The sequence below is a fragment of the Mytilus edulis genome, chromosome 11 (assembly GCF_963676685.1).
Source record: "Mytilus edulis chromosome 11, xbMytEdul2.2, whole genome shotgun sequence".
Taxonomy (NCBI): domain Eukaryota; kingdom Metazoa; phylum Mollusca; class Bivalvia; order Mytilida; family Mytilidae; genus Mytilus; species Mytilus edulis.
In genome coordinates this window covers 73,921,752-73,993,840 of record NC_092354.1, presented here as the reverse complement: position 1 = coordinate 73,993,840, position 72,089 = coordinate 73,921,752, and the positions used below count along the sequence as shown (strand labels likewise).

General features: G+C 33.0%; 2 protein-coding genes across 2 annotated transcripts; both read right to left on the bottom strand.

Moving 5' to 3' along the window:
- Positions 1-3,697: 3,697 nt before the first annotated feature.
- On the bottom strand, positions 3,698-8,310 carry LOC139496261 (GATA zinc finger domain-containing protein 14-like). The gene is made up of 2 exons (XM_071284757.1): positions 8,197-8,310; positions 3,698-5,936 (listed from the first exon to the last, which is right to left on the bottom strand). Exons 1-2 carry the CDS (start codon positions 8,269-8,271, stop codon positions 4,095-4,097), a joined length of 1,917 nt encoding a protein of 638 aa, XP_071140858.1. The 5' UTR covers positions 8,272-8,310; the 3' UTR covers positions 3,698-4,094.
- Positions 8,311-18,584: 10,274 nt separating this feature from the next.
- LOC139494578 (uncharacterized) lies at positions 18,585-60,414 on the bottom strand. The gene is made up of 2 exons (XM_071282738.1): positions 58,837-60,414; positions 18,585-22,174 (listed from the first exon to the last, which is right to left on the bottom strand). The coding sequence occupies exons 1-2, from the start codon at positions 60,412-60,414 to the stop codon at positions 19,877-19,879; spliced, it is 3,876 nt and encodes a 1,291-aa protein (XP_071138839.1). The 3' UTR covers positions 18,585-19,876.
- Positions 60,415-72,089: the final 11,675 nt, after the last annotated feature.

Below are 72,089 nucleotides of genomic sequence, written 5' to 3'. Positions count from 1 at the left end.
ATAAGTCCACAAAAGTAGTTTTTCATGTTAATGTCGTTTGCTGAATGTATTTGAATTGTATGGAATTTATGGGTTAAAAGTTGAATTTTCAAATTGAGAGGTCCATTAAAATCCCCGAAACATCTAAATTTTGCACGCACATTAGTTTTTCTGTTTAAGGGACGACATCAAAAGATCGATGTAGGATAAAAAAAAAACTTAAATCAAATTGTTTGGGGGTGGGGGGGGGGGTTAAAATTCTGCAAGTTTTGTATATCTAAAATCGATTTTTACATATATCTCTATTGGTAAATCAATTTTTCCCAAATTAAGTTAAGAGGGGGGTGAGGGGGTCAGTGAAAAAACTATGTGAATTAAGTTTTTTATCCTACATTGAACTTTTGATGTCGTCCCTAACTGATATCATACAAAATCTGGAGAGGTTTTAGTTGGTGTTAGCTTTGAATTAGCTGTATGTAACTACTGCGAGTACTCTCAGATCGTACTATTTTGGTGTGGTTATGTGAAAGTATATCCTGCCATATACACTCTGTGTTTTTGTTGCTTGTTTATATTCTTTGTATCGATCTGATGAGTTAAGCCCTTATAAACTTATCTTTATAGTTTAAATTTGAGAATGGAAATGGGGAATGTATCAAAGCGACAACAACCCGACCATAGAGCAGACAACAGCCGAAGGCCAGCAATGGGTCTTCAATGTAGCGAGAAACTCCTGCACCTGGGGGCGTCCTTCAGCTGGCCCCTTAACAAATATATATACTAGTTCTGTGATAATGGACGTCATACTAAACTCCGAATTATACACAAGAAACTAAAATTAAAATTCATAGCAGACTAACAAAGGCCAAAGGCTCCTGACTTGGGATAGGCGCAAACTTGCGGCGGGGTTAAACTTGTTTTTGAGATCTCAACCATCCCCCTTTACCTCTAGCGTTCATAAGTTGTACTGTTACACCACTGGCCCAGGTTTTGCGCCGCTAATATGTTTAACCCCGCCACGAATGTTCATGTCCCAAGTCAGAAGCCTGTAATTAAGTGGTTGTCTTTTGTTGCGGTTTTACATATTTGTTTTTCGTTCATTGTTTTGTACATATATCAAGCCATTAGTTTTCTTGTTTGAATCGTACAACATTTGTCATTTCTGTGTCGTCTATGCGGGATTGGCTTTGCTCATTGTTGAAAGCCGTACGGCGATCTATTGATGTTAATGTCTGTGTCATTTGGTCTCTTGTGGATAGTTGTCTGGTTGAAAATCATACCACATCTTCTTATGTTTATGATTACCATTAAGGATTAGTACAGTGTATATTGATTCTGTGGGCAATACTGGTTTTAATTTCGTTCTGTACAAAGTAGTTTTTCCCAATTTGATTTCATTTGATAATTGTAAGTTTGTGTTGAAAAGCATGATTGTCAAATGTATACACTGACAGTTGACACGAAGTAATATTCTAACAGATGAAACTGGTGTAGATAACAAAACCACTTGTCTACTAATAAAACCTTTTTTTTTTATTTTACTTTGTACTCGAATTTTCTTTTTTCATGAAAGAGTTTGATCTGAAATGACATTTGTGTGTCCTAGCTAAACATGTGCATAGCATGTCAATGGTTACGTCATTCTCCTTTCAATTGCCATGCTAATACAGATATTTGCTATAAAGTCAGCTTGGAATATTCATTTAAATATTAAATGATTTATTTCTAACACGCTACATTTATATCAAATGGTTTCTATTAATATGTAACAATATACATGTAAATTTAATTATCTTTTTGTACGGTATAATTCCTATTGAAATGAAATATTCATTTGCATTGAAACATTACTTTTCAATACAAGTTGCTGTTAAGAAAAGTAGTGGCATGTCACGACAGCAAGTCAAATTTCTTGCACAAAGTTGATCTTATAATAAAACTTTGCAATTTGTATGGTAACCTGCAGTGACAAAAGGACTTTCAGAAAGAAAAAAAAATCAAAAAAGACGCTAAAAAAATATTTATAAAAGTAAAAAGAGATATACAAAGATCGACAACTCTAACATTTATGCAGGAAATCTAACTGAGTTTATTACGGTATAAATATGGGCTTGAAAATAAAGAATGGTGTCGCAAATGCGGAAAGGTACAACGTATATCGTCCCTTCTGGGACACTTTTTCTCAATCAATGTTTGATTTCCTTGTAGTCCAATATAGAGTTTTCTTATGTAAACGTTTAAGGAAAACGGCAGTATTTTTCTCGTTGTATATATGACTCACATTTATTTTTTACTTTGCTACTTTTAATAATAATAAAAATCATTAACCACGTAAAAGTACTATGTTCTCTCTTGGTTTGTTTCCAGTTTTCATATCCTTTTTGTCCAAGATATACATTTGTTGTTTACAACGTTTGATGAAAACGGCCGTTTTTTGCCATCGTTAAGGCTTACTAATTTTAAAAACTAATTTTTTAAAGAAAACATTTACATATTCAGGTTCTCAAATATGGAACAGTTTACCAAATGAAATAAAAATGAGTAATACACTTGTATCTTTTAAAACAAAATGTTACAAATTTTTCATCAATTGTGCAAATTAATATGCTTTTTCATTATTATTTAAATACAATTGTATATTGTGTATAATATAACTTTATAATACTCTATGTACTTATAAATATGTTATTATTATTTTGAGGACTCTCAGGAAGATTAGTTTTAACTAATGGGATCATCCTCTTGAAATAAAGATTATTTATTTATTTATTTATTTATTTACATTTTGTTGCTATATTTAATAGAAATACAAATCATTTATTATTCAGTGTCATTCTCTATTATTAAAGCTAAAACAACTTTTAAATCCTGAATCTGAGCTTTTGACAGAAGTTGGTGATCTTATAAAGCAATCCTTAGATTTACGAAGATGAGGTCTATGTTCATCAAAGGTTACATTTCCTATTATAACTATTTTTTTTCTGTTTATATTAATTTTGTAATTCTTCACAGAAATTACATATGTTTGTATATGTGTTTGTTTGATCCATATGGGTGTATTTTTTAAATATTTTTTTTACTATTTAACATCATGTACTTCCCATGATAACAATGCATGAGTTCTTATTGTCCATTGTGTGAAGTCATACTGTACATATAAAAATAGGTCTGTCTGTCTGTCAGTCTGTCAATAATTGTTGATTGACTGGACCGTCAATCAAAAATAGACAAAAGATACAAAATTATCGTGTCGAAAAAAACATTGATATAAGTGTCCAGTGTTGAATTATGTATTATATTAGGTCATTTTTAAAAATTGATGGACTATTATTTTATTCAATGTATTTGTATTTGTTGTCTACATTTTTCCTCTATAAGCCTTGTGAATTGATTTAGTCATACCCGGTATGGCAACTTGAACTTAGTGTAAGATGTTGTATAAACATTCCCAGAGTCCTTTTTGCCGATTCCTGTCTATATTAATACAAGGCCTTTAATGGTTCAAGTAGATCGATAGAAACCCTATATACATTGTACATGGTCTTCCAACTGGTGCTTTTTCACGGTAAAAAAGTCTCAAACAAATATCTTAACGTCACAATGTCCCTTGACACGTTCAACATGAAAGACCCTAAGCGGACAACCGGGGCATATCTTCATGAAATCGAATTGAGAAACTCATCTTTTGATCATGGGTTACACACAAGCACACTAGAACTACAAAAATAAAATGTTTTATTCAGTTTGAGAAGATTTGATTACAAATTATGAATAGACCTTTTCATGAAAATGGATTATTTATGTACATGTATGATCGCCGCACATGGATTGCAAAAAATGAACGCAAACTAGACTACATGATAAATAAGCTAGGCCGACCTACTGCATATCTAAAATAAATTACATACTTTTGGAAAGTAACATCTGCGACAATATTGAGTGTCAAAATGTGACGAAAATAAGCTTTTCTACAATCTAAAAAAAAATGCTACACATTCTTTAGACGTACAATTTGTACAAGTGAATAAACTGATATTTTATTTTATAAAATATTCTAACATTCCTATTAAATTTTGTAGCATGCACGAATAAATTACTTAGAGCAGTGCACGCTATCAAAGAATTAATCCGTTCAGAATCCGATTAGTCATTGCTCTTTGTAGAATTTCTTCATAGTCAATTTCGATTGGTTCAATACGAGGCCTAACAACAGCAGGTACTGGATGATGAACAACACTTCCGGCCACGTTGTGAGCATGCGCAGCTGCTATCTTGTTAGATACTACGGGAGATAAACCGGGAGATGCATGTGAGGCAATAATATTGTTAAGACTTTGTATTGTGTTATTCAAATCAATATTGTTAGCGCCCGGAAAACCTGCACTTCCGTTTCCTGCGTTGTTCCTTGTACTAGTTGAAGCAGTCACCAAAGATGTATTTATCTGTCCAACAGAGTTTGATAGATGAGTAGCTAGGTTATGATTCTGTTGGGAATTAGCTTGACCAAGAACGGCTTGCATAGCTGAGATCTGATTTTGTTGGTTCCCTAGGTCTAACATTTGATTGCTGGCCATGGCATTACTTAGGCCATTAACCATTTGGTTATGAGATTTTTGAACCTGTTGGTTAGACAATGAACTGCCAAGATTTGTACCTTGACTTAAAGTTCCTGTTGACAAACCATTGACATTATTTAGACCGTGATGACTAGCTTGTTTCCCTAAAACATCACCAACTAAAGAATTTGTATGTAACCCAACATTGTGTCCGCTTGTAGCTGCCGATAGGTCAGGCAATCCGGACGTGGATATTCCGTTACCATGGGTACCTAGATTAACCCCATTGGCAATGTGTAGATTATGGGTATTTATCCCTGAGTGTACTTCATTCAGTCCAGGAAGGCCACTATTTCCATGTGTACCTGTATTCATTGCGCTATGTCCAGCAAGACCAACATGTTGTCCAGTGAGTCCGTGTGCTCCTGGTTTAAGTGCATTATTTGATGACAATGAATTCGAAAACTGACCAGTCTGATGATGGACTGTTTGGTCAAGAGGGACTGCATTTACTAATCCAAGAATTTCAGAATTTATATTTACATTTCTAGGTCCAGATCCTAAATTATCAATTTGTGGGTGATTAGATGCACCTAATGCAATGTTATTCGCGGTCACGTGATGCCTATTTGAATTGCTGCTGAGATGATGGTTATCACTGGTTGGTTGATGAAGGTCATGTGCTATATTTGGGTGTGTTTGTTGGTGATTCTGTAAAGACATGCCAGCAGATAAGTCATGGACATTACCATGGTGAGAATCAACGAATGCGCTATTTTGATTAGTGTTTTGTCTGAAGTTTTGACTACCTATGTTGTTTTGACCAACTCTATCATTATTAATACGATCTCTAGACTGAAACTGACCATTGTTTTGAGAAAATCTGTTATTGTTAAATTGGTCTCTAGGCTGACCATTGCTTTGAGAAAATCTGTCATTGTTCAATCGGTCTCTAGACTGACCATTGCTTTGAGAAAATCTGTCATTGTTCAATCGGTCTCTAGACTGACCATTGCTCTGAGGAATTCTGTTATTGTTTAGTCGGTCTCTAGACTGACCATTGCTTTGAGGAACTCTGTTATTGTTCCATCTATCTTTGGACGGAGCGGCATCTCTTCTATTTCCGGGTCTTCTCTGGCTTCTGGAATCAAGATTTCCCTTATCAAATCGTGAATTCACATCAGTGTTTTGCCATTGTCCTCCTCCGTTATTTCGAAACTCAATTATAATTTCAGGCGTTTGTCTTGTAGAAGCTCTTGGAAGTTGGGGTGAAGTTCGTCGTCTGCTGTTGGCACGAGCTGGCTGTCGACTGTTTGTTCCAAATCGTGGACTATTTCCGAAAGAACTTCCTCTATTTGAATTTGATTTGGATGGAAATTGAGGTCCTCTGCCTCTACCAAACTAAAACAACAGATGCATAGTTTTAGATACAATTTGTACAAAAATACAGAAGCCCAAAAACCCACAAAAAAAAACATAAAAGCAAAAGCCAAAAATACACACTTATTACATTCAGATCCGGCTATTGTTCACAATTCAACATATCAGTTAATTAGGTAATTACCTTCATAAAGCAGGAATTCTAGAGATATGTCCTTCAATTGAAGGACATTTTTTTTAGTTCATGATTATGAAGCTTACGTTAGTCACGTGACGTTATTACGCAAACTATAATTTTACTTGAGACCTGAATTTGAATTCAAGTTTAGAAATATTTTTGGCAGTGCAAGGCACTATGAATATCCGATCAGAAACTACTATTTAAAAAAAAGAGAGGATGTGGAATGATTGCCAATGAGACAACTATCCACAAAAGACCAAATGACACAGAAATTAACAACTATAAATCACGGTACGGCTTTAGACAATGTGTTAAGCTCATACCGCATAGTCAGCTATAAAAGGCACCGAAATGACAACTGTAAAACAATTCAAACAAGAAAACAAACATATAACACAGCATCAAATGACATCCACTGAATTACAGGCTCCTCCCCTTTAGTACAAAAATGTTGACAATTTCCAGCAATTATTATGAAATACATTTATGATTTATATTTTTGCGATATCACTATTCAAAGACAAATATCTGTTTTTGCACACACAAAAAAATACATACAGGAAAACAATGATACCCTATTTCAATATTTGTATATACAAATAATCATTTCTAAGTGATGTCATTGACATGTCATAAAAATAACCATGTAAAAAACCTGTACATATTTATGCATTTAACAGTTAAAATTTCATCAGTTATACTTCAACTTAGTTTTAGACAATAACTTTATTTTCAAATGTGCTTTCAAATGAAATCTTATAGTGTGTTTTCTCTGTTGTGATGTTACACTAATGTTTCAGATAAGGGCGAAGGTTTTGTACCATTTAAACGTTTCAACCCGCTGCAATTGTTTGCACCTGTCCTATGTCAGAAATCTGATGCTCAGTAGTTGTCGTTTGTTGATGTGGTTCTTCATGTGTGTTTCTCGTTTCTAGTTTTTGTTTTGTATAGATTAGGCTGCTGGCACTCCCTTTTCAATGGTTTTACAATAGTAATTTGTATGCCCTTTATAGCTTGCTGTTCGGTGTGAGCCAATTTTTGAAGGGCGCTTCGTGTTGAAGACCGTACTTTGACCTATAATGGCTTTTTTTTTTATTTTGACTATGATAAATATTTGTCTCATTGACACTCATACCACATATTATTATATCTATTTATATTTAATAATAGAGGAATCTATGATAGGTGAAACACTTCTGACCTCGGACTGTAGAAGAAACAACATCTGGGAATTTAAATAAAGGTATGAACTAAGGGCACGCAATCGTACATAAACCATAAGACATCAAAATGAACAACTACAGGTGCCTGCACGGTCTTCAACCATGAGAACAATGTTTTCGAGCACTGTTAGAGACTTGGTACAGTAGAAAGCCATATTTTTTCAGTGGAAAGGTGTATTAAAATTGGCAATCATAAATTATTATGTCCCTAAAAAATATTAGTGATATTTATACACTAGCAAATTTAAACTGTATAGTATCAATGTTGAGTTTGTTATATAAACCATTTACACTAAATGACAAATACATGTACATGTAAGTGGCATGGGGTCCTTTGGATCTTGCAGCCTTTCCTAATTCCCCAAAAATGGCGTTACCCATTCCTTCTCATGGTAGGCCGTAACCAAAGAGTGGTCCCTTTCTCTCCTCGACAAGCCGTGAATAGGCAGGTTGATCCTTTCCGTCCCTCTTTCAGGCGTAAATCAGGGGTGGCCCCTTATTTCCCTCGGAAAGCCCTTTAGCATTGGACTGCTTTTCTTCATTCGACCCCTCGGCAAGCTGTTGATGTGGTACATAAAAATACAGGGAGATAACTCTGTAAAATGCAACTGTTTTTCATGTTCTGATCAAAATAAGTGTTTGTAAAACAATAATATAGTATATGAAATTTTTCGATAAAACGTGTGGTTCATTTTTTTTGAATTTTTCATATTTTGGTCAAAAGGTCAAATATTTTGTCAAATTCTACGAAAATTAGACGAGCAAAATGAATTTTAGTCGAGGTGTTTGAGCAGAAGATCATTAACTCTAAAACAATACCACTTATAATAGACCTACACATTAGAAAAGTTGCATAAATAACCTTAATTAGTCTTACCATATTTCCTCTTTGACATTCTGCAATTGATAAAAATATTCCAACAAAAAGAAATGTTAACAAATTTACTCGCATTTTTTCACGTTACATTTAATGCGACAAAAAGAAACAAAATAGCGAAACTTTTCTCACGGTAACGTTATATAGTACAATATAACAGTCTAACATATTAACATATTGTTATACATGTATGACATAAGTCATTGTGACACGTGATAGACTGCCCACTGCAGGACAATACAATTTGCCAAAGTTATGTATTAATACATGTATCTTAAATATGGGGTGCATTTTTAACATTTATATACATTTTTAACGGAGAGACAGCAATTTAATGTGTAAAAATGATTTATCAAAATACAAAATTTAAAAAAAAAAAAATCTCGTAAGTCATACACATGTTAGTATCAATTGTATTCCTAATATTTTTTGTGATAGAGTCGCCTGGGCTCTGTCTAAAAAAATCGTCCATCAAAAATGGATCGTAAGTTATTAGTATACGGAAATGATTAGGACCTAGGAGTAGCTGAATTTTTAGCAAAGTTATCCCGTCCTCTAAATTGTCTTTTGTATTCTTATTTTCCATTCAACCGACCATTTTTTTTTCTTTGAAATACCGCATGCTACATAACGGTGGTTCGAAATATGTTGAAATATTTTCCGTTGGACGTTAAAGGGGCACTATAGTTGTCAAATTCATGTTCACCGATTTTAATCAAATTCTCATATTTGATTTTTAATGATGTAAAACAATGCCTAGCTGCGTGTCGTGTGTATTTTAGTCTAGACGCCATCTAATTAATTATCGAGTTGACCTCTAAAGTCATCCGATGACCATATAAGCGATGAATTCCTTTGATTTACTTTACACATACTATTCACGTGTTATCCATCTCAAGCTAAGGGGTTAAATTGAAGTTCACATGAATACGGATTCAATGAGGATTCAATGAGGTCGAATTATTCACTTGCAAGTGAATAATACATAATCAAATTATTTTTTTTAGCTTATTTTGACAAAATTGAACTATACTGACTGCTAAAAGCGAATTATTATTTCACTATTTACATTTCATTAATGATTGAGCAAAAAAAATATATTAGATTTTTATATATCTCGTAGCTAGTGCCCCTTTAAAAGGGAAACAACTATCAAATAACTAATCGATTATTGAATGGTGAAAATGGTCCACACATCCTTTTTTATATACAAATGAACAGTTAATGATATTTTGCATTATAGTTTTTACAGTCAGTATAAGTAAGTTATATCTACTTGAGGACGTTAAGCAGATACACCGACAGAGCTTTCTCCTATCGGCATTTGGTTTATGTATAAATGTGATGTGAAAGTTCTATTTTGTTCATTGAATAAACATTGCATCCACTTATAAAGAGGAAATTGCTCAAATTGCTTTTAACCCAAAATCTTAAGTGTATCTTTATTTCTATCTTATAAAACTTAGATGATGAAGTGTTTTACACGTAGTGAATATTGCCCAAGGCATTTTACACGACAATTAATGTTAACATGACAATAACATATGTACCAACACTTGCAGACAATCATTGACAAAAGAACATTATAGCTATGTATGTATCAATGAACAATGATGCAATTTGGTGAGAAGGTGAGAATTTAAAAAAAAAACTTGAGCAAGACGGATTGAACAAGACAACATGTTTAATGAATATTCAACAACAAAAAAACAGATTCAGATTCAGATTCAATATTTTATTATAGTCTCACCAACATGCCAATCCGCTCAACCTGAAATTCAAGTTATTGTTTCTTAACCATTCTAAAGAATAAACATTAAAATAAAAATAAGATCATGTCAATAGGACAACATTTCCTGCGTTTAATATCACAGTTCCCGTTTGCATAATCACATTTCCTCTGTGTACTATCACATTTCCCGAGTGTACTATCCCATTTTAGGTGGTACCTAACACTACAGGGAGATAACTCTGTAAAATCAGCTAAACGTTTTGATTACGTTGTGTTGTTAAGGGAATATCAAGCTTCTCAATGATCAAAATAAGTGTTCATCAAACTGCTATATAACCAGTGTAATTTTTCTGATAAAACGGTTGGTTCAAATTTTTTTAAATTTTTATATTTTTGTCAAAGGGTCAAAGCAAATACTTTGTCAAAATTTTAAGAAAATTAAACGAGCCAAATTAATTTTAGTCAAAGTGTTGGGTACCACCTTAACATGCATTTTAAAAACTATTGCAACGTTTGGAGTGCAATTCAAATTGGTATATGCTGTATTAAAGTTAAAAAGAAAAAAAAAGAAAAACATTCTTGATAACAAATTTTGTATATGCAAGAAAATACATAGATTGTAATGACTTACGACTTTGATTTGTGGGATTATGAAGTGGAAATGTGTTTTAACATTCCAGTTTCCAAATACCTCCATATTTTCAATTATAGCTTCTTTTTTTGGCAGGACAAACTGTATTCCTGTCTATTCAAAGTTCAATGAACGAGCATGGTGAACTGTGCGCGTTTTCATTCCTTTGCATTAAACATTATAATATATTATAGTGAAAATTGCAAAATAACAAATAACAAAATAAGAACTTCTTATAATGTCTTACGAATTAATATCAAAATCTTCAAAAACATGCTCTTTCAATTAGGTTTATAAAATAGTACCTACATATAAACTGTTAAAATGTAAACGTTTGACTATTTATTGGAAGGTAGAATACTTCTGTTACATAAATATAGTCTGTTTTTGACAATACAATGCACATATATTGGGTACTAGCATCATTAAGTCAATCTAATTTAACGATATCTTCACAATTGTAGTATTTGAGTCTAATTTTAAACGGTTTTCGTCTTATATGATAGTGGCCGCATTTGTGTTCATTCTTAATATTTAAATGTAAATTGTATTTGACGATATAATACATAACATATATAAAGGTTGAGAGTGAACACGGATACGGCCACTTTCATTTTTGACAAAAACCATCTGAAAAGCGACATATTATGGAATATTTGATAGATTTTTCATACATGTAGTTAAGCTTGAACATAAACTAATTGGATCGACTGAAGTAGAGTGACACTTAAGTGTTTTTAAAAAAAGTGTCAAAAATCTTTCATCAGATTAACTTGATATTTGAAGTCAAAATCGGCCTTTACCGGACCTACTCATTTGTTATATATAATTGCATATTGAACCTGTCGACAGTTAGGCACAGTGTTAAAAGACAGATGGCATGTTACAATACAATCGAAAAGGATATTACAGTAACCTAGATTTAAAGGGAAATCACACTATTTATACTACTAATAATAATTCATTGAAATTTTGCATGTAGACAGATCATACGTACATGTATTACAAATTTTAGGCGAGAAAAAAAAAATTGGGGTCACCGAAGTTGATTTCGAGATATGACGTCATCAAAAAGTAAAGAATCGCGTTATACCGAAATATAGAAATAGCGCTCTAAGTTGCTAATTGAAAGCAAAACTATTGAAAAACGAAGTTTACTGGTAAAACTAAAAGAGTTAATTGTAACTTTAACCTTATACACATTTATTTTTATCAGTTTCTATTATCAATAATGTTCATATCGTGTACCACTCCTGGTAGTGATACACGAAGGCTGGTACAGATTTATGATTTGGATCAGTAGGGATAGAACCATTATTGGAGTTTCACTACAACACCAAGGGGCTCTGGATACTGAATAGACTCCTGTAATCATTTTGTTGTTTTTACTTTTTTGAATTTTCCAAAATTCCTCTGGTTTATTCTGAGCGACAACCAGTGTAGCAATGTTTACGAGCCAAGTCTGAAAAATGATGCAGATATAATTAAGACATTGATTAAAAACTAATTACTTGTACCAGTAAACGACATCTGCTTAAATGGTGTATTTAAGATTTCGGAAAGGTCATTAGCATTGTAACGTAAAGTTGATACATTTAAAACCCTTACTACAGTCTTCTTTCTTATTGACGTTACGCAAAAATGACATTGCATGACATAAGTCACAAATGGTTTCAATTATGATGCCTAATTTATTGACAAAAAAGATGACATTTCTGTCATTAAGTACAGCAAATTTCTGAACAAAAAAACCAATACATTACCGCCATAAACACCAAATTCAAACTAACAATAAAATTAACCTGACATTTACTGTGTTTAAAAAGAAGAAAAAAAAATTTGGTTATGAAGACAAAGTGCAATGTACAGTCAAACATTGATCTCGGTTTACGCTTTAAGAACCAATACAAAATAAGGAGATGTGGTATGATTGCCAATAAGACAACTTTCCGACATAGCCAAAAAAAACGGGGCCATAAAAAAGAATAGGTTTGTTTGCCCAAACGCTACCTACCCAGAAAAAAGCTGCCTACTCAAATTCTTTTATTGTCCTGATTTGAAGAAGTTTTATTTTAATCAGATAGACATGAAGACTGATAAACACCCGATACTTCAATTTCTCTTTTTGAAAAAAAAAAAAAAAGAAAATGCCTACCTACCTACCCACTGTCTCAACCTTTGGGTAGGGTTTGGGCAAACCAATTTTTTTTTTTAATTGTGGCCCGGATTAAAGCAATTGTAGATCACCGTACAACCATGGGCGTCGATTCTATAAACACACAGCAAAAATAATATGTAACAAGGTCTTGCAACAAGTCATAATATTTTTGTTATATTTTAAAAAAAAAGAAGGTGTAACTGTTGTCTCATGATAGCAAAATCGCCTCAAATAATACAGTTCGCAGATTCAACCACTGGGGGTAAAACCATAGACTTCAATGCTTCTTCGATAAACCCACGACTTTCATGCGGTGGTACAAAGACGGACTTGTAAGGAGTCAAAACAATATTTTCGATGGAGGGATTTTTCCTCTTGCGAACTGTTACCTCTCGGGTATATAAAATCGCTGGACAGTTGAATCCCGTCTCTTTTTGTGCTGTGATATATAAATTGAAAAAGTAGATTCTAGTATCTACCATTTTGATACAATTAAAATCCAGTTATTCAGACAACTGTTGAAATTATTGTCACATCACAAGTTGATGATTAAGGTTTAAACTTTAATTCTGAGTCTTGATGGGAATAGGGTAAAGGGGGGGGGGGGCTTTGTATTCTTGATTTTTCAGGATATTTTCACTATTCTTGATTTTTCCCCATTATTCTATATTCTTATTGTTCTCTATTATTGTTTTTAAATGTAGTCAAACATTCTCTATTCTTTATGTTTTACACATTATTATGTATTTTGTTTTTCATTCAATTCTCAATTCCTGTAAACCAACCTCACGAAGACACTCATGAATCGAATCACTGGCTTCCGAGCGAATGTTACTGTCATGGACTTATGGTTAATCACCAGCGGTACTCAAATAACTGTATAGAAAACAGCCAGCTTAACATTATAATGTGTGGGTATCTAAGAAATGATGCAGCAGTAACTTCAAAACGACGACAAACTTTTCTGTTTTGATGAAATTCATATATCTTCAGAAAGGTCATTCGCATAGTTTGAACTGATTCACGATATGTTGGATATAAACTTTGATATCAACCTGATTGACCCTCCGTTACGTAAAATGACATTGCAATAAGTCATAAATGGTCTTATTATTTATAGCTGTTTTAAGAATATAAAAAGGCCTGTAAGTCAATACTAGAATACCTGTCCCCATTGAAATCGTTATTTATTGTTTGTACAAACAAATAATTCAGTAGCGCCATAAACAACAAAAATGACTACACAATTCCAAAATTCTGACATTTACTGTGTTTCAGAACAAATAATATATTATATCGGTTAAACAATGGAAGTTTAATGTACACTCAAACTTTGCTCTCTGACGTAGTAACACAAAGATGTTCTTGATTGTTAATGAATAGCTATAGAAGACCACATTTTGTTCTCAAGCGAACCAACATACATTTATATTTATTAATATTAATATTAACGTTGATGTCAATATGCTGAAGCCTTCAAAATGTATTCTAAATGACGTACTTCAATCAAAAGAGTTTAAGAATTTGGTGTTTTGTGAATTTGTGTTCCGCTATGTTGAAGGGTTCATTTTACATAGTCTTTAGTCTTGATATATAAAACGTAGTTGCCCTTGCTCCGAAACATGCGGAAAATATAGGCGAGTCTCGCTTTCGTTCTGTTTATTAAGCTCTTACAAATAATTTCTAAATGTTCCTCCAATGCACGTTTATTGTATATGTTCTTGCAGAAGCAACACGATGGGTGCCACATGTTGAACATGAACTGCCTACTCCTCGGTAGCACATTAGTTTACCTGATTTATTGTGGTGTTCCTGTTGCTTAATCTTTAGTTTTCTATAATGTTTTGTAGGCATCACGGCCATAAAACTTTCGAGTACGATTTTTGTACTCAGACTCGAAAATCAACCAATCAAATTGCTGGATTTCATGTTTCAAGCATGATTTTTGTGCTCCGAGCACTGAGCAAAGATTTATGCCTTCAAGGCCTTACGTCGTTTTCCGTTTTTTTCTTCATTAGGTTGATGTCAAGCTCCGAGCACTGAGCAAAGATTTATGCCTTCAAGGCCTTACGTCGTTTTCCGTTTTTTTCTTCATTAGGTTGATGTCAAGCTCCGAGCACTGAGCAACGATTTATGCCTTCAAGGCCTTACGTCGTTTTCCGTTTTTTTCTTCATTAGGTTGATGTCAAGCTCCGAGCACTGAGCAAAGATTTATGCCTTCAAGGCCTTACGTCGTTTTCCGTTTTTTTCTTCATTAGGTTGATGTCAAGCTCCGAGCACTGAGCAAAGATTTATGCCTTCAAGGCCTTACGTCGTTTTCCGTTTTTTTCTTCATTAGGTTGATGTCAAGCTCCGAGCACTGAGCAAAGATTTATGCCTTCAAGGCCTTACGTCGTTTTCCGTTTTTTTCTTCATTAGGTTGATGTCAAGCTCCGAGCACTGAGCAAAGATTTATGCCTTCAAGGCCTTACGTCGTTTTCCGTTTTTTTCTTCATTAGGTTGATGTCAAGCTCCGAGCACTGAGCAAAGATTTATGCCTTCAAGGCCTTACGTCGTTTTCCGTTTTTTTCTTCATTAGGTTGATGTCAAGCTCCGAGCACTGAGCAAAGATTTATGCCTTCAAGGCCTTACGTCGTTTTCCGTTTTTTTCTTCATTAGGTTGATGTCAAGCTCCGAGCACTGAGCAAAGATTTATGCCTTCAAGGCCTTACGTCGTTTTCCGTTTTTTTCTTCATTAGGTTGATGTCAAGCTCCGAGCACTGAGCAAAGATTTATGCCTTCAAGGCCTTACGTCGTTTTCCGTTTTTTTCTTCATTAGGTTGATGTCAAGCTCCGAGCACTGAGCAAAGATTTATGCCTTCAAGGCCTTACGTCGTTTTCCGTTTTTTTCTTCATTAGGTTGATGTCAAGCTCCGAGCACTGAGCAAAGATTTATTCCTTCAAGGCCTTACGTCGTTTTCCGTTTTTTTCTTCATTAGGTTGATGTCAAGCTCCGAGCACTGAGCAAAGATTTATGCCTTCAAGGCCTTACGTCGTTTTCCGTTTTTTTCTTCATTAGGTTGATGTCAAGCTCCGAGCACTGAGCAAAGATTTATGCCTTCAAGGCTTTACGTCGTTTTCCGTTTTTTTCTTCATTAGGTTGATGTCAAGCTCCGAGCACTGAGCAAAGATTTATGCCTTCAAGGCCTTACGTCGTTTTCCGTTTTTTTCTTCATTAGGTTGATGTCAAGCTCCGAGCACTGAGCAAAGATTTATGCCTTTAAGGCTTTACGTCGTTTTCCGTTTTTTTCTTCATTAGGTTGATGTCAAGCTCCGAGCACTGAGCAAAGATTTATGCCTTCAAGGCTTTACGTCGTTTTCCGTTTTTTTCTTCATTAGGTTGATGTCAAGCTCCGAGCACTGAGCAAAGATTTATGCCTTCAAGGCTTTACGTCGTTTTCCGTTTTTTTCTTCATTAGGTTGATGTCAAGCTCCGAGCACTGAGCAAAGATTTATGCCTTCAAGGCCTTACGTCGTTTTCCGTTTGTTTCTTCATTAGGTTGATGTCAAGCTTTTCTTCGACTTATGAGTATGTAATATCTCCTTGGTATCTTTCCCTTTTTTCCAAAATTTTCGATACATATGAATGAAAGGAGAAGTGGGATATACATCAATAAAAAATTAACCCAACGACACAAAACAAAAATCTGGCCTTGAAGGCATAAATCTTTGCTCAGTGCTCGGAGCACAAAAATCATGCTTGAAACATGAAATCCAGCAATTTGATTGGTTGATTTTCGAGTCGGAGTGCAAAAATCATGCTCGAAAGTTTTATGACCGTGAGGCCTGGACTTGAATGTATAAAACTTTGCTCAGTGCTCGGAGCACAAAAATCATGCTTGAAACATGAAATCCAGCAATTTGATTGGTTGATTTTCGAGTCTGAGTACAAAAATCATGCTCGAAAGTTTTATGACCATGAGGCCTGAAGACAACTTTTTTCGACTCCTTAGAGCATACTATATTGTAAAGGTGCTATGTTGTCTATTATTTAGTACAGTGTGTTGACCCTCTAGATGTATTATTAAAATTGAGAATGGAAATGGGGAATATGCCAAAGAGACAACAACCCGACCATAGAAAAAAAAAACAAAAAAACAACAACAGCAGATTCGCTGTGTTTCTGTATTATTGACGAGCATGTATACGTCACATCTCTGATTCTCATTTTATTCCTATCAATAAATCAATATTTATTTTTGAACAATAAACTCCTGTCGATTACAAATGCCAAATTCTCCATCGTAACGAAGTTTAAACTTATGTCATCTTATGGTCATTGTGTAGACTTCGTTAATGATCAAGTAACTTCGACCTAAAACTGAATCGATTCAATCTAGACAATTTGTTAGACTGGTTCCTTGTCAATTTTCTGTTTGGCTCTAACTGAGATACTCGTATGTTGCAATGGACAGAACCAGCCTAAGACAAGTAATTTAACCATGTTCATTGTCTGTTTGGCTTTAACTTAGAAACCTTTATGTTGCAAGGAAGATGACCAACTGAGATGCGTTGGGAATACTTTGATTGTTGCATTTGAACAGACGACAAATAATCCGACAGTAATACTCCAATAAGCAACAGGGGTGGATTCACATCCACAGATTTTTTTTTTATAAGAGGGGACCCACTGACTGCCTAAGAGGGTTCGCTCCAGTCATGTTTCAGTGATACCCTATATAATCAACCAAATTTTTCCCCAAAAGAGGGGACGGGCACCCTGTCCACCCCTAAATCCGCCTCTGAACAAAAGCATGCAGAAACATCGTAAGATCATATACGTCTGTATATAGGATAATTTGTTTGTCATGCTTCAATGGGACAGCAACAATTATACATCTCCACAAATGACCAATTGACTAGTGCATCTTCGTTATATGAATACTAGTGGATAGTAGTCTCATTAGCTAGCATACCACATCTTCTATTTTTTATACAACAGGAAACATTTCGATTTTGTGAATCGATGTATGTTTAGTGATCTTGGCAGCCGCCATTCTTCAACACAGAGGACATATTACCAGGTTTGTGATATCATAAGCAACACGACGGTTGCCACTTGAGGAGCAGGATCCGCTTCCGGAGTGCCTAAGATCACCTCCAGTTTTTGGTAGGGTTCGTGTTGTCTAGTCTTTAGTTTTCTGTGTTGTTTGTTGTGTACTGTTATTTGTCTGTTTGTCTTCCTTGCTTTTAGCAATAGAGTTGTCAGTTTGTTTTCTATCTATGAGTTTGACGCCCCTCTTTGATTTTTGTATACATATAAACACCAGCCGCAAACTAAGTCACAGGAAAGTTAATCGTTTAGTTATGAATATAGGTTATCGACCAACGCATTAGGCTGAGCCTAATATCCATGTCATAGCAGCAAAGTTGAATATTTTTGCGATGGTTGCAAATTAATATTTTTTTATTTTGTTCGGCTAATGTTGATGTTTGGAATGTGAGTATGCTGCATACGATAAAGATACAAATCTCGACAAACAATGCTTATTTGAAAATACAGTACACATAATTGGATGTTAATATGATGTATTTTTGGCAAACCTCGGGTGAATGTGGGCTCTTCTTCAAATACATAGAGGTGAAGAATCCAGGAGACCAAACAAATGGTTTAACAAACGTTTTACTTTTAAGCGTTTAAGTTCAATCGATATGTTTTCTTGAATTTGTATACATTGTTTTCTTCGATTGTCATACTTGTATATTTCATTCTAGTTCACAGTTTAGTTATGTGCAACCAAGGCATTTTGTGATATACTCATACAGCAGTAACAATAATTTTATTTTCATTCCATTTTATTAGATTTTTCTTTTTCTCGTCATAAAAATATTTGACATAACAACAAAAAAAGCATTATGAAATAATGTTAACAGAACAATAAAATATGTAATTATATACAAGTGAGAGCAATACACAAAATACATTAAAAGCACTTGAAGTCACAAAGCTAAAGCAGTACGTTACTAATCTTCTCAAAATAATTGGAACATGCGCGTTCATAAATTGGTTGATATTTTGAATTGTCGCCCTAATGTGACGTGACAATTTGCTTCTTTGTTAATCATCAAAGTATAAAGAATTGTCTTTGACAACAAAAATTAAAACTAATGTTTTTAAAAGAAAAGTAATATACTCTAGTTCACAAATTTGAAAAGAAACTTAAATAATTTAAATGGATTTAGACTTTAAGTTAGGTAATTAAACTTTATGTTAGAAAATTAAATATAAAAAATATACCCTTCTCCGAAAAAAACGTGGGCGCCATTTTGTCCATATGCAACCGAGTTGTAATAATTTGGAATACAAAAACTTAATCACAGTGATTACAAATAATGATCGCATATACGAAAACTTTACCAGTCGAAAGTGAGGAAGGTTGTTAAAACATGAAAAATTCTACCAAGAAATAACAAAATAAGGATATATAGCTGATAGATGAAAAATGAGAGAAACTTTCCTTCCGAAAATATTTGAGAAGATTAAGATGAAATGCCAAAAAGTCTTTTTTCATGCCGAGCAGATATAAAATAAATTAATTTTATAATGTCTTTCTAAATAGATAGAATAATTACAGTAAAAACATGCTGAATAGCAATATGTTTTCTTGTTCTCCACTAATACTGAGACACGAAACATAAAGTGACAAGACAATCAAATGTACAATCAATAAGGGCCTATAGCTTGTGTATTTTGAAGAAGATGTAAAAGCTTTCTATTTCTTACGCCGCTGGTGTGAATAAGCCAGACCGATAAAAGTTATCTGATCAATGTTTAGTTTACACATTACGCATGCGTTACGAAAATTAACTGATCACTACTCTTGACTCGTGGTCTTCTTGGCTATAACAAATATGGTCGTAACTTCTCATCCATGTTGCACCTGGCCAGCTCAAGCAACAATCCCATGGTAACTGAACATGAGAGGGTTTGGCTTTTAGGGAGCCATTGTGTGATTCAGTGCTATAACAACACGCAAGAAATGTAAAGGTGTTAAAAGACGCATCGAATTTTCCACAATGAAAAGGGACTGTCAAATATTATGCAAACTTAGCTTCTGGATGAAATTAATGCTCGCATAATTAGTTGTAGTATGATTTTAATCAACAAAATGCACTTGAATCATACCCCTCCTAACACTGGTAAAATACGCATAATTTCTTCGGCATCTAATCCGGCTTGTTGTAATGCAAATATTTGAGCCACCGGATTTTGTGTTGGATTTTGTTGAGCATTTAATTTACTACCACCTGTAGCACTAGCTTTGTATCCATTTAAGTTGTTATTTAGATTGTTATTATTATTGTTATTGGTATTTGAATTTGATGGATTTATAACAAGCTTTGGTTGTCCTGATTGTCCCTTATGAATTCCAATCTCAACTGTCCCGCCAGATGAAACCACGATAGGTTTTTTACTAGCGCCACTTGATACAACGCTTGCACCGTTTTGTCCACCTGCAGAAAAAATACTTGGTCCTCCAGGACCACCTGCAGATACCATGTCAGGACCACCACCCATTCCTGCTGATTGTCCCATTAACATTTGAAGCAATCCTCCATTTCCTACTCCCGACGCACCTCCAAATGGTCCGTTTCCACCTCCCGGTGCTCCTCCAAATGGTCCATTTCCAGTATTTACACCGGCAAGTTTGGCCAATTGTTGATTGGAAAACGTACTAAGTAGTGATTCGAAGTTTTGACCACCAAATGCATTGCCTTTAGATCCAGCAACACCAACAACTGCTCCTAAACCTGCATGCCCTGTTCCTCTATTCCCTCCCATATGTCCCCCACCATTACCGCCATGACCACCAACATGTCCACCTCCATGACCTCCACCATGTTTGCCACCATTACCAACACCGTGACCACCTCCATTACCACCATGTCTACCTCCCATTCCATGACCGCCTCCATTGCCACCGCCCATTCCATGACCGCCTCCATTACCACCACCGCCCATTCCGTGACCGCCTCCATTACCACCACCGCCCATTCCGTGACCGCCTCCATTACCACCACCGCCCATTCCGTGACCACCTCCATTTCCACCGCCCATTCCATGACCACCTCCATTGCCACCACCCATTCCATGACCGCCTCCGTTGCCACCTCCCATTCCATGACCACCTCCATGAACGCCTCCATTGCCACCGCCCATTCCATGACCGCCTCCATTGCCACCGCCCATTCCATGACCGCCTCCATTACCACCTCCATTGCCACCGCCCATTCCATGACCACCTCCATTGCCACCACCCATTCCATGACCGCCTCCGTTGCCACCTCCAATTCCATGACCACCTCCATGACCGCCTCCATTGCCAACGCCCATTCCATGACCGCCTCCATTGCCACCACCCATTCCGTGACCACCTCCGTTGCCACCACCCATTCCATGACCGGCTCCATTTCCACCGCCCATCCCATGACCACCTCCATTGCCACCGCCCATTCCATGACCGGCTCCATTGCCACCGCCCATTCCATGACCGGCCCCATTGCCACTGATCATTCCATGACTGCCCATTCCATGACCGCCTCCATTGCCACCGCCCATTCCATGACCGCCTCCCATGGCACCGCCCATTCCATGACCGCCTCCGATGGCACCGCCCACTCCATGGCCACCTCCATTTCCAGCATGCCCAACGCCCATTCCATGGCTACCTCCATTTCCAGCATGCCCAACTCCCATTCCGGGACCTCCAGCATGCCCACCGCCCATTCCTGGACCTCCAACATGTCCACCGCCCATTCCGGGACCTCCAACTTGTCCACCGCCCATTCCGGGACCTCCAGCATGCCCACCGCCCATTCCGGGACCTCCAGCATGTCCACCGCCCATTCCAGGACCTCCAGCATGTCCACCAAGTGGACCTCCATGGCCACCTCTCATTCCATGTCTACCTTGACCAGCACCGGATCCAGTTCCATGTCCAGCTGGACCAGCACCAGGTCCAGCTCCAACTCTTCGACCACCTGGTCTACCGCCAGCTCCTACTGGAACACTGGCAGTTTGTACATTTCCACTACCTTTATTGTTAATTGCACTTGGTCCATTATTTTGTGTTCCCATGGGCGAGAAAATATTTGCTGTTTTAGCAATAATAATGGTCTGGTTGAGATGTCTGTTAGATATATTGTTTACATTCTTCCTGATACTCTGCCTGTTGCTCTTCCTCAAACTTTGAGCTGTGTTTGCAGATTTTCTAATTGGTATTATTCTAATGAGTCGTCTACCTGTTCCACTGGGTCGACTACCACCATTACGATTTGCAGTTCCAGAACCTCTGAAAGCTGCGATTTGTCTTCTTGGTGTAGGTACAACTAATCTTACATTTTGAATATTGTTTAATGTCAGTCCAGGTCTTCGTCCTTTTGGTGTTAGCCGCCTGAGATAACTTGGTCTTGAGCTCTAAAAATAAAATATGAAATGTTTTTTTAATTGTACTCAACTTTTTATTTGTTGTTGTAAGTAGATCTATCAATACGGTTTAACTAGTTAATAATTTGTTATTATATTTCGGTAGTTATATTGTGTTGGTACTTTCGATGTTTTGTAAACCGGCATGTGTAAGGCTATGTGGCATAATCAAGGGGGGCGGGTTCACGGTAGGAGGCTGGAAACTGCAAATAGTACTCCAAAATCAGCAGCATTTCTAAACGTCGATTGATAAAGATATGTCAATTGTCGACATGCTAGAATTAGTACCGTAAATGTTATAACAAATGGTTAAGACTAAAACTTGAGAAAATCAAAATGTCTCCTCTTCTTTCCATTGTCTTAAATAATAAATGTGTCAACGTAATCCAAAGTCAAAAGTGAAAATAAAAATATTCTGTGAACGACTTCAACTTTTTTTGTTTTAGGGCTAAGAAACGGAGGAAGAGCGTGGTTCTTTAAGTACTTCAACAGTTTTTTACCGAATACGAAAAAGGATAAATTTTCAGAAATTGGTCTAATATTGTTAAAGCTATAAAGCAAGCTTCCTTAAAGATTGGCTATTATCATTTTATAGCTTAAACAATATTAGACCAATTTCTGAATTTTTTTTCCTTTTTCGTATTCGGTAACAAACTGTTTAAGTGAAATAAAATAAATGCAATGAAATTGGATGAAATGTGAATAAGATAAATAAAAAATTAAATTAAATCACTTAATTTCATTTCATTTTTTTTTTTTTTTTTCATTATCTTTCATTGTCGTTTTCGTTTTCTTAAACTTTTAATGTAGGAGAGGTTAAACTTGAAGATGGATATAAAGTTTATTGTAAACTGATTAAAATTGTAATACTAAACGTCGTTGGTTTGACAATTATAATGCAGCATTTATTTTCGGTTGAACTCATTAATAAACATAGATTGAAACTTTTAGCTCCAACAATGCTTTATTGGGTAGCTATAATGTTCATGGCAATCGAAAATCAGCTGATGTCCAGAAATTACATTACAAATTAAAAGAAGGATTGAATTAAATAAAGTAATTCACAGTTTTATAAGTGACGTTTTGTTAGCATAACATTTAAGGTTATCAGTTAAAATTTCTTAGCTACTGAATAAAACATACATGTTGAAGACCGTACTTAGACCTATTTGTAGGCCTGTAATGGTTTATTTTCATAAATTTTGACTTAGGTCGAGAGCTGTCCCATTGGCACTTCTTCTTTTATTCATGTATTTATCAAACTTATTTAATCGATCTATGCACTTCCATTTTTATATTTTAGAGAAAATTATATGATAATATATTTAAAGCATATTCATATATGCTTTATGTTTGCAATTTTTTATTTAGAGTTTGAAAAATTATTTTCAAGTTTTCATATTGAACTACTTTGTGGACAACGAAAATGATGAAATTATCAAATAGCTCAATCAACTAATAACAGTGCAAATAAAAATGACCAATAAAAGTGTAGTCATATGTCAATAAATATCTCTAAATAAGTGGACCGCACGATCACTCACTTTTTATTGTGACAAATCGTAATAAAAACACCGAGTGTAATGTCATTAAAATGTCAAGTCCATTACAGCCACTTGACAGTGGTCATGTCCGGGTGTTATAATAAGCTGATCGAACATAATTCGCAAGTGTTGATTTTATGACGGATATTGTCATCGGACATGTATTAAAACTCCCACATTAGCATATTTGCAGACCAAGCGATTGTTTATGGGCATGCATAAACTGACCAGGAGGACTCCCCCGATGTGATGATTTTGTTCCCTACATTTTCAATAATACAACGCTTGCAAAATGTAACACAGACACTGACATGCGTTTCTTCAACATCTGACTCGACAGTGACGCTCAAAATCAAAACAGCTTGAAAGCCAAATAAATTACAAAGTGAATGCAATGATTTTTCACCACATTTTCAAAACCTTATCAAAAATACAATGCTTATGATAAAGTAACATGCGTTTCGTCATCATCCGACTCGCCAGTGACGCTCGAATCAAAGGTTGGAAGTCAAAATCAATTACAAATTTGAAGAGCACTGTAATGCAAAAGTACCAACCAGTCCCGCCAAAACTGGGTGGATTTAAATTGTAAGCCAATCACAACGCACAATGTATTGGTGTGCGCTTTCTGAAAACATTACCCACAATACACTTTATTCTGAAACGACTAATCGCGTTACAGCATTCTTCTTTCTTTTTTTGTGTGTGTGCCAACAATGAAATAATTTATAAAAGTTATGATTGTTAACAGACAAATTAAAAATTGTTTCTTCAAAAAGCCAAATATGAAGATTTTCATGCTGTCAATGTCAAATAGGTTCGTGTACCTAGCAAATTAATCTCAATCATATTTAATGTTGTCAATAACAACTGTTTTATAAATAATGTTTCACGAATGAGAAAATTTTATCATGTATGGGGAAAGTGAAACAATTGATAGCCATTCAATAAATAATGGAAGTTATCTGACTTTAATGGCCAATCTGGTAATTTGCCTGAGTGTTGTATATTATATTACCATACAAAGTACGTCCCAATCTGTTTTATAGGTAAAATATACAATTAACCCTTTAGTAGATGTCATTTGACCAAGGACAAAGGACATTAAATAATCATATTCGATTTATTAAACCCCAATATTATTATTTGCTAATTAACTATATGTATGAATTTTACTCGTACCGTTTTGTTAATAGAGAAAGATAAAGGTGTTCCCCCCAAAAAATTAAAAAAAAAAAATGGTAAAAATAAATGCATACATTACAAAAATGGAAACATTTGTGTAGTGAAAGAGGGACGAGAGATACCGAGAAGTCATTCAAAGTCATTAGTTGGACCACTGACAATATCATCACAAAACGACCAGGACAAACGGCTGTAAACAAAACACAACATTGAAAACTAGAGACTGAGCAACACAAACCTCACCAAAAACCAGGGGTTATCGCAGGTGCCCCAGAACGATAAACAGATCATGTCCCATATGTGATACCCGTCATCAAGGTTGGAAAAAGACTATTGTTTAACAGTGTGCTGCTTTTATAGTAAATTTGCATTTTGTATTGAATACTTTGCCTCCATTTCCTAAATTGCATAGAACTCATTCATTTTATGTTTCAGTTCGCCATATATTAATTATCACTTCACTTTTATATATATGCTTTTCTGAAGTTGCTTTATTTTTATATATATGCTTGCATTACTAACCTTAATGTATATGTATTTTCCAGACCATATGAGTATTTGAACCCTACGTATACGGTCGGACTGTACGCGTACGGTCTGCCTAATTTTAAGAAGTTGGTCAAGTGTATTAGATACAAATGTACATTACATATCAACATAACTGAAATCTTAGATAAATACAAAAAGTTCAATAGCAATTGCAATAAAAACTTAAAATTTTAACTATTCAAAAAAGTCACGTTCATTTAATATGATAATCTCCTGTATTTAGCATGTCATTAATAAACGAAATTGAATTATACTCGCTGAAATGGAAGTTATTGGAAGTAAACAAAAAAAAAAAAATCATTTCAATTGATTAAATGTTCGCTTATTCACTTTATTCATGTAGTTGGAAGATTATTAATTTAAGATTTTAACAAATGCCTGCATAAAAAGGTATAAAATCCACCCATACATTATGGTCGGCCAAATACAAGTTTATGGTCAAGCTCGTACTGAACCGTACGAGTATACAAACAGGGTCTGGAACATTTATATGATCATGCATTGCATTATCATAATATATATATGTATATTCGCTGTTACTGAAAGCTAATTAAAGACCAACTACAGCTAATAGATAAATCATGTTCTTGAAGAATATAGTATCAATGAGTACAAATTCAGCAGATTTAGAAAAAGACGTCATACTTGTCTGAGTGTCGCATAAAAGCTTTACAGATCGTATGTTTCTTGTAATTTGTGTTCATGACCGATTTCAAATAAAACTTGTGTGTCTTAGATTTATGATAATTGTCTTTTTTAATCATTAAACTTGTATAAAATAAGTTGATGTGGTATGATTTCCAATGACGCGAATCTAAATGAGCCGTAAAAGAACCAGATACCTCATATTTGACATTGTTCAAAAGGTGAGAAAAAAATCCCTCCCCCCCCAAAAAAAAATGAAAATCTAAAGCCTTTGATTAGATTGGTCAATATAAGATTATTTAGCTTCAAAGTGTGTTTAAATAATTATTGGGTTTTTTTTTCTATTTGAATTTAGAGGGAAAAAGCAAATATAAGGTGATGAGGTATGATTTACAATGACAACTACTAAGTATCCAACAGAGACAAAAATAAACAACTCTAGTTAAACGTACGGATATCAACAAAATTAAGTACACTATAACTGGCACAATGTCGAAATACTTCCCAATTATATTGTTTGGTTGCTGCAAATTTATCCCAGTGTCAGCGATAAATACATCCCGAATAATCATTAGAAACAGTCCAGTGTAAACATCAACTACAGTCAACAGTAAGCGTAAAGTGCAGTAAAGACTAAGCACTCAACGCAGTCAAGAGTAAGCGTAAAGTACAGTAAAGAGTGAGCACTCAACGCAGTCAAGAGTAAGCGTAAAGTACAGTAAAGAGTGAGCACTCAACGCAGTCAAGAGTAAGCGTAAAGTACAGTAAAGAGTGAGCACTCAACGCAGTCAAGAGTAAGCGTAAAGTACAGTAAAGAGTGAGCACTCAACGCAGTCAAGAGTAAGCGTAAAGTACAGTAAAGAGTGAGCACTCAACGCAGTCAAGAGTAAGCGTAAAGTACAGTAAAGAGTGAGCACTCAACGCAGTCAAGAGTAATCGCCACATGCAGTCAAGGGAAAGTGACAAATGTAGCCTATTTTACGAACCAAATACATGTCGGAGTACGCGTTAAAGGCATCTAAATCTAGACAGCTTTCTTTGATTTAAAACACAATATCATATTAATGATTAAACATCATGATATCTGTTTGTCTAAAACAATAGATTTAAAATATGTCTTATTAAATGCGAAAAAGTCCTTATTTTAATAATCGAAAATTTTACTTAAAGTAAGCCGTTGTATTTCTGTTTTAAATTGTTTCACATATATAATCATAATTATAACAAAAAAGATGTGGTATGATTGCCAATGAGACAACTCTTCACAAGAGACCAAATTACTCAGAAACTAACAAGTCACCGAACGACATTCAACAATGAGAAAAGCTCATACCGCATAGTCAGCAATAAAAGGCCCCGAAATGACAAATGTAAAGCAATTCAAAATAATGTTTAAAAAAATGAACAAAAACAAATACGTAAAATACGTAACAAAAGAAAAAGCTGAATTACAGGCTTCTGACGGGATTAAACATGTTAGCGAAAAATAACCTCTCACCTAACCTGGGACAGTGGTATAACAGTACAACATAAGAACAAACTATAAAAATAAGTTGAAGGCTTAACTCATCAGATGGATACAAGTAGAAATACTTAAACAAAAGCACAGTGTGGACGTTAGCGGGTACTTATACATCCAAACAACTAAAAGACACTAAGAACAGAAGTGTGAAGCTTATTATAACCAAACAACGATATGGGTTGTGTTTATTGGTGAAGTATTTATTCGGTGACATAATGTTTTCATCCATTTCATATGTTTTTTTTAATTGTGAATATCTGTAGTATGTCGCCAAGGATATCCACTAACACACTGTTTGTTTATGTTCCATTCTGTGTAATATTTAATTGTAATTTTCTTAGTTCGTCCAATGATGATAACCTCAGGATTCCATTCACAGAAAACCACTTTTTTATATACGGTAACCACCTTCTGATTATTTGATGAGCCAACAAGCTTGACAATTTCTTAAGAATTCGGTTGAATCACAAAAACATGAAATTGTATTGTGTGAATATGGGAGCCTTGTATAGCTTCCGTTGTTGTATGGGGTTTCAGCACGGTTGTAGCTGAACTTTGACCTGTAGTTGTTAACGTCTGTGTCATTTGATCTGAGAAGAAGACTTGTCTTACTGGCAATACTGGTAATACTGGCAATACTGGCAATCATACCTCATCTCAATTGTTTTTATTGTTTCATGTATGCATACAGTATCAGCAGCGTGTGGATTTCTTTTCTTTTCAACTAGCATGATTGATTCAACATATTTGGAATATCATATAGCAAATAAACTCAAAACCCTCAGACAATGTTCTAATAATAAAGGGTTTCTTTTTAGTCAAATATCTGCTGATAATTTTACGTTTTTCTATACATCACTAGCTTTTTAAGAGATCCGATTTAAGAGTTCTTGTGAAAGACAAATCAAGAAACGTGTTTCGGACGCACTTAATTTCCCAAGTTTTATCTTAAATTAAAAATGTTGTAATATTCGAAAGCTATTTTCTAACAAACTATTGATATTCCAACATATGAGCATAGTCGTATAGAAATTTACTTTTATTCAGTACTTTTAAAATGCTCAAAAATCAATCGAAGTCTTTAACATTGTACATATACGTACACTTACATGAGGTCGATTTCAATCCGACACAGCTCATATATTGAATATCCAAGAAAATAATATTCTTATTGTTATAAAATTCAAAAGAAAAATTCAAAAACTAACCTGGGTCCTAACTTCTACAGAGAATTGAACGACACAAATTATAATCCCAACTACGAATAGTAGAAAAGTACGACTCTGCATTTTCACAGAAAATGGCAAGTGTAAACTATACTACAAGCAGCTGACCCAAGAAGTGGACAAAATGGTATATGTTAATGTTTTTATATGAGGATCCTTATTAATATGCGTCTGTTTATCCTATGAGTTAGCCATAGTGACAGATTCATTGGTCTTTTGTTAGAGAACTGTATATAATTGACACTTTTCACGGACTGATACACAGAAGATAGGTAAAAAAGCATTAAATTCTACTGTATTTCCGGCCGGCAAAAATGATCGATTGTCCATTAAATATTATTTATTCAATATTTTTTATGTCCTAATTTTTATATTTTAGTAGATATTATAGTTTTTCCAATGTTTTTTTAACATGTGAGTTACACTTGGTTGTATATGAATATGATTATCTTACATTATATGAATGACGTCCTCAATATGGAATTAGAATTCAAGAGTTCATTTCTGTACACGGTAAGTATTAGTCATCAGACAAGAATCTTTGTGCCACATTTACACTATAGATAAAGCAGTGCTTATGCAATTCGAAGAAGAAACACTCATTCTACCATTCTATTTGGACAATACCTGTACCAAGTCAGGAATATTGCAAAAGTTTAATATAGTCGAGCGTTCGAAGTTTTATGGACTTCCCAGGGGCCTTTGGAATTTATCTTGGAGTTCGGTATTTTTGTTTAATATACTTTTTTCTTAATTGCAAAAATGCTTAGTGTTTGCTTTACGCCGACTCAGCACAAAAAGGATATGTCGTAGCGGATTAATTTGAAAAACCGTTTACCATGTGGACATAATTAAACCGTACATGCAATATTAAAATTGTCTTTGTCTTGTCTTTTTATCTGCATTATTTGACGTATCTCCCGATACTTGATTAATGCTGATAATTCCAGGTTGCTTGTATAATGAAATATATAAATTGTATTTTTTTAATTTTTCTTTTTTTGCCTACTTTAGTATCTACAAATACAAGACATCAATTAGATATGTCAATTTCTGTAAATGTCGTTTTCTTCAATTGATATTCTACATATTTGGATTGACCTTAAACAGTATGCCAGCTCAATAAAAGAGGGGGATAGAAATCATTTGTTTTTATTTAGGGTACATTTGAATTAGTTCGTCGTCGTAGCACTCTTATCTCTTTTTTTTTCAAGACTTCACTTATGATGTAGAAATTGTGAACTATAATAGTCTGTGAATTCATCCGTAGGGTTTGATAGAATTCGTGTTGCTGAATTTTAAGTCTGTATTTTGTGAATTGGTCCATTGTGTTTTATGTTTTTCTACGACTTAATAATTTCTTATATCGTCACTGGTATCTTTACTCTATTTCTTTTACATCAAATATGCTATCTTCATTGGGAAATAACTCATATGGACTGATAAGGTATTTCTAGCTGTAAATAGGCACAGTCACATTTGTTGGTTTTTTTTTTGAGAATTTAGAAATAGCTCTGATCAACTAATGCAATAATGGATAGGTTCCTAGCTTATGACAGGCCCAAACACACGTAGCTGCGCAGAGCACTTGTTTAAGAATCAATATTCTACTTTTAATTTGCATCTGTAAAACACAAAAGATAAATTACAGCCGATTCCATTGAGTGTGTAGGCAAAGGTAATATCTATGGTTAGCTTGCTTGCGAGCTGAACCGTGAAGTCATTGTTAGGTTAGGTAAATCATCCTCTAAGAATAGACAAGTCCGATAGATAACCAATTTATCAGTCTGTATTATCAGGACTATGCTACTTCGAAAGGAGGGTGGTATACCTTACCTTATAATGACTTCACGGTTAAGCTAGCAAGCAAGTTAACCAAAGATATTACATTTGTCTACACACTCAATGGAATCGGCTGTAGAGGTTACCAATTCCTTATATTTGGTCTTCATCAGTGCTAACATTGATTTTATTTTAAACTTAGAATTCCTTTACAGATATTACTGATCTAATTGCATCCTGTCGATAGTTTTAACTCACAAAAAGCAATGCTTTTCTCGGGTTGCTTATGATGTTTTCACACTAAATCATTGTTGGTGTCATGATTGAAATTTTATTCAAGTACAACATGGTATTTTTGTTAGTTCACCCATGGGTTTGGATTCATGTTTAATGTATGAACTTTAGATTTTGCCATTTGATAAGGGGTTTTCCGTTTTTTAATTTTCCTTGGAGATAAGTATTTTTGTTATCTTATTTTTTTAGTAACTGTGAAGAGTATTTAATATGTGTTTCTTGTCATTTCGTTTGTGCTTTGTTCTTATCTAATGAATCATCCTCTTTTCAAACTTATTTTTAACCGTGTTTAACCTGTTTAACCTGTTTAACCCTGACATATTCGTTATGTGTCTGTCCCAAGCAGGTTTTTGACTCGTTGTCAACAATATAAAAATAAGGAGATGTGGTATGTTTGCCAATGAGAATAAAATCTATAAAAGTTCAAATGAAGTGGATGTAAGCAAATATAAGCAACCAGAAAGCCATCAACAATGAGAAATGCCCATAATTAGTTTTCGTTTAATATTCTTCATTTAAAATGGACCGTTAGTTTGCTCCTTCCTTTTATTTCACCTTTTCATTCCCCCGGAACCTTTTATTGAAAGGGAGCAGCCATTTCACTTCAAGAAGGGGGTAGGGGTGGTTACGTTTTTTTTTTAGTTAAAAACTTTTTTTAAACGCAATCAATCAAATTATATTTTTTCAAAATTCAACACTATTAGGTATGGCAGGAATTTACAAACACAATATGTTTTTGTCATTAGCTGACCAGACACAGTTGGTTCCATTTTCCTTTTTCGATATTTAAATTTAGAAAAATATTACAAGTCCAAACTGACTTTTTTTTTTTCCTCAAATTTTTTTTTCTCAAAATTTTTTTTCTCAAATTTTTTTTTTTGTAAAATCAAATTTTCTTTCCTCGAATTTTTTTTCCATCAAAATTTGAATATCGAAAAAGGAAAAAGGAAACAACTTGTGTCTAGTCATCAGCTGTTGCATTCTTTCGTTTTTGTAATTTATTGTATGTTAATTTGTTTTTCTTTAAATTAAAAATGTTTTGGTTCTTTTCCAGTATGTTCGTGAAATAATTGCGGTAACAAAATCTATGTTAAGGTGGTACCTAACACTACAGGGAGATAACTCTGTAAAATCAGCTAAACGTTTTAATTACGTTATTTTGTAAGGGAATATTAAGCTTCTCAATGATCAAAATCAGTGTTTGTCAAATTGCTATATAACCAGTGTAATTTTTCTGACAAAATGGTTTGTTCAATTTTTTTTAATTTTTGATATTTTTGTCAAAGGGTCAAAGTAAATACTTTGTCAAAATTTTATTAAAATTAAACGAGCCATATTAATTTTAGTGAAAGTGTTGGGTACCACCTTAATTAAAGTTTCCCTCGAGATAAAATAAAACGAAGCCATGCAAGGACTATTGCGAATTTTCTAGAAAACTGTGTAAATGATTCGTGTTCATTAACTATGTAGAACAAGGTGTTAGAGTGTATCTCATAAGGAAGACGGCCGTGAAATGGAATAGATAAAATGTTGATATATATTTATCATAGACAGGTTTATTCTTTTTAATTATGTACATCCGTTAAGTGTGACGAAATAAATCAATTTGGCTCTATTCACATGCACCATTCATATCATAAAGGTGTAAGGGGATAGGTGAATGTTCAAAGGAAAAGTATGGTCTGGTAAGAAATGAAAATGAATCATTTTGACAAAGACGGAGTGGCGGATTTAGAATTTTTCATAAGAGGGGGCCCATTAACTGCCTAAGAGGGCCTGCTCCAGTCAGGCGTCAGTTATTCCCTATATTAACAACTAAATGTTTCACCTAAAAAAAGGGTACGGGCCTCCCATCTCCCCATGGATCCGCCTCTAGGACGGGATGAAAATGAAAATCCTGCAACATTAAATGTGTCAAAAAATAGAAAATCTTGCAAAAGGTGAACTGCACCTGTCTCCTACCATATAAAATGGTCGTTCTCTTACATAACCCCCGTTTTTTTAAACAATGTAGACCTATATTGTGCATGCTTGAATTTTTCATTGTTCACAGTTGATAAAAATTTGAAAAGCAGGTTAAGAAATAAATAAGACAAATAGACAAACCGTTGTGCACACATGGACAAAACACGAGAGAAAAACGAGCAAAAGACGAACAACTATTACGGTATACAAAACGCCATGGGTGCGGAAGTGTCTCGCTACATTGAAGACCCATTGGTGGCCTTCGGTTGTTGTCTGCTCTATGGTCGGGTTGTTGTCGTTTTGAAACATTCCCTATTTCCTTTCTCAATTTTATAGAAATAAACTGATTGAGCAATATGAATTCCAACAAAAATCCGGGGCATTTGTCAGGTAGTCCTAAACCGGGGCTGGTCTCAGGTAGTCCTAAACCGGGTTTGGCATATTGACATATAATGCTGCACAAATGTTTTGAGAGTTACACCAAATGAAACATGCAATAGAGAGAGAAAATGCAGGGGGGGTGAAGAAATGAGAATGATAGGATGCTAAGCATAAGGACAGGAGTCTAATTGTCCTTTTTTGGTAAGAAAATGGTCAAACCATTTAAAGAATATAAAAATGAAGACTCACATCTACATACCCTTGTACATTTGTATCTTATTTAAACGTGGACATAGACTCGTCCCACTAGTATTTTTTCCTAAACCATACTAACAAAGATCAAAGGAAAAGATTGATGAAGTCAAGCAAGATCAAAATAATTAATGACTGAGGAGGTTACGTAACAAAATATGATTGAAATCTTTACAAATTGGTACATTTTCTGTTCTATAACTCTCGTAGATATATCAGTTCACACATAGTAGTTCAACTTACAAAAAAAGAAATGCGAATAGTAACATACATTATAATTAATTTTTTGATTGAATTTACTTTCTTTCTTAAAATATATCTTGACAGAAAATCAGCTTCACATCAACAGACAACTATTAAATATAAATAAATATTTGTTGAATTTACCACGTGATCTTAAACAATTGAAAAAAATGCGAAGAAAACAACCATTTAAATTCAGAGGATGGGTGGGGTTTGTTGTAATGGAATTTGATGCGACTGTCATACAAGTGAGAGGTTTAGCGCTATAAAACCAGTTTCAATCCACCATTTTCTACATTTTTAAATGCCTGTACCAAGTCAGGAATAATTATGATGGTTGCTGTCCATTCGTTTGGTATGTTTTATCATTTATTTTTGCCTTTTGATTCGGCACTTTCTGTTTTGAATTTCCCTCGGAGTTCTGTATTTTTGTGATTTTACTTTTTTTTTGCAAGGAGTCAAGGCTCCGTGTTGAAGGCCATATTTTGACCTAAAAGGGGTTACGTTTTATTAATCGTGACTTAAACTGAAATTTATCGCATTGGCACTCATACCACATCTTTTTATTACTATATAGATTAATTTTTGATTTTGCATATATCCTTTTGTCACATATATTTGTAGCTCCTCAAGTATAGATATGTGGATAAGGGATTTTCTCGCTCTATTGAAGACCTATTGGTGGCCTTCGACTGTTTTTCTGCTCTTTAGTCTAGTTACAGTTGTTGTATCTTTGACAAATTCTCCATTTCCATTCTCATTTGCTTTCGTAGTATTTTGTATTGAGCCTCCAGTTGAATTTTAATCCATAAAAGCGATTCGGACGCACCCAATGTGTAAGTGTTATTTTTTCCTCATCCATTTTCGTGAGTACAAATGTATCTACCGCATTCAGTATTATGTTACATACAATGTACATGTACGTGTACGTTTGTGTAATGAAAATTTCTATTATTATTTCTTTGTTTTCAGAAATCGTATTGGTTATGCACGAGGGTTTGGATGGGGTTAAATGATTAAAGAGAAAAAAGGGGTTAATTTTTTGAAGATTAGAGAAAAAAGGGGTTATTTTTTTAATGATTAGAGAAAAAAGGGGCGAAAATTAAATGTTTACAGAATAACAGAACCCCCCCCCCCCCCCCCCCCCCATATCCAGACCCTCATGCACTGAATATTACAACAGAACAAGAACCTTACAAAACGAAAATGACACAGACAAAAGAGAAACACAACGGCCTGATTTATCTTAAAACATTACATGAAAAACAATTATATCAAATAGCAATCAACTACAATGACTGAATTACAGGCTCCCTAAATAGGAATATTCGTCTAATGAACTTTCTTTTTAATTAAAAAATACAGAGAGAACAAGTTTTATTATGTAAAAAAGTCACCCCTACTATTAATTATTGAAAAATGAAATAATAATGAATCTGTTATGATAGATGAATAAACATAGTTTCAAATTGTTATGATAAATAAATATATGTAGTATGATTGCTAATATAACAATGGTCTTTTCATAGTTTTTAACGGTTCTAGCAAATTTCAAACATGATTTCCATAGATACTTTTGATGTGATTATCTCCCTTTATCGGTCGTCCAACTGTCTATATCAATCTGCTCAGCTCTTAATAAAACTCCATATCACGGCTTTGTGACGTCAAATACGTTGACCTGGCCTTAATAACTTTGACCCGGACATATCAGCGACGTCATAATGTTTGAACCGACGTTGATAAGTTTGACCCGAACTTATCAAGTCAACTTCCGGTTGCTGGTGAAACTAAGACAATACTTCCAAAAGACGCAAATACAGCCCGATAAATCGATTATCAGGTTATCGGCAACATGCAGACAACCTGATAATCGGTACTTATCACCACAACACACGTTTTTTCGCTAGAGAACTTTGAATTAATTTCTGTAGTATTTTTTATTATTATACCTTACATATATTTTAAACAATTCTATTGGGTGAAACGTTATCACGTGACATGGAATAATTCAGTTGTTTTTCATTCAATTGCAAGGAAGGACGAATAACCCTAAAATTTTGCACCAGCGGTGAATAACCCTATTATTCACCGGTAAATAACCTTTTCAGTTTGTTGATTTGTACTTGAGTTACCTCCCATGAAAATGACGTCACAGACGTAAATAAACAAAATGGCAGCGTTCACGTTACACTAGAAGCCCAACGAGAGAAATGGAAATAAGGCAGTGGTCATGAAAAGAGTGCCAGCAGCCGTGTCTCTTATAAACGTTCCTTTTCAGGGCCATCAATATTTTACAAAAAGATTCTACCTTTGTTGTACATTCGAGAAATTCTAGAACACAAAGCCGTTAAAGATATTTTCAGCTTGTGTGTTTCACTATTTGTGTTGACTGTTGACAGTGTTGTGTAAAGTCCAAAGAAGTGTTCGAAAGGCCTTTCCAATGCTAGTTCGGTATAATAAAACAATTGTGGCCCCTTAGAGTCGATGAATATCCAAAATTGTCAACCCTTAAAAGTTATTTCACTTCGGGCTGCGCCCTCAATGAAATAACCTTCTCGTGTTGACAATTTTGGATATTCACCTCTTCAACGGGCCATAATTGTATATTGTCAACCAAACTGTATTAAGTTATGTTATTTTTTGTAATATTATGTATGTGCTGATATGTACTGTTAGTTTCATAAGGATTAATCTGTGATGATTATCATTTGAAAACCCTTTGCAACCACGTCTTGATTACTTATGATTACAGCGTTTCAATATTTGGTAGTTTTATAGCCAGTTAAATACGCCTCACAGTAGTTCAATTCCTTTTTGTTTGACGTATTCGCTCTGAATAACCTAAACAAATAATATATTTTCAAATTGCTTTGTTTAAAAGTTTCCATTTTTTTTTTTTTTTTTTTCTATGGAACGCCATTTTTGTCATAAGTATTTTGACATGACATTGTACTGCAATTTGAATATCAAGTCCATTTCTTGGGGTTTCCGATCATCATAGTTTTGATAGAGAACTGCCCCTGCTGACAATGACGTTATTGAATCAATAGTTCTGAAAAGTAAATGGATATAAGAAGATGTGGTATGAGTGCCAATGAGACTACTCTTCATCCAGTCACAATTTGTAAAGGTAAACATATAAAGGTCAAAGTACGGTTTTCAAAATGGAGCCTTGGCTCATGCCGAACAGCAAGCTATAAAGTTGAAGTAATCCAATCAAGAATTGTACGGATGTCATCATAATTTGGCCTTTTGAAAATTTATAAAAATAAAATCATTTTAAAATTATAAGATTTTTAAGCCTAGCGTAACTTACCTTTTTGAAGACGCTATTAAAAAAAGTTCATAACGAGTATATTTGGAGAAGATGGAAGATTCCTATATGACACCCAAAACTCATTTATCGAAAAGAAACGGACAACATAATGGCGGAGGAATACAAAATCATGACGAAAAGTACAAAAAACACAACATTTCATAAATTGACATTTTTTTCTTGGTAAACTAACGAACTATGTTCAACGGATATCCGATCCAGGAGTGTTTGTTATAAAAACATTGCATGATGTCGTGTAGGAGATCTGTTTAGAAACCATTTAATCATAATAATTGTAAAGTTACATGATAATAGTTCAATTATATGATGATTGACCACAATCTATTAAGTAGATGTTTTATATGTTATTTTATTGATATGTATAAAATAACAGTTTTTCCGTTGCTCTGCATTATGTTTTTCTAAATCATATAGGTCAATACGTTATTGTTTTATTGACCTTTAAAGTTCTAAGAACTCAAAAGTAAAATCACAAAAATACTGAACTCAGAGGAAAATACATAAATGAAATATCCTAATCAAATGGCAAAATCAAAAGCTCAAACACATCAAACGAATGGATTACAACTGTCATTTTCCTGACTTGTTACACGCATTTAAAATAATGAAACTGTATAAGTTACTGTGACAGTCTAACCTTTCACACAACAGCTTACTCTTTGAGGACGATTGCATTTAATATTCATATAGTCGAAGAAATACTGACAAAAACAAGGTTTAAAAAAAAAACAGCTGAAGGACGCCTCCGGGTTCGGAAATTTCTCGCTGCATTGAAGACCTATTGGTGACCTTCTGCTGTTGGCTGTTCTATGGTCGGTGTGTTGCCTCTTTGACACATTCCCCATTTCCATTCTCAATTTTATTTAAGGAAGCTGGCTTGTCATGTTTTGGATTTTTGTCAGATTTTCGGAAATCTCTGGTTTTATCCATTTGAATGCCTTGAAAAAATTTGCCCGGTGACCCCCATTTTTCTTTTTGCAAATCTTTTACATGTATAATGATAAGCCATCTGTAAAAGTCTTATAAAATTTTAACAGTTTTTGAGAACTTCACCTTGTCAATAATAAAGCTATGAAAAGTCAAGAGAGAATATTTCCCCGCCAAAATTTCAATGGCTAATATCTCGAAAAGAAGCACGGTGACCTATATATTTTTTTTGCTCTTTGGGTTCCTTTATTAATCACCTATCAATATAAGCTAGTGTTTTAAAAAGTTAATAACTTTGAAACTGAGAAGCGAACTCCCTTAATTCATAACACTTAATAAAAAATAAAGACTGAGCAGTACCCACCAAAACCGGAAGTGATCTCATATACTCAGGAAGGATGAGCACATCCTGCTCCAAATGTGTTCCAAACAACATCTTAATTTCTTCTCAGTGCATATTCCATTAAACGTGGAAATTCACTTTTAACTTAAATCTATTAAACGCGTTTCTTCTGCTTATCTCTTACTCTACACATGTGTAACATTCATTTTTCAAAAACGTTTAATTTGGAAAATCTAGCATCCTTTCATTTTCAATTTCTTGATTCTTAAAAGCAACCTTTTTATCATTATTTATCATCAATTTATTATTTTGATTTTGAAGCAGCCGAAGGAGTCATTGAAAAATACACATCCATACCTCTTTTGGCAAGTCCTTTTTAGATTTCTTATATCTCAAAAACAAGTTATCAAAGTTTATTTTTTTAACATTACTTATAATAAAACGTCATTTTATTATTTTGAATTTGAAGCAGTCGAAAGAGTCATCGAAAAATCTACCGATCTGTTTTCTTTACCGAGGAGGAATTGTTCAGAATAAAATCCGGATCGCACCTGTTAACTTTGTAGAAATTCCGGGATTCCCCTTCTTGTAAGTAATACAAAACATGCTTCTTTCTCGGTAATAAGTATCTGGTTGTCCATCTATACACAATTTATAGTGTGGTCAATTATAAACTATTCTGATTTACCACATTAGGATAAAAATACTAAAGCATGTTTGATAAGACATTAACATGTATCAAAATCCTGTCAAATGTTTTACACAGAAATGAAGTGTTTCGAATTATTTATTTACTGTTTTTATTTTTGTTTTATTTGTTTATTATTGTAATTTTATATTGTAAAGTCTACAGCTTTCCTATGACCTTTTTCTGTTAACAATGACAGTGATCTACATTATATATATGTCTTCGTCTTGTTTGACATGCAAGTGCATTAAGGTCAGTGATATAAAATTCAAACAAATAAAAATGTATTCGTGAATTTATTACAAAGCTAACACAGCAGTAATTTTGTTTGAATCTACAAAAGGACAAAAATGCTAGTGCATGTTTTATAAAACATTAACATAGACCAAATAAGTTATATGTATCAAAATCCTGTCAAAGTTTACTCAGAAATAAAGTGTTTCGAAATATTTATTTACTGTTTTTATTTTTGTTTTATTTGATTATTATTGTAGTCTACAGCTTTCCTTTGACCTTTTTCTGTTAACAATGACAATGATCTACATTGTATACATGTCTTCGTCTTGTTTGACATGCAAGTGCATTAAGGTCAGTGATATAGAAATCAAACAAAAAAATGTATTCGTGGATTTATTAAAAAGCTAACACAGCAGTAATACTAGAGCATGCTTGATAAGACATTAACGTGGACGAAATAAAATACATGTATCAAAATCCTGTCAAATGTTTTACACAAAAATGAAATGTTTCGAAATATTTATTTGCTGTTTTTATTTTTGTTTTATTTGTTTATTATTGTAATTTTCTATTGCAATGTCTACAGCTTTCCTATGACCGTTTTCTGTTAACAATGACAGTGATCTACATTGTATACATGTCTTCGTCTTGTTTGACATGCAAGTGCATTAAGGTCAGTGATATAAAATTCAAACAAATAAAAATGTATTCGTGAATTTATTACAAAGCTAACACAGCAGTAATTTTGTTTGAATCTACAAAAGGACAAAAATGCTAGTGCATGTTTTATAAAACATTAACATGGACCAAATAAATTACATGTATCAAAATCCTGTCAAATGTTTTACACAGAAATGAGGCGTTTCGAATTATTTATTGACTTATTTTTGTTTAAGTTGTTTATTATTGTACTTTTATATTGCAAAGTCTACAGCTTTCCTATGACCTTTTTCTGTTAACAATGACAGTGATCTACATTGTATACATGTCTTCGTCTTGTTTGATATTTAAGTGCATAGATGTCAGAGATACACAAATTCAAACTAAACAATTTTAAATCGTGAATTTAGTGTATTATGTAGCTTGCTTTTGATCAGCAATGCAAATAAGGCACATATAACGTAAAAAGTGTATTATGTAACACTGATCATTAACAAACTAAACACACCAGTAATTTGATAAAAAATATGCAAATCAATCATTTGTCCCTTATTTTTTCTATCCCTCTACTTTTAGATGTCTTTTTATAATGAAAAACCTAACTGATTATTAACCTTTTTACGTTATATGTGCCTTATTTGCATTGCTGATCAAAAGCAAGCTACATTATACACTAATTACGTCTGGTTCTCTTCGACAAAAAAAAGTTTAGACATTACCGCCAGCAGACAATATGAACCAGTAAAAAGAATATGAGTTCTGTCTGTAAGTAATAAGTAAAAACAACGAAATTCATTTGTATTCTTTTGATTTTAATTACGACAAACAAAGTATATATTAATTTAGTAAACGATTTTAAAATGTATCATATTATTTAACCAAACAGCCTATATTAGGCCGTGTTCACACCAAAATCCATGTACAGTAAACTTGTTTACAATTAGTTTAATGAACTGGACATTGGTTTCACATTAAATTTGTTCACATCTATACACCTTGTTTAATTACCTGTACATAAGATTTGTTCACATTTGTAAACTGTATGTCATTTAAAAATGTTTATTACGTAGAATCGAATGAAACGTTTCCGGACAACTTTTCTAGCAGCAAGGGAACGACCATTTGACTCTAAATAGGGGGGATGGAAATATTCCGAACCCCAATTGGATAAAGGAAACAATTCTGGTTCTACAGATGATAAAAAATATTCTGAATCAAGAGTTTCCCCACACATTATGGTGTTAAATGTTGAAGAAAAAAAAATTGACCCTCCTTTTTTGAAGTTAAGTGGTTGCTTCTTTATGAAAGCCATTTTGATGATTTGCAGTAGTTTAAAGATACTAAAGATGCCTCGATTTAGCATTAGAAAACGTAGGCTGCAACAGCGTGCTTACAGACGAAGAAGGATATATTAGGGATCACTATATTTCTATCTTTTCTGTTTGTTCAAATGGTATTTCTTCTCCAAGAAGTATTTGGCAAAGGAAGGGGGTAATGTTTTTTTTTTTACTTTTTAAGTGTAATTTCACGGATCCGAGATACTAGACAAACAATACATTTACCTCACACTTTTTAAGTAATGCATTTATGAGTGAATTGTTGTTTGAGTGAAGACCAGTGGCAAATATTTCTGTGTAAGTCAAGTCGATTCGGAAAGACCTTAATTTTCAAATGAATTATGTGTTTGGCAATGATGCTGATTTGAGTCTTGATAAGGGCTTAATAAAGCTACGTTAAGTTTTATTTCTAAACAAAACAAATAAATATATCAAGTTGAGACAAATATTTCTGTAAAGAACTTCATAAATAATTGCTATAAATATCAATTTTATTAAAAAAAAATCGTTTCTTCCTTAAATATGCATGGTGAAACTAATGTTTGAAATGCCTAGTGTTGTGTACACTTAATCTACACAAGGCCTACATCGAGTATCGACTGCATGTAGACAAAACATGATTTACACTACATGTAAACATTGAGTTTTATCAATGGGAACGTAATTTTGTTTTGTTTACGTGTGAGTTACACTTACACAACACCGAGTTTAGGTCAATGTAAACACGGCCTTACACTATTGTGTATTAATAGGGGCAAGCCGAAGCGCGTCTCCGAATACAGGATTTTTTCGGTGCGTCTAAGACCCATTGGAGGCCTTGAGCTGTTGTCTGCTCTTTAGTCAGGTTGAAGTTCCTTGACACATTCCCCGTTGTCTGTCTCTATTGTGTGTAATGTTTTCTTATTCTTTCTTAAACTGACACACAAATCAATGAATGTGTTTGTAGATAGATGTTTTTGTTTTCTGTTAAATTGTTCCTTTTAAAATTGTTATACGATAAATTCTATATATAACTTTTGGACTATTTTCAATCTCGGTCTATTTCTGAAATCTATTCCTGCATACTTTTGATTTTTTAACCCTATATGCTAACATTGCCTAGGAAAATTTAAAAATTGTTTGTATGCACATTGAACGACAGATATATGTGACGTATACAATTTTTTTACGTCAGACACACAAATCAATGAATGTGTTTGTAGATAGATGTTTTTGTGTTCTGTTAAATTGTTCCCTTTTAAAATTGTCATACGATTATGACTGATGTACCCATATTTTGACTATTTTATTTATTGTGTTTGTTTAGTTAACGCATCAATGTAAATATAACGGAATTTGATGAGACTGTCATCAAAGTGAGAGGGTTAGCGCTATAAAACCAGGTTTAATCCACCATTTTCTACATTTGAAAATGCCTGTACAAAGACAGGAATATGACAGTTCTTGACCATTCGTTTTTGATGCGTTTTGTTATTTGATTTTGCCATGTGATTATGGACTTTCCGAATTGATTTTCCTCTAAGTTCAGTATTTTTTGTGATTTTACTTTTTAATGTATATGAATGACCAGTTCGGTAAAAAATTGTACAGCTAAGGTGCTTATTTAGCAAACTTGAATATTTCGTCATAACCGTCTCAGATATTACCAAACGATTCACTTGAATGATCAGTTCTCTAAGGAGTTTATGACCACACACTTTGATTTTAATTTAGATAAAGATTCTAAATAACTTCTTGTAACACATGACAGTTACAGCCATTTTAATATTTTCTATCATTCCAGTGATAAATTACAAATGTGACAGTTATTAGGTCTTGACCGAAAGGAAGCGTTTGATTTTCCTTAAAGGGTGTCAGGACGAGTATTAATGTCACAGAGATCGAGGCATGATATACGTCACATTAAACGTACTTCGCTCATAGACAACAGTAAAAGTTCAATCAAGTGAAAAGTGACATACTTCTATAATAAGAATATAATGTACACCTTAATATCTTTTTTTCTAGTTTAAACTTTTTGTACTCGTCTGCTGATTGTTTTCCTTACAATTCATATTTAATTAAAATAAATTTTACCACCGAAGATCTAGATCTTTTGCTTTGTGAAGTCAATTGTTAGAATGATTGTTTAATTATATGCAGTAATATATCTATTTATTTCTATAATTAAAAACACATTCGTTATTCCTGAATTATAGTTTCAATAACTATTCGCTATATTAAAGTCACAAAAACGGCTTTACACGTGCAATGATTGTATAAATCAGTTGTGCACACGGCCAATGATCTAGTCAAAAACTAGGGGTGATCTCAGGTGCTCCGGAAGGGTAATCAGATCCTGCTCCTCATGTGGCACCCGTCGTGTTGTTTATGAGATAACAAATCCGGTAAATAGTCTAATTCGGTAGGTCACATTCATGAAAGGGAAGTGGATTGTAGTTACGGCGTAGGGAACATATCCAATATCATTTGGAAACGGTAATTCCATAACGATCAACCAACTCGTGATGGCGTCCGTAAAATTTACGAAGAGATGATTTCAACTTTGGAACTCTTGATTAAATAGCTCCCTTGTGAGCAAAAACCCTCTATCAAGAAAATCATCTCTTTTGTCGTAAAGTTTTGTTTTCCATCTACCCTCATTGTCAATACATTCTTAACATAGTTTTTTTTCTCAATATCCAGGCAAATACTGTTGTGATAAGCTTTCCATGGGTCAAAAACAACATGTTTCACAGGGCATACAGCATGCTACTAGAAATACATTTTACAAATCCCCAAATTAAGATAATAACGGAACGTTGACGGCTATATCCTTTTTTTGAAATTTTAACCTATTGTGTCTATTTGTTTTGTTCACACAACGTTGTCAATATAATTGCATTTTATTCGACTGTCATACACGTGAGAGGTTTAGCTACCTATAAAACCAGGTTTAATCCACAATTTGCTATTTGATTATATACTTTCCGTTTTGAATTTTCCTCGGAGTTCAGTATTTTGTGATTTAACTTTTTTACTATTGTATTTAATGCTAATAATTGTGTTTGTTTTTGGTTTGTTTTCTCAATCGATTAACGAACTTGAAGATCGATACACTAGTGCTGCCGTAATGTATTCATAAATATATATTTTTTTAAATAACATTAAAAATCTGGAAAAGTTTTCATTCCTAAATATGCATCATACAAGCCACAATTCGATGTTATAATATGTTTAAACTTGATCACTATATAACTATTATTTCGAATAATTTAACTGATCAGAACCTTGTAGAATTGCAGCATCATAATACCTTACATAGCTGTATAGTTTTGGTTTTTGTTTTTATCAGGCATTCAACTGTATTAAAAATTTGTCTTCCTTCTATAGGAAAGGTCATTTATTCTGTTTTGTGTAGATTGGTTCTCTTCGGAATTTTGGGTGAGCTTCAAAGCCTTTTATGGAATTTATGTTCTTCCATGTTTTATATATTTGCTTCTCAAAACCTTTTGGTTGTTAACGTTTTGTTTGCTAATCTTCCAGCATTTATATTTCATGCATGTTCTAGAAAAAATGAATTAAAAAATATTTCAATACCACGTATGTACATGTATGACATTGATAATTGTCGACCAGGTGTACTAGTATATAATAACGAAGTATTTAAAATGCAACTGGAACATTGCTTTTTTAGATTAGGACATATATAACCTTGCATCATGCTACATTTTGACCCCTTACAAAGTTTTTGCGAGGATTCTTAATGTGCAGTTAGCGTGATTCTCTCTCTCTACAAGATACATTGGATGTAACATTTCAGTTCAGGAAATGAATTTATACATCACGCAGAGTCTGAAACGATTCACTTTGTAAAAAGTTTCAATGCTGGCAGAAAAAGAACCGAAAAGGACCATATTTCTAGATCATTTTCACTCTTTTTTGGTCAATACCTTTCTTATGTACCATACATCGTGAAAGCTATCACGTATCACGAACACTGAAATAGTTTATTAAACCTGAGTTCAATGATTTTATCTTAACAAGGACATATCGTAAACCCGAGTTATATTAGCAATGTGAGGTAATATTGAGATTGAGTTAAATCAATAGATTACGGATTAAGATAAATTGTTTATGTTAAGTTGTTTAGAACATAAACGGTACCAATTGGTCTGCACCAGATGTGCATTTCGACAATCAATGTCTGTTCAGTGATGCTCAAGACACAATTTGAAAAACAAAGCTTATCAAAACTATGAAGAGCTATAGACAAATGAAAAAAAAAGTATAGCCAAACCCGTGCAAGGAATCAGAGCTTTGCATGAGGGAGATATGTTTCTTCATTTTAAATAATTTGCATGAGGGAGATATGTTTCTTCATTTTAAATAATTTCCAAAATTTGAAACCGTAAAAGTTTATAACATAAGATCCGTATAATGTGGACTTGTAAGATGCGTAGTGCTTCCGATGACCTACGTCATTTTGGTGTCTGAAAGGCGGTTGTCTCATAGGCAATCATACTACATCTACTTATTTTCAAATTGCACCAATACGTTGTTTTTGTGTAGCACTGGTTAGCTGGACACGTGTTAATTATCAATGAAGTGACCGAATAAGTATTAGATCATACATTGAATATATTTGCATATACTTTCACAAAAGAACACAATAAACAAACCAAGGTCGACAAAATAAAATATATCATTAATCAATGAGGAAGGTCGAAATTATTTTTTTGAATAACTTAAAGAATTGTCAATCTTACATATTTTTTCTGAATGCTTAAATTGTCCTAACCTAATTATATTTATATTTGTAACCTATTGCAAGAGGTAAGATGGCGGTGGATTCAGTTGTGTTTTCTTTGATTTGTAAGTTTATGTATCGCTCTTTTTTATCAAATTTGTGCATACTTCTCTAACCTTTCTTTTAAAAATATTCGCAGTTTTTTATAGTCTTTTGATTAGGGACTTTCCGTTTTGAATTTTCCTCGGAGTTCAGTATTTTTCTGAATTTGTTTTCCACTTTATTCTTTATTTAGACCTAGTGGGTTGGTTTGAACACAAAAGGTCACCAAGGAAAAATTAGCTTGACTTGGATGCATTTGGAGAGTTCGTTGGCCATGGTTAACCGTTGAATATTTTGTTGCTTCTCCAAGACCCTTTTGGAGTAAATAAGAAGTAAAAGACAATATGTACGTTTAATATGGAGCACTAAGAGAGCTATCAGGGAAACATGAGTTTGCAACATTCTGAAACTTAGTCAATTGTTGGATATTTGTCTGCTTCTCTAAGACCCTTTCTGATTTGTTAAAATCCTAGTTGTTTTCAGCATGTTCAGTATAGAGTATTTTAAACTTTTGATATTAAGCACGTATCGTTTGTATTACAGCAATACTATTGATTACCGTTTTACTAGTGATTAAAGAATGTGTGCTTACGTAATCAGTTCATTGAATGGTCTAAATTTTCCGAAAAGTGATTATTATTTTTAAGATTAAGTGGTAATGCATACGGAATTGTCAAATAAAGCTCAGTACATGCATGATTTGTTCGTACACTATACGTTTATTTGGAACGTGCCAAGTATTCCGGAAGTGACAGCGGTTCGATGGGCACGTTTCAAGTATCAATGAAATGACCGAAAAAAAAGTATTTGATCTATATACATAACATATTTGCATATCATTCTTTTTAAGAAAACAATAAACAAACCAAGGTCGGTAATACAAAATATATCAATTATCAATGTTGAGTTCGTGGCACAGTTTATATTAATGACATAAGAATAGCCAATTCTGCATATTTTTGCTGACTGATTAAATAAACGTACCTACTCACATTTATTTTCTGACCACACACGAGAGTCGGGATGAAATTTGATTTTGTTTTGCATCCTCCAAATTTTAATGATTTTTTCTCAATCCATTATCTACTTTGGCCAATATTCTTCATTCTTTATATTTTCACACTTCATTATACTGTATTTGTTTCCTATTCAGGCGCTATTCATACCCTTACAGACTTATGAGTCTTCTCATACAAACAAACACATGTCGGTCTTGTATTCAGATGGATATATATATATATATTAAGGAAACATGAGGGAGCAACTTTCTAAGGCATGGTTGAATTTTTAAAGTTCGTCCCTTTTTCGGTCGTTTAAAAATAATTGTTCTAGATATAAGGCAACCTAAACGTTCGATATTTATCAAGTAATATAATCGATTTACGTTTAACTTGAGATTTGAGATTTGAGTTTGTGCTAAAAATACTTGGTGATCATAATGTTCTAAAGAGTGGTTTTATCTTAAACGCTGAAGATTATGCATATCATATTGTCAAATAACGCTAAAAATACATTGAAGTATCCCAGAAGTCACAATTATTTGCTGGGCACGTGTTTAGTATCAATGAAATGTAAAAGTGCTTGGTTAGTGGAAGATATTAGCAGGCAAAATCAAGGGAATTGTGCAAATTATGATACAAGCATGAAAATTAGCACGAAGCATCATTTTAATATACTTTTTAAGAAAAAACTGCTGGCCATAAGAAAATTTCATTTTTTCAAGATGGCCACCACCTTTTCTAAAATGACTGTTTTTGCTGGATTGAAATATCCGTTTTTCTGGAAAAGTTTTCTTTTACCTTTTTTGATGATACAAGCATGAAAATTAGCACGAAGCATCATTTTAATATTCTTTTTAAGAAAAAAACTGCTGGCCATAAGAAAATTTCATTTTTTCAAGATGGCCACCACCTTTTCTAAAATGACTGTTTTTGCTGGATTGAAATATCCGTTTTTCTGGAAAAGTTTTCTTTTACCTTTTTTGATCAAAAAATATTATCAGGTTTGGTGGATACCTTCTTTGCATGTGACGTATATACTAGAAATGAAAATTTTACATGTTCTGGGTTTGAAAATAAAATAAAATTCACACACAAACATTTGAACTATTTATTACATGCTTAGGACTTTTGAATTTTTAATGCTGTTGTAAATTTCTTTGATGACATTATCTAAGGTTATGATACACATGCGTTTAACAATTTTTTGCATGCGCAAACTATTTATATATACAAAACGAGTTACACGCACTACATACAGGCCGAACGGGAGTCTTGTAGTTTTGTACTCTAAATTCAATTGTTTACGGACAAAAGTGAGTTTCACAAAATTGAATCTTGTCTCACAGAATTGACTTTTGTGTTTTAATTTCCACATCAGGTAACAAAAGTCAATTATGTAATTTTGTCTACAAAAATGAATTTTGTCATGCATGACAAAAATTAATTTTGTCTTCAAAAATGAATTTTGTCATCACAAAATTGAAGTTCTCATAAAACAAGTCTGTATCACATAGTTTTGTAAGAAAAACATAATTTGACAGAATTGAATTTTGTACAAAACCACAAGAGTCCCATTCGGCACCCCGTACTACAAGGGCACAACGATGGAAATCGTAATTCATCTAACAGATGAGGATTTGAATTTCTCAAACATATCTTGGTCGTCATTCATTCCTCTAAGCATCCATGCTCTTCTGTTCGAGTATAAAGTGTTACTTCTTTGATGCCACTGTTTGAAAACAGGCCCCTTCAGTTGAATGATCAAGCATTCGATCAATAAGGTGAAAAAGGTGGTTATCATTCTATTTTATATCGGGCAAATATTTTTTATAGCTGTAAAAAAACACTTTGGTATTGGCTAAGCAATTTCAGTTGGAATAGCCAGATTTGTACGGAGAACATAAGTTTATCATCATGTTTGGTGGATTGTACATTAAAATGGCTTGTTTTGATATTCTGTGTGATATATTGCGTTTTATTGGATAGACATGTGCCCTCACTGAAGCGGATATTGCAACACCTAGAATGGCAAATGCTTTTCATGTATGTTCAAATGTAATTAGGAGTTTTGTCAGGATGTGGTATTAAATCGCAGCACATGGGTATACTTGAAACATTCTCGATTTGCCATCAACTGGTCCAAACTCTGACGCACTTGTCGTTGGTGGGGCAGCAGTGGTTAATTTATTGCCATCACTTGGGGCAAACATATTTGATGATATTGCAAATGATACCATACTGCCTTACATAAAATCTTCCTTCGATAAGTATCCAAGAGTAAACATAAAAGGCAAATTACTGGTACTAGATGGAAAGTTGTTGGTTCTGGAAGAATGCCAAGGTTTTTGAGTAGTTTTCTCTGTGAAGATGACAACAAAACGGATTTGTTCAAGTTTCTTGCCGACAGAATTGCTTCTTTAAAGATTAAGGAAATATTTATGCTACTCAAGGTGAAAATATTCTTTACAATTTCAATACGGATACGTCCCAGCTAACTCCTTGTAACCATGAAAAAATCAGATACACGAATGATTGTCCATAATAAGCATGCTGCTGAAAATGGTTGTGAAAAGTAATTTTCAGTAGTACAGACATAGATGTAGTAGTATTAGGAATTGCAGTACTCGCAAGATTAGGTGTGGACAAATTGTGGATAGGTATTTGAAGGAATAAAGACTTTCGCTGGCTTCCTGTACATGTCATATCAAATGCATTTGGTCCTCGTGTAGCAGCTTTTCCTTTCTTACATGCATTTTATGGGTTTGACACTGTGTCGGCATTTCATCAGAAAGTGAAGAGGTCCAGGCTTGGCAGACATTGGAAGTATTCTCAGATGTAACGGACTTTTTGCCCGATTTTGTATTAAGACACAGACATGAACATCAAAGAAGTATTTGTTTGCCTCATGTACGGAAACATCACCGTTTGCTGTTAAGGAGGCACAATTAAATCATTTTCAAGGAAGCAGCGGCCTTATGATGCTATTCCGCCTACCACAAAATCATTAACATTACCTGTGGTAGGCGGAATAGCATCATAAGGCCACTGCTTCCTTGCAAACGATTTTGATCTTTTGGAGCACATCAATAGAGAAGCATATGAAGTCGGACATGATTGGGCTCGTTCAGATTTATGCATTCGACAGGTTCAGGTACCAAACCATGAACACAGGAGTTGGGTTAAAGAAAAAAAAAACATTGAAAATAAGAAACCAAAATGAACTTCTTTAATGGCCGCTGATCCTCGTTTCATGATTTTTTTTGTAATGCGGATGCAAGAAATTCAGCTGTGTTCGTAACTGTAAAAATGCTACCGTTCTGGCCATCCGCTTACAGGTTTGTGTATAATTGGTAACTGTCAGATAATTACATTTGAATTATAAGATAAGAAACGTGTCTTTCTAAACAAACTATATATGCATTTGAACTTAACAAAGTTAGTGATATATCTTGTTTAGTTGATAGAAATGATAAAATTGACAAATATTCCAAGTTTTGCCGCCATTTTTTGGACCGGAAGTCACATTTTTTCTTCTTGTAGGTATTGTTTTTTTCGTACTTTAGGAACTGTAATTTAAGTTTTGTCAAAACTTACATTGAATAAAACCTATTACACAGCTTTCAAAAGATTTACGAAATGTAACCAATTGGATATGACGCCATTTGAGCGGTGGCCATATTGCAAAAATTAATTTTTTTTTATTGCCAGCAGCTGAATTTTTTTAATTATCATTTAGTCCATCCATATACCAAATTTCATGCTTGTATCATGATTTGCACAATTATGTCCATAATATTTCCCACTAGGTCTATATATCAAAAATATTTGCATATGAATTTTCAAAGGAATTTAATAACTAACCCAAGGTCGATTATATTATATCACAGGAATGTCGTAATAATCAAGACTGAAGGTCGAAAAATAGTTTTTTTTTTATTAATGACGTTAATAACACACATCTGAATATTGTATACCGGAAATAAGGTCACATGTCCTGCTGACACGTTTTCAAACAACGACTCACCGTGCCGGTCTCCTACAACAACAAAACTCCATGGGACAGTAATAAATCATAGATCGAAGATACGTTTACATTCAAACTCAATCAAAAAGGTAATACCAATCGTAACATGCGTGTACTTTTATAATTTGATCAGTTGGCTATTGAATTCATAAATATTTACAAGATTAGGTGCTTATACATATTAGTCTTTCAAATATTTGGCTCTGAACGTTCTCGATGAAGGTCAGTCCTGATGAGTTTTTGAACGTATAGAATTAATGGAGTGTTATTTTATATAATGTGTAGCATCCGGGATTCAGCTGGCCGATAGACAAAATATACTAGTTCAGTGACAATGTCACACTAAACTTAAAACATATAAATGAACAACAATTAAAAACATACAAGAATAACAAAGGCCAGAGGCTCCTGATGTGGGACAGGCAAAAAAATGGAGCGGGGTTAAACAAGTTTTGTGAGATCTTAACCATCCTCCTATATCTCTAGCTAAAGAAGAATGATCAAACACACATCAATTCGCAGAGTAAAATGTCTCTTTTGTTCACATCTAATTGTTGATGAAGGATTGAATTTCGTAGCAAATTAAGCAAACAGTTGTTTACTGATTTTCAAATCTAAAAAAAAATCCGTTCAAAGTAAACTAATCAAGATAACGTACAAAAATATGAGGGAATCGGAAAGGTCGAATTCACATTTAGTTTAAATGTAACAAGCGAAAATACATTGAAGTAGGACACAATATGCCCATAAAATTTCAATCCTGGTATATTTGTTGAGTTTATTCGAAATCTATTAAAGTTATCAGGTTATAATTTGGTATGCTCGAAGCACGTGCGTCTTGGAAATCTAAATCGAAACTATTTGACGTTTTATATTCAAGGTAAAAGTATCATTGTTAGTTTTACTACTATTATCAATTGAAATTATAGTTTCAATCTAAAGAACACTGATTTATTTTCATTTCTGTACTAGGTTGACCTTTATGACATCAAGACATGTATAAATCAATCGAGACATTACAATGTATAAATGACTTCATCATGTATTACTTATTCAAGGTATGGCTATTCGGTCATTTTGTGATAAGTTTCAAATCGTCAATGGTTTGATTGATTCGCCTAGGAAAATGAATGTACATGTCTGGAATCTGATAGTTGTGTCTATTGGTCCTAGAGTACTCGCGTAACTAAATTCCTGGCCACACTCCAGTTTCAACTAATATATAAGTTATGTTTTTCAAAACAAAAATGCAATCAGCTCACCTATAACAGATTCAGGTACAAACGTCACAAAAAGAGTAGGAAACCCTGATCTAGAGCAATGCAAACACATAGTTTCGATTTAACATACCTTTCTAAAATTGTCCGTTTATAAATTTTGAAATTATCAAGAAACTAAAGTTTCAACTCCCTCAGGCAAAGTTGACTTTAGATGAATTTGGCTATTTATTTTAGGTATTTTTGACATATTGCTCTTCAACGGTTTCGGTATTTATACATCCTCGGATTTCAAATGTTTTGCTTTTAGCGTTCCTGATGAAGGTAAATCCCGAAAAACACTTCAGACGCATGAAATTATTTAACGTGTTGTTTCAATTTTTCGACAGGATAATGATCTACAGTTAAGTTATATAAGAAAGATGTGGGATAATTGTCAATAAGACAACAGTCCACCAGAGACCAAAAATATAGAAGTTGAAATGGAAGATCACCGCACTGTCTTCAACAATGAACAAAGCCTATACCGTAAAGTCAGCAGTTAAAGTCCCCGAAATGTCAAATATAAGTTTAAACCATTTCAAGGATAAAACTAACAGCCGGATTTATAGAATTTAAAAACAGACGAAATGAAATTGCTGTACTAAAATGCTTGCAGTGATAAACGATAATGTCGAAGCATAACGATTTAAAAGACCAAAAGCAGATAGAAACACTATGCACAGACGAAGGAAAAAAATAACAATACAAAGGTTCAGGAAACATTACACAGAACAAGATCGAACAAAAAGGATCACTCCAAACATTTTGGGATTTACTCGGTTGCAAAGGAAGCGTCGGGAATTTCTGTCTCGTTTGATACGTAATAAATAAGGTAAAACATCAAACAGTAGACAATTCTTGAAAGGCTCCTGGTAACAACTTAAACATTAATAACATTATAATCAATTGTTAAATGTTCTTACTCGTATACACAATAGAATGAGAAAGCTTTAAAAATTTCTTCTTCATACTCTTAACCTAAATATTAATGGAATTAGAATGTTTTGTTTTAGTAAAATGTAGCTTTTGATGAATAAATAAACTCATCATAGATACCAGAACTAAATTTAGTATATACACCAGACGCACGTAAAGGTATTGCTAAGACCGTTATATAAACAGAGCAACATAAACACTGTTCATGTTCAATGTTTAATCATGCTACATCAAAACCAGATCAAGGGTATGAAGTATTATAGATTAACCAAGGCTATGGAGTATGCGTCCATGATATAATATCAGTACAAAAACAAAGAAAAAAAGGAACAATTTTTTTGTGGCTGTTCTTTATCTGAACGTCACAGTGAGGTCGATAAGACCATAAATACACAAATCAACATTGCCGTTGAAAGCTTATTTCATAGTACTCATTAAAAACCAAAGCAAGAGTAACACGAACATTATTTTTAGATGAAACAGAACTTTTCATATAATTAATACGCCATAAATATTATATCCATTGACAAAATATGTTGAAATTCAACACAGAATAGATGAGAAATTCAAAGAAATAATATAACATACCATTAGTCTTTCTTATTTTTATATATCATGCGTCTTAAAGATCTTCCAGGGTCATTTTCTGTGAAATGAAATACCTGGTGAAATAATTGCCCAAATTGTTTAAACTCATCTACTTTTATTTGATTTATATCTCTATAGAAAAACCTGAATATTTTGTCAACTCTTTTATCGAAATAATCAAACTAATATTTTTGAAATTAATGTTGACGAATTTCGGTCAGAAAGGGTGATGTGTCTGTATGTATGATTTACACAAGCTTATTAAAACAAAACGGACACTAGAGTGATTTGTGACCATAAATAATAGTTATTGGTGTGATTTAAAGCTAGTATCTGACTATAACTTTCAATTACTAACAGAGGTCACATAAGAAACTGAATATCATTGAATTCATTATCTTCCAAATATAACTAAACAAGCAGAAAACATATAAAGTCGCATCAGAATTATCGAGACTATAATTAAACCGAGTATACTAACTTCAAAGTATATATAAATTAGGATCAAATGATTTTTTACATCAAAAAGTCAAAAGAGTCACTAAAAACATAAATGAATTGGATCCAAACAATTAAAGGCAACCGTACGCCCTTCAAAAATGAGAAGAACCACCATTAAAATTGATATATTACATACATTTGAATAAATAATGAATAAAATGACACTGGTGACGTTATTATATGCTATCATCATACGCTATTTGAAACATGACGTCATTTTGAATTACACATACATACATATATGTTATTGTAGGCCGTACGGTGACCTATAGTGGTGGTTAATTTCTGTGTCATGTTGGTCTGATTTGGAGAAAGATGTCTTTGCCAATCATACCACATCTTTTTCATTTTACATAAATTTAATTTGTTATGTTATAGACTTCATGCGGTTTGATATTTGATAGATGTGGGCATGGTACCAGTAAGTAACAAAATGAAAAGGTATGGTTTACGTGTCTTTTCTCAATTTTAATTCAATTCACAAATTATATATTTGAGTGTAACATGTCGGGATTTTCATCATCAAAGCACAAAGAAAATTATGTGTAATCTCTTTATTTCTCAATTCATTTTTAAAAGCATACATTTCAGATAGAGTTATGACACAATATTGTCATTTTTAAAGTACTAACTAGTGTTAACATTATTACTGCTACTGAACGCTAGCTGGAGTTCAGCGACTTAACCACTGTTTTGAAATTATGTTCGTTTTAATTCTATTACATGTTTAACATTTGAAAATTAAAATTTACATTCATACTCACACACGAAAAATATAGGACCATCCTGCCTTTACCAAAATTATTAGTCTTTTTTTCTATATACAATCATACTCTATACCATTTATTAAATACATGAAATGACTGACAATTTATTGTCTTTATGGTGTAGTTTTATATATTTTCAACCATATTAACAAAAGGTTAACTCTGGAATCTACGGAAGGTACACAAAAATAAGAAATGGGAATCTTTTTTCAAACATGCTTGACCATGTATGTTCCGTGAATAACAAAAAAAGCCTTGCGATGCACAATCATTAAAAGCAAAGAGAAGAGAATAGAAACGTGTCCAAAGAGCCGAACAAATTATAGCTATAAAGTAAGCTTCAACGAAACGAGAATTCCCGCACAGAAAGGACGGCTTCAACTGGCACAAAAACCATAATGTATATTAGTTCAATGTAAATAGGGCATCATTTAACTCCAACACATATAAATGAACAAAAAAGAGATTTCACCCCCTCCCCCCAACATCCCCACCTAGTACCCCATACTAATGTTGAATAAACGAACATAGAAACAATATGCTCAGTAAAACTCAGTTAAAAAGAAGTCCGAGTCCGTTGTATGATTAGGGGACAGAAGAAACTGAGCAAAATGACAATGACCAACATAAATTTACAATTAGATGTCAGTTCCAGACCTTTATCGAACTGATTGAAAGATTAGGTCCTCATCATATTATATAAAGGCAATAGCAGTATACCGCTGTTCGAAATTCATAAATCGATTGAGAAAATAATAAAATCCGGGTTACAAACTAAAACTGAGGGTAACACATCAAATATAAGAAGGGAACTACGACACAACAGAAACACATCATTAAAATGTAACACACACAGAAACAAACTATAATATAATACCCATTTTCCTGACTTGATACAGGACATTTTAATAAAAAAAATTAAATGGTGGTTTGAACCTTGTTTTGTGGCATATCTTGCTCTTATAGTAATGTTAAATATAACATTAAAATGACATTACATGATAGGACTACAATACAAATAAATGGGAGAACATATAGAACAGGGAAACACACGAATAATAGCTTACAAAAGGTGCCAGGTTTAAAAGGAGTAGGTTCAGTAAGACCCCTTTTTGGCCTCAAAATATAGCAGTTTTAAAAAATTGTGAAAATGTAATCGTTTAGATATTTATTGCAAAGTAGAATGCTTCTGCTACATAAATATGGGCTGTTTTTGACAAAACAATGCACATATATCGGGTACTAGCATCATTAAGTCATGCTAAATTACTGAAATATTCACAATTGTAGCATTTTAGTTAAATTTTAGACGGTTTCCGTCTTAAATGAAAGTGGCCGCATTGTTGTTCATTCATAATATTGAAATGCAAGTTGTATTTGATGATTATACATAATATATATAAAGGTTGAGGATGAACACGGATGCGGCCACTTTCATTTTTGACAAAAACCATCTGAAAAGTGACGATTTTTGGCATATTTGATAGATTTTTCATATTTAAGCTTGAATCGGGGCGTTTTAAATGACTTATAAAGTTAAAATCTTCCCCATTAACTAATTGAATCAATTGAAATAGACACTTAAGTGTTTAGAAAGTGTCTAAAATCTTTCGTTAGATGAACTTGAAAATTGAGGCCGAAATCGGCCCTTATCGGACCTACTCCTTTAATAAGTCAGACGCGCGCTTCGTCCAGGCAAGACTAACCAGTGACGCTTTGATGAAAAAAGTTCGAAAGCCAAAAAAAGTACAAAGTTAAAGAGCATTGAGGACCAAAAGTTCCAATGTGTGAAATACGGTTAGGGTTTTTTGCCTGGGATATGAACATCCTTATCATTTAGAATAACTAGAACACACCCGTGATATCACGGGTCCGTGACTGACTTAAAGTATATAACTATGCGCAAGCCTTATTTTAGTATTAGTATTGTCTTTTTTTTTTTTTTTTTTTTATCTAAAATCTGATTTATTGCACTATTGCTGTTATAATTAATACCATGTCTACAGCATTTGACAGGGCATCCCTGAAGCGTTAGTTTTACTGAACAAACAGGGAGATTGTTCAGTAAATTATTAATAATAATAATAAATGGTTAGATTTACATGTTACAATATTGTGTATACAGATTATACAGATTACTACAGAAATTATTTTCCGGAAAAAAATACATTCGTGAACCGCTTTGACTCTGTATATATGCTAGTTGACCTGGTCATGACCTATTGATCAAGGATTACACGATGGAGGCAAATTAACAGTCGAAGCAGTTTGTTGTATATTAATTATGTAGGTGAACATACTTGGTTACGAATTGAAGTACATTATATAAGTATATTTATTTATGAGTATGTGATATATTAAATGAAGGATGCGTCAGACAGAATAGTAGGGGTTTAATCTTTATCACTGATCATGATCATGACGAAGTCTACAACACGTGGTTTTAAGATTAACTAATATAGAGACACATGTATTGCTGAATAAATTAGCATATAGGATATATGCGAGAATAATAATTATATGTATAAGCTTATTTCTTTCAAAATTTTACCATGTTTACCACCTGAAAGGGTCGAAATATTTAAGTAGTTCAAAAAATCTTTTTTGAACAGGGCATACACATCACAATTTATAGTTTTATAATTTGAACTGTGAGTGCACTTGTGGATAGAAAATGTAATGAGTGTCACCAACAGATTTATATCATAATAATTGATATCACCGATTTTATATCCTATAATGAGATTTCTGTAGTTTAGGATATGATGACCTATTTTAACTTTATTTAATAATATTTTGATCTTTTCCCAAAAAGTTTTAAAGTAACAACATTCTAGGAAAAAATGTTTATAATCTTCTGTTACATTACATAAGTCGCATTTACTGTCTTCTTTTATCTTCCATTGAAAAAGCAATTGTTTGCAAGGAAGGATATGATGCAGCAATTTCCATTTAAATATTTTTAATCTGTTATCTTTTAAATAAGTAAATATAAAGTTAAGCATTGATTTAATTGGAATTAACGAATCTAAATTTAGGACACGTTTCCATTTAAAGAAACCTGGAGGCGTGTCTTCATTTCCACTATTAATGTGTGTGTATATCTGTTTTGTTTCCATTACTTGTAAAATTATTATCTTATTTTTTTCTTTTGTATTGATGCAAAGGTTAAGTTTATTTTTTACTTTTGATTTTATTGATTTTTCTGATTTAAGTACCTTGAGCCATTCATTTGGTAAGGCATAATTAAGTTTTGAAATTTCAAACATTAAATTGGATTTTGAGGATATTTTATTAGATATTATTTCTTGAGAGATATTACCATTTTGGTCTATTATATCGTTAACGTATATAATACCTTCTTTTATCCAATTTATAAAAACTAAACACTTTCCTTGAAATTTTATCAGTTTGTTTCCCCATAAGATTTGTTGTCTAATGTTTTTAAAATTCATATTGAGTTTGGTATAATTTAAATTTTGTACTTTGAACCAAGACTTTACAATTTCTAAGTAGAATTTTGGTAAAGTTTTATGTAGGTTTTGTATTGAGTAAATGTTGTCTAGATTCATGTAAAATAGCATGAAATTAGCACCAAATTTATTAAAGTAAAATGTCGGAATTACTTTCCGGTTAGCAAAATCATCTGCAGTAAGTCTTTTTATCCATGCTATTTGTAGTGCAGTTATATAATTGTCTATATCTGTCATTTTAAGCCCTCCCATAGTAGTATTTTTGCTAAGGGTGGTTCGTTTGACCTTTTCTCGTTTACCATCCCATATAAAATTGTAGATAATAGTTTTAAACTGTTGAATAAATTCATGTGGTAGGTTTGTGACTGAAGCTAAATATGTAAGGTTGGGTATAAGAAGAGATTTTACAACTGTTATTTTACCTATCATTGTAAGATTTCTTTTTTTCCAATTACTTATTAATTTGTCACATTTCTGTATTATTTTTTCAGTATTCAGCTTATCACATTCAGCTCGATCTGTTCCAAAATAAACTCCTAGACTTTTTATTGGTCCTTTATTCCATGTTATATTTTCAAACTTATCTTTACAATGTTTTAATTTTCCTAACCAAATGCCCTCAGTTTTTGATCTATTTAATTTTAAACCTGATAGCGTTCCAAAGATTTCAATAATATTAAGAGTGTGACGTACTTCATTTTTTGATTTTAGAAAAAGTGTTGTGTCGTCAGCTAATTGAGAAATCTTTAAACTGTGTGTTTTAGTATCTAGCTTAATTTGAAAACCTTTGATGTTGTTGTCTTGTCTTATTCTGCAGGACAAAATTTCTACAGCAATAACAAAAATCAGGGAACTTAACGGGCAGCCTTGTCTAATACCGCGTTTAATGTTATATGGTGATGAGACCCACCCATTGTTTAACATACAACCCGTTATGTCTTTGTACAGAGTTTTAACCCATTTGATAAAAGGATTTGGAAGGCCGAATTTCTTGAGTGCTTCATACATAAATGGCCATTCCAATGAGTCAAAGGCCTTGGAAAAATCTATGAAGAGCAATGCTCCTTCAATATTAAAGTATTCTGCATGGTCTATTATGTCTTGAATTTGACGAATGTTGAAACCTATATATCTATTTTTTATGTAACCATTTTGGTCACTATGGATGATTTTAGTTAGTATTGGTTTAAGACGTTGTGCTAAAGAATATGCCATAAGCTTTGTATCAACATTGAGTAAAGTAATTGGTCTATAGTTGTCTAAAAGAAGTGGGTTTCCCTTTTTATATAATAAAGAGACTACTCCTATTTTTTGTAGTGTGCTCATTTCTTCCTTTTGATAGCATGTGTTAAAAACTTTAACAACAATTTCTTTTAAATTTGTCCAGAAGGTTCGATAAAATTCTACACTGATCCCGTCGATGCCCGGTGATTTATTTAATTTCATAGATTTAATAGCTTCTGTACATTCTTTTATGGTAAGCTCCCCTTCTAGATTTTGAGTTTCCTCATGAGAAAGAGTTTTATCTACTTTTGTTTCTGTTATATATTTTTTTATTTCATTTTCATTAGGATTTGTACTTTTATATAAATTTTCATAGAAGTTTTTTTCTAACTTTAAAATTTCAGATGAATCTGTTATAATTTCTCCTTTTTCATTCGTAAGTGCAGAAATATTTTTATGAGTTTGTCTGGATTTTTCAAGGCCTATATTGTCATCTGATAAAGTCATGCCGATTATAAGATACACAGTTTTTCTCTGCTTTCAAGTCTTTCTGTTTGAACCCGTCGAACTGGAACTTATAAATTATTGGTAATATTAATTATTTGGAAAACAAAAAGTCCTGGAATGGAGTATTTTTTAATCAACAATGAAAACTGTACCTATATGCCTTATTTTTAGTCCTGATTTTTAGTATTCCTATTGTTATCTTAGAAAGTCTTACTGATTAAAATACTACAATAGGTAACAATTTGACAATTTAGTAGTGTCATATTAATCCTGAATACAACGTTTGGTGGTGCGCCTGTCAGATGCGGAACGTACAGATAAGGTAATAGGTAACAGGTGAATATACTATTGGTATCGGTAGCGGACTCGACCCGGAACTTCTTAATTATTGGCAATATTAATTACGTGGAAAACAAAAGGGCCTGGAGTGGTGTAATTTTTAATCTACACCTTTGTATTATATTAGTTATATATAAAGTTGAATTCTGTGATTCGTCGTTTTTACGTGATGACGGCTGACAAATTGGACCTCGTAATTTTAGTATTATAGATTCATACTTTTGCAAACAGTATTTTTTTATAAAATGACTATATAATAGATATGAATGATAAAACTGGTGACTAACTACACAATACAAACGGATAGATAAAAACATAAACCAGCATATAAAAATCCACAGCCGCGTTAGCCCAATCGAAAAACGCAAAAATATTAGTGACGTCAAATTTGAATTTCTAAAAATGTTCCCCCCCAAAAAGGGAATGAATTAGGATAGTATTCAAGATTAGGTTTGTAGTTTTGATATAACATTTGAAATCAACAACAAACCTTCACGTTAGGTGTTTAGCATCATGTCATCGTGAATTAAACGAGAACATAACCGGTATCATACCCACATTTAATTTGGTTTGATTTCATTACAAATACTTAACTTTTTTCGAATTTAAAGAATAGGGAAAACATTAATCGACCAGACAAATGTGTTATGTAACAGTAACTCCTTATAGCTTTAAAACCTGTGATATAAACAGTATAAGGTAATTGTTCGGGATCAGATCAATCTGCGGATTTTAAGATTATGTCGGAATAATGATATCATCTAGCCGTTACTTTGATCAAATATAACGAATGATTTACAATGAACAGCGATGCCAAATACATTTCAAGGCTGACATATTTGACAGTCTATGCATATTTTCCAACAAAATAAAACTACAACAAAAAGACATTATCAAAGGATCTTTGAAAAGATATGTTTAGTAAATCTTCAGGTATGAAAAGTCTCTTTCTCACATAAAATAATATATACAAAGGCATCGCAAAACACCAAGAACACATATAATGATGTATACAACCAAATCCACGGCTTATTGCACTAATGTTTGCGTTCATAGACAGATAATGTCTTTGAAAAAAACGTCAAGTGCGTAGATTATCCAATGACGAAAAAAGGATAACTTCTAAATCATGTCCTACCTCAGCTGCTACTTAAGGAAATGAAAAACAAATAAAAACAAACAGAGAGCTCTATATGCCATTTTTTATTTCTGCTAAGACACAAAGTTAAGTTTTTTTTGTATTTATCGTTGAGATAAAGTACACTAGACGAATGAAAGTCAAATTATATAAATAGAACAATCATCATTAATGAATCTTTTATTTGATTGTATACATTTCATCAAAATATTGGTCAATCATCCAAACTCTCACAAAATAAATAACAGTGTTATGGGACAGGTCACATTAACTCACACAAACTTTGTAGCCTAGATGAGCTACTGTCGCTAGCCTATTATTCTTCCTTTAAAGATGAAGAACCCTTTTTTTCATAAACAATATATATAAGAAGATGTGGTATGAGAGAACTATAGGTCACAGTAAGGCCTTTCAAATATAAGAAAAATCCGTTACATAAATTCCCAAAATGACAAATAAATCACGATTCAAACAAGAAAAAACCCGACCACTACTATTTCACAGGTTCATGACTTACATGCCGTTTAACAGGAGTGTTAAAAGCGAATACATGTTTAAATTGTCTTGTTTATAAGTTTTATTCTATTGTTGGAGCATATAGATAATGCCGTTGGTATTTTTGTGTGAATTGCTTTCAATCAGGGGGTCTTTAATAACTAACTGAACAGAATGGGATTTACTTATTGTTGCAGCAAGATGTACCTATGATTGTTCATATTCATGTTGCATATGCGATTAACACATTCAATTCATAATAACACAGATGCAACATGGTTTCAAACCCAGTCACCACCACGGTGGTAGTTAATAAATGTACTCGCCTCGAGTACGGAAGGTCATACGAAAACTTTAAATCATCATTTGTCTCTTGTCCGCTGATCATGTGGCAATAAGGATTAAGAGCCAGTAATTGTGTATACTTTAAATAATTTGAGCAGTTTTGTAATATTTTGGTCCCGAACATAACTGAGAGGACAATGAAAATTACACTCGAGTTCAGTAAAATCAGTACTCCTACTTGTAATACTACCACTTGGTCTATACCTTTGTTGGTGGACTGTACCACATCGAGGATGTCATCAGACCAGTTGCCAGTACGTCGGTACGTTCGCAAACGAAGATCTCATTTCTTAGTCTGGTATCCTTGATGTTTTGAAACAAAATAACTTTAAAATACACCAATTACAATCAAGAAAAAAGAAAAATCTAAACTTGTTACCTCACATTTAGTGTAATCAAAGTGTATTTTTGGATAATAACTGAATTAAATCTTTTTTTTTTATTTCAAACAATATTTCAGTTGTTTTTATTTATAGAAATATTTCGATATTTCCAGTTAATGATGCTATTGAAATTTAAACTATCTGGCAATCAAGCATCCAGATATTATGTTTTTTCTTTAGTATTAATATATCACATTTTAAAGTTATGTTGGAAATCAGAACATTGTATATTGGACAATAAAGAATTTAATTAAACAAAGGTCAATTTGACTATATTTGATAATGTAATAAAATTTATGAATGGGAACTACTACTTGATTTTTAGTATATAAAAAAGAAGATGTGGTATCATTGCCAATGGGACAACTATCCACAAAAGACCAAATTGACACAGACATTAACAACTATAGGTCACCGTACGGCTTTCAACAATGAGCAAAGCCCATACCGCATAGTCAGCTATAAAAGGCCCCGATAAAACAATGTAAAACAATTCAAACGAGAAAACTAACGGCCTTATTTATGTAAAAAAATGAACGAAAAACAAATATGTAACACATAAACAAACGACAACCACTGAATTACAGGCTCCTGACTTGGGACAGGAACATACATAAATAATGTGGCGGGGTTAAACATGTTAGCGGGATCCCAACCCTCCCCTAACCTGGGACAGTGGTGTAACAGTACAACATAAGAACGAACTATAAAAATCAGTTGAAAAAGGCTTAACTCATTAGATGGATAAAAATAACATGTTTGACTAATAGACAACGTTTTACAATTAGAATATATCAAGTAAGAAGAAGTTGTGTATTTTTATAGTTGATTCAATAAATAATTAAATACATAACTGAAATTTAAAAAGGACGTGTGTGATATAAAGAGTTAATTATCTGGAACAAGTACCATGTTTGTCAAATATCGAGCTGTCGTTGAATTAGAAGATATTCTGGAATTTAATATCAAGTTATACAAAGTGATGTCGTTCTATGAAAAAGGTATGACGACAAAACAATACTGACACAATTTTCAAACATGCGTCATGCTTTCCTTTGTCAATACAATTTAAAGTGAACAAAACTCATTCACAACCAGCATTTAATGAGAGAGGATAAATCTGACATTACATAAAAGTATAAAGGTGTGCTTACTATGAATTTATTAAGAAGTAAGTAAAAAATTATGAACGAAACAAAAACATTCCGGGAACCTGCAGTCCTGCTAGAACAACTTGAATCACACTCAGTACTTCGAAGCCGTGTTAATTAATCTTTAGTTTTTTGTGTAAAGTTTTGGGGAGCATTTAGTGGGGGAGGCTAACAATGGTTTTCATATGTAGGGTATGATTGAAACTTCATATCTTCCTTTAGTGTTTACTTTTCAAACGTTTAAAGGAATTGTTACGGTAGTACTGGGTATGAATTTTACCAGCTCAATCTAACGTATTGTTCCACTAATTGGTCTTCTTCATAGCGGGATAATACCGCACTCGAAGGCGGGCTTCAGTTGGTCAATAAACAAAACGTGTACTAGTTAAATGAAATGGGACGTCACAAAAAACTATATTTCAATGTTAAGTTAATGTTTTATTTCTGTTTAAACTTCTCTTCTCTTCATTATCAACATATTATAGATTAAATAAGCATTTTGAGTATTGATTCTTTAATTTCGTAACATATCAGATACTATTTTAGGTTAATATCAAGTTGAAAACGAATAAATTAAATTTTACACTTGACCTCAATCTAAAATAGAAAATCATAGTCAGAACTACCTTTAAATCACACCAATAATTATTCTATTTGGTCACAAATCAATCTTGTGTCCAATTTTTTGAACAAGCTAAATGTTTATCGTACATACAATATATATATATATATATATATATATATACAACTCGTCTAAACATCAACCCAACAATGTTAGATCTGTAAATTTGCTTTCGCAAATTTTTGGTTCTTCCCTCGCCGGGATTCGAACCCATGCTACTGTGATATCGTGACACCAAATCGCCTGCACTGCAGCCGTCCCGCTAGACCACACGACCACCTGGGCTCTCTAAAAATGAGCTTTCGCTGGCCATGTGTTACCTTTCCACGTCAGTTTTGATCTAGCGGCGTACTACAGTACATGATATATAAGGCATGAAGATGTTATAGTTACAGCTCAGCTAAATCATCTATAATAAAGGATCCTACAAATTAATGTAAGATACAGTCACAGAAAATAATTATATTCATAAGTAAGCCAGTGACAACCCTACAACAGATGTATCCATCGGATTGCCATCAATAATGGTGATACATGGCTGTGTACATAATGTATATACAACTCGTCTAAACATCAACCCAACAATGTTAGATCTGTAAATTTGCTTTCGCAAATTTTTCGCAAATTTTTGGTTCTTCCCTCGCCATGCTTCTGTGATATATATAGTGCAGGCGATTTGGTGTCACGATATCACAGTAGCATGGGTTCGAATCCCGGCGAGGGAAGAACCAAAAATTTGCGAAAGCAAATTTACAGATCTAACATTGTTGGGTTGATGTTTAGACGAGTTGTATATACATTATGTACACAGCCATGTATCACCATCATTGATGGCGATCCGATGGATACATCTGTTGTAGGGTTGTCACTGACTCAGACGTACTTATGAATATAATTATTTTCTGTGACTGTATCTTACATTAATTTGTAGGATCCTTTACTATAGATAATTTAGCTGATCTGTAACAATAACATCTTCATGCCTTATATATCATGTACTGTAGTACGCCGCTAGATTAAAACTGACGTGGAAAGGTAACACATGCCCACCGAAAGCTCTTTTTTCGAGAGCCCAGGTGGTCGTGTGGTCTAGCGGGACGGCTGCAGTGCAGGCGATTTGGTGTCACGATATCACAGTAGCATGGGTTCGAATCCCGGCGAGGGAAGAACCAAAAATTTGCGAAAGCAAATTTACAGATCTAACATTGTTGGGTTGATGTTTAGACGAGTTATATATATATATATATATCCCTGTCTGACGGGCATATAAACCAAATTGCTCAACTATTAAATCAAGGTGTCAGTTATTGCAAAATAAATTGATAAAAAGATTTTGTAATTTAAAAAAAATAGCGAGAGAGCGCTTTTAAATATCACAAATACAAAAAAATACATCTCAACTTGTACTTTATCTAGAAAGTTTATACTATTATTTTGTATTCTAAACTAAATAAAATGATTTGTTGAAATTTTTATCAGATTTAGTATTAGCCCCTTCGTTTTTATTGACGTCTTTGTAAGTTTTTTCGTATTTATTTATTGTTTGTTTTTTAGTAATGTAGGTTACACGGGTCTTTTTTCTACTGGATCTCACTTATACCTGTTATGTATATTTGAATTGTTTATAAAATGTTGTCAAAATAACGTTACTATAAACAACTGTCTTACAAGCGCGAGGTTTAGCTTAAACCGGATTCAATCCATCATTTTCATTGAAAACTGACATTTACCAAGGTAAATCTTAATAAATTTTATATTTTTTCTATAATCCATTAAACGTAAGAATAGAATATTAAAACGAAGAAGAATAAAAAACACAGCAACCCGACCAAAGTGCAGAAACAGCCCAAGGCTAGCAATGAGTCTTCAATGTGGTATGGAAATTCCGGTTTAGATGGTAATTTTTATCATTGATACATTGTAACATCTAGATCAGTATTTATTAAAGCTCAAAACTTTCTGTGCAATGATTTCTGTTTTGTTTCCACCAACAATAGTTTACAGGTTCTACGATCTGATGAATCACCTATTATCTACAAAATTCGAACAATTAGACAACTTATACCCAAAAAGAATACAGAAGGCAGACGTGATGACAAGTGATTTGATTGGCTTCCTTATAAATCACGTGTGTTAATGTGTAAAACAAAAACTGAAGGAATTGCATGGAATCTAAACAGAAGAAAAACTGACACGTAGACAGATAAAACATTTTAATTTTTTCAATAAGTGTTTCAACTGCAACATTTCTCCATGAACAATCTTAACGCCATTACTGGGGATTGCACACAATCTGTAAACTCATAGTTTATACGTCTATGTCTGGTATCTAAAAACGCTACCATAATCATTGCGATATATAAATATTTATTTATCAAAAACGTTCGCATCATCATGTTTTCAATGCTCTTGTTGCAATATCAATTTCGTATGTACACAATGTAAAAAAAAAATTTCCTAAGCTGAACTCTATGCATAAATTTAAATTTAAAACGATGGACGTTTTTTTACGTTTTGGGTATGATCAATGAAATTGTCAATATTTCTTTAGAATCTAAAACAACAAATTAATTGTCTATCTTTAAAATCGTAAAGTGTCTATAGATTTCAATATTTGGTGTACTGAGTATTGTGGCTATTTTGCTATCCAGTTGCCATCTATTGGCTTCAAACATGATTGTGTTATAAGTTTACACTGATATTTTGATTTCTCTTAAAAAAAAGTTCCATATGTTTACTAAATAATTATTTTCAGACAATTCTATTCTTGATAGTTTTGGTTTAAATAAAGTCAATATGAAATATGAGAATTCAAATTGTGACCGCTAGACGAGTGTTTCGTCTACAGAAGACTTATGAGGGTTACTCGAATGAAAATAAATCAACAGGGCCTAAGAAAGTATGAAACATTTAAAGCTTGAGGACATACAATTAAGTTCGAAAGGTTTAAAAATTTTGCTGCATAACGTTCTGCAACATCTATTACTGGTTTATTTATCATGTTTATAGCAAAAAAAAACCTGCTCATTTCAAGTAGCGCAATTTCTAAAGTTGTAGAAAACATTCAAACCTGGAAATCTTGGACAAGTTGAAATTCGATTTCTGTTTGACTTTAACACACTGTGCTAAAAATAAAAGACACAACAGAAGCTATGTATCATTTCATTCCAATTTTTCTTTTTCTTGACTGTATAGCGTCATATGTTTAGTATTATATGTGTAGCGTCATATGTGTAGCATAATGTGTCTTCTGCTTGCATTTGATGCCAACAAATGTTACGACCGTGGTCGAAAAGAAATAAACTATGAAAAGACGATTAACTATCATGGTTTTATCCACCAGAAGGACATATTCACAGTTTTATTCTTTACGAGTTTGTATGTCTGTACGTGTATCAGCTGGTGTGGAATGATATACCTTTTTTGCTGTGTACTTCTTGCTCTGGCATAACTTGGACATTGTTGGGTTTGACTGCTCAGCAGTACAAAGGATGTAACAAGCAGTATATGCATTCCTTTTGGGAACAGCTGATGTCAACTTTGTTTCAATAAGAAAGTAAGTTTTGTCTTACGTTATAGTTTCGTCCTTATAATTGCGTTTTTGTAAACCTATATTTTATAAAACTAGATCCGAGTCGTCTTTTTAAGCATAATTTATACCGGTTTTGTTATAACACATAAAAGTGAAAATCCATGGCTTCATGTGCATACCTTTAGAGATTCCAATATTATTCTATGTCAATGGATTAACTGTACTCAGTTGCATGTACCTACTCACACTGCTGTATGTATCATAATTATATATTCAGTCGTAATAGTAACCAAAAAAACGGAATAAATGCATTCCATTTTGATCAATAATGATGGATTGAATAAGCATCTGTTATGCTAGTAACAAATCATTCAAATTGTGTCGTCTTTTACGATATTAGTGTTGTAACATCTGGCATATGTCCTTATAATCACTTACTATAAAACACAATGTATATGACAGTACTATCTTGTTATATTTATAATCAAAGAGTTCAGGCTAAGTACAAAAAATATAAACACCATATATAAAGCTTAAAATCAATTATTAACTTGTATATTGAACAAGTATTTGATAGCTGTGCACAGATATGAAAATAATAGGTTTGATAAAGTTTCACAAAGGTGTCCTTATTTTTACCTGAATGTGCATACCACTAAGATTTAGTTGAACTTCAACTTCATACTTTTTTTAGCTTAACATGTTTTAATTTTTAGACGAAACGCTCGACTGTCAAACAAACCGATATGCCTGGTATCTTTGTTAGAGATTTATTACAACCACCAGAAGTTTCTTTATAGCGTCAATTATCATCTGATTTACTATTTAGCAAATATATTGAGAGAAAAAATGTAAAATCACAAAAATACCGAACTCCGTGGAAAATCGAATTGGAAGGTCCCTTCTCGAATGTCAAAATCAAAATCTCAAACATATCAAACGAATGCATGACAACTGTCATATTCTCGAGTTGTTACAGGTATTTTCTTTTGTAGAAATTAATGGATAAACCCATGCTGTTTAAAAAGATTTAAAGTTAGCTAAACCTCTCACTTGTTTGACAGATATTGACGCATTTCAGTAAGGGTTGAAGCAGTTAGCAAAGGTACCAGGATTATAAGACCTATACAAAAATGTCGCAATATTGAAATTTGCTACATTGATCGTTGAAATTCAGATTTTGAAAACCTGCAATAATGCTTCTAAAAACTAAACTAATTTAAATTAAAAAAAATATCAACTGGAATCATACTTGTTGCTCTGAATAATTCCATTGGTCATAAAAACGTCTATTCAAATGTAATGTATGGATTTTTATTTGAGATTTGACGAAATGAATCATGCGTACAGGTAGATATTTGACAACTGTATGTACAAGCTGTAGATAGAATGTCACTTTGACCATAGCACTTTCTGTGCTGGTCTACACAATTTTAGTCATATAAATGACCAGTAGACAGTCAAGATAAATACTATAAGAAATTTAAATTAGTGTAACAAAAACTAAATGAACCATAATGTGTATTTATCTTTTTTTTTGTACATTAACTAACTCATTTGTTGAAATATTTTGTTTAATTTGTACTGTAGAGAAAAAAAAATCTTCAAAAAAATAATATACTTACATGGTTTAAAATTATAAAATAATTCAAACTAAAATTCAAAAAACATATAAATACATATTATATTAATATATCAATAACTGATCTTTATCAATCTAGGGCATTGTCAGAAAAGACTTCCTTATGATCGGGGTCAAACCACAGCACAAAAGACATTAACATTATATGTCAATCATAAAACTTGAAATCCGAAATAAAAAAACAATAAAACACACAAAAACAGTATTTTCCTGGGAATATGTATTTACAGATTATTCAATAGCATACTTCCAATTAAGGTAGATCATAGGTGTATATTTCCCGCGACAGAATTTTCCTATATTTACCGAAATGAAGATTTTACTATGTTCTTTTCCAAAATATATTAAAAAAGGAGGGGTCACCGTGCTACATTTCAAGCTTTGAGTCGTTGAATTTTGCCTAAATTTGCTTAGAATGATCCTGAAAAACATATTTGTGCATAAAAAAAGCTATGAAATAGAATTTTGAAATAAATTGTGAGAAGATAGGTTTTATATGTTTTTATAAAACAAAAACAAAAAATGGTGTCACCGAACTTTTTTTCTTGCTACAAGAAAAAAAATCCATATCTATCCAGTATAAATTTGATATCTCCCCTAACCGGCTTGGTTGGAAAAAAGTGATTCTTAAATACATATACTTGTTTTTTGTTTTAATAATTTGAATAGTGCAATAAATCAGCAAGTTTTCTTCATAAAGAAAAACAGTCTAATCAATAAAATTGCATATTTGCCTACAAATTTGGAGATTTGGGAAAATAACTAGACTCATTTTTTATTGCAATAGTACAATCCAAGATGGCGGTATACCATGAATCAACCTTAACTATGAAAAAAGTAAAATAACAGAAATATCGATTCCGATGAAAATTGAAAACGGAAAGTTGGTAGTCAAATAGCAAAAACAAAAGCTCAAACACATCAAACGAATGGATAACAACTGTCATATTTTTTCATAAAAATGATTTAGTTTGTATTTTGTTATTTATATATAAACTATATTAAAGCTGTATTTATACTGTAAGTCAGATCTGTGATTTTTGTGTCTCAGACCGCGATGAAATATCTTTGATTAAAAGACAACACTATTTTAGAAGAGTTAAAGATCAAAGTTAGATGTCAGAGACCTTTTTGCAAATTTACACTTTTCTATTCTCAACAAAATAATTTAGTTGTTACAAAGTCAGTTAAAATATGCGGTGCAGGTTCATTATATGATAGACTAGCATGACACGAGTTTATTGAACTTAAAACAGTCTTTGTATAAAAATTTTAACTGACGACGGTCATGTTTTCGATTTTGTGTGTCTTTAAGCCCTAGTTCTCTGTTCTGTAAAAAAAAAAGGATACATCATTGCAATTTCTTTAACTTGATTTCTATATTCAGAATATGCTTTTTAGATTTGAACATCGACAAACATCTTTTGAAAAGAACTGCAAACATCAGATTCATAACAGAACAATTCAAACAATTCGTAGCTTGATCATATTAAATGTTCCGTACATTTTGGGATTTCTTTGTGGAAAGCAGTTCTTAAGTAGTCGTTATTTAATTTACAATTAAATTTTCTATACTCGAGGAAATAATGCATTTATTTTTATGCATTGTAAAAAACTGAATGATGACCTCTTAATTTTCTTTGTTTTTACTGAGAGATTTGAGAATTTTTCAGTTTTTGTTCATAGTTAACCAAATGAAAGTACTGAACAAAGGAAGTAAACCTTTTCCGAAGTTTCTATTTTATATTATCATTTATATTTAAATGTGTCAAATGTTTTCGAACTCCTAGGTGTTTTTCAATACGATACAATGTAAAATATGTTGCCCCATAACACCCATTTATTTTTTCACATAAGACTTAATAGCTCATAAAAGGTCATTTAACAAAATTTCAGCAGATTCTGAATTTTCTTTCTTTTGATTTGAGAACCAAATTATACCAATGCATTTATAAGGTAAAAGTCAGAGACACCTTTTCCCCGCCATATTTAAAAAGTCAAATATCTCGAAAAGGAGCTCCATGACCT

What these genes read in the sequence shown, in the direction of transcription:
- LOC139496261 (XM_071284757.1), bottom strand. Translation starts at nt 8,271, where the DNA reads ATGCGAGTAAATTTGTTAACATTTCTTTTTGTTGGAATATTTTTATCA. An exon ending in AATGTCAAAGAGGAAATATG is followed by an intron (nt 5,937 to 8,196) that starts GTAAGACTAATT and finishes CTGTTGTTTTAG; the next exon opens with TTTGGTAGAGGCAGAGGACC.
- LOC139494578 (XM_071282738.1), bottom strand. Translation starts at nt 60,414, where the DNA reads ATGACTTTATCAGATGACAATATAGGCCTTGAAAAATCCAGACAAACT. An exon ending in ATGATTTTGCTAACCGGAAA is followed by an intron (nt 22,175 to 58,836) that starts GTAATTCCGACA and finishes TTTTATTTTTAG; the next exon opens with AGCTCAAGACCAAGTTATCT.